General features: G+C 45.0%; 1 long non-coding RNA gene across 2 annotated transcripts; it reads left to right on the top strand.

Moving 5' to 3' along the window:
- The first annotated feature begins 31,414 nt into the window (after positions 1-31,414).
- LOC126509546 (uncharacterized) lies at positions 31,415-53,861 on the top strand. 2 transcript variants are annotated; one of them, XR_007594186.1, is made up of 3 exons: positions 31,415-31,667; positions 36,686-36,820; positions 53,733-53,861. It is a non-coding gene; the product is annotated as an uncharacterized lncRNA (long non-coding RNA). The 2 variants fall into 2 exon arrangements; XR_007594185.1 differs by lacking the exon at positions 53,733-53,861 and adding an exon at positions 37,541-38,184.
- The last annotated feature ends 18,228 nt before the right edge of the window (positions 53,862-72,089 follow it).

The raw sequence follows: 72,089 nt of genomic DNA, 5'->3' as shown, positions 1-72,089 counted from the left end.
TGTCTTAGGGTTGACTTTGGACTTTGGTGGTCATGACTTGGGTGATTTTCTTCCTGTTCCATCAGAAATTTGCTATTCTGGTTAAAGGAGACGCGAAAGGAAAAATACCCGAGAAGTTGGAACCATTTATGCTCATTTGTGGATTAGGTGGTTTCCTTAACTGGGTGGCTTGTGCCATTTTCTTTTTCCTTCGTTAGTGTTAGAATGCAGCTTGCTACACAGTCCTTTCCTTAGAAATGTCTCACCCTCTAGACTTGCTTTCTTACTGTAGTGCTGGGAACAGAAGAGAAGAGAGAGCAGAGAGAAGAGGAGAGGATCAGGGAGGTAGAATGTGACTGATACCAAACCCTGCCTTCAGGATCTCACAGTTGTTATTTAATAGGATCTATTACATGGGGAAGGGACTTAGAGGAGAGTGGGAGGGAGAGCAGGGGTAGGAGAAAGAGAAGAGAGAGCGAGCGTGAGTGATCAAAACGAAGTACACACATGCATGAAGTTGTTAAAGATTTTCTTGGCTAGCATCATTTAAATTGTGCTAAATCGTCTTTTCATAAACTCATCAAATACTTTGCACATGCATTGGACACACAACTGAAGACATTGACATGACATTGTCCCCCAGAATACACCAGTAGCTGGTACTTCGTCATGGAAGGATAAAGCCTCATGAGCCCCTCCCGGACCCATGATTGACTGTTCATAGGCAGAGTGCGGTCCATGGCAGATGCTGTGAGATCCTGTTTACATATGTTGTGCCATGAAGGTAATAGTTTACGGATCCTTTCTCCACCATTCACGGTCCATGTAGATGCTATGCAGGCTGCTGGGGGAGAAAGGGCGTCAATCATAGCCATGAGACCTATGAACCGCAATGCCAATCTGCCAAGCAGGAAGTGTCTAGTGTTGCAGTATTGGCACAGCTGTTATGGGGCTAACCACCTGCTTTCAGTTTGCATTTGAGGCCTGCTGTGCAGGAGAGACTACCTCCCTGTCCTCCCTGATACTGTAGACATGGTCAAAAGTTCATGGCTAGGGATGTCATAGGCCCTGGGTGCTGGTAGGCTTGGTGGTGGTTGGAGAATCCTCCTACTGTTGCTTAGCTAAGTTGAACTGAAACCAAACTATGTTCCAAATATCAAGATTTTACTTACAGACGAATGCTGCTCTCAGCATTCATCAGAGAAGCTTCTCTTTGCGCTAAACAGCAGCGACTGCCTGGCCACTTGGAATGCCAAGAATCAGGGACAACTTCCAAACTTAGACCAGAGGGGGCAGAAGGTTCAGTCCTCACTCCACATTTCCCCTGGAACCCATTTTTTTCCTTCTATAGTGCATTTAAACTCCATGGTTCCCAGTGTGTTTATTTGTAAGATGGATCTAATTCTGTCCTTGAAAAGCCTTTAGAAAGTCTGTCAGGGCCAGGGGAAGGCACGTGGTGCTTAGGGATGGCGTTCAAGTTTTAAAAGTGATTTATCTTGGCCCAGGGGCCAAATGACACAGCCTGAAAATGTGATAAATCTAGCAAATAAGTAAACAAATAAATAAATAAACATAAAGGCCTTGGAGGAGGCAACCGGCCAATAGGCAGGCAGACAGTTGGCGTTTAGTTTTACAAGAACAGCTGTGGATTCCACATGCCCAGGACACTTAGAACAGTTTCGTTTCCTCCCGAGAACGGCTCATCTAGGTGTGGAACAGACTTGAGACTTGAGCTGTAAATGTGCTCCCCCAAGACAGTGATGTCATGGATACGGACACAGCTTGGAATGGGTATTTCTTTCTTCCTATGCTGTGTGATCCCATAAAACCAGGAACCACCTCTTACACAGTTCTTTGTATAGGCTTTTTTTTTCTTTTAATACACACTTTCACAATTAATAAAACCCAGAGACAGATATTGAGGTTCAACTTGAAAGTCAGAAAAGCAAAACAGCCAGCCACTAGCTCTTACCTCTACCTCAGTCTGAAATGGCAATCCTGCCTCCAGGAATCTCAGAATGAAACTGTGTCTGAAAGCTATCTTCTCTTGTCTTATAATCCTGTCTAGGGCTGGCATTAAAGGCGTGCACTGCCCAGTTTCTATGGCACACTAGCGTGGCTGCTGGGATTAAAGGTGTGTGTCACCACTGCCTGGTCTGTAAGGCTGACCAGTGGGACTGTTTTACTCTCTGATCTTCAGGCAAGCTTTATTTATGAAAATGCAAATGAAGTATCACTACAATTCATGAAGTAAACAAATGGAGGCTGTCTAGTTTATTGCTGTGCACACTGACATTCCTGACACACGTGTCAGAGGATGTGTGTAAGAATTGCGCAAGTTAGTGTCAGCAGGTAGGTCTGTCTTCAGCGCCCTTACAGACCAAAGGGAAGGTCAAAGTGGGATTTTCTTCTGAAATGACCCGTTGTAATAAGAGTCATTGAGAGTGAGGGCAAGCAGGAAAATGTTTTCTTTTTCCATGTCCTTTCGTGTGAGCCACCAGCAGGAGGTGTGGCCCAGCTTTATGGCGGGTCTTCCTGCTAGTGTGATGGAGAAAATCCCTCCCAGGAGTGTCCAGCAGCTTGGGCTTTAGTTGAATGTAAATGAAGTCAGGTTGATAACCACTATCAACCAGTCATCTGCCTATCATGTTCCCATCTCTCTCTGTGTACAGTGTGACGCCTGGGTCCACTGGCTACTTGGCCTGTCCATTCTTACTTTTGCAAACAGCCTGTGGGCTTTGTTATCTGTCTCAGAGAGCTGAGAAGGTCACTCATGGTCCCAGTTATCTGCTCTTTTCCGACTCAGGACCCATCTTGGACAAGGCCTCATCTGACATCATGTCCTTTCCTCTGCCCCCACTGTCAATGGGCAAAAACAAAACAAAATCTTTTTTTTTCATTTTTGAGACAGGGTTTCTCTATGTGGCTTTGGAGCCTATCCTGGCACTCACTCTGTAGGCCAGGCTGGACTCGAACTCACAGAGATCCACCTGCCTCTGCCTCCTGAGTGCTGGGATTAAAGGCATGCGCCACTACCACCAGTCTAAAATCTATTTTCCAGGAGCCTTTAACAGCGCCTTGCAGATTCTCTATTAGAGAACAATCTTAGCACCAATTATGCTCAGAAACATTTGGTGGTTCCTCATTATTTACAGGTTAAAAATGAAAATCCCCAGCCCGGTTTTCAAAATCCTTTATAACTCGCCTTTGATTGACATGCACTTTGTGGGATTCCTCTTCAGCGCCCGTCTCTGACCAGGCTTGCGGCTCCCACCCCAAAGCAGGTGCTGCTTGTTCCTTTCTCCCCTCAGGGACCACAGGAGCTCCAGAGAGAATCCCATCTGCTTCCTTGCCTGTTTATAGGACGCAGGCTTCCACCCGCCCGCCTTCCTCTCATTTCTGCTCAATGTCACACGTTCTTTAAGCTCCATTGCAAATCTACCCTTCTCTAGGATTCCTTTTAATTTTTAATTTTTTTTCCTTCTCTAGATTCTTTTCAATTTTTAAAATACTCTTAGGCAGCTTCATACATTTTTGTAATGAATTTTAGTCTTTTCACCCCTCATTACCATGCCTATCCCCCCCCTCCCCCGCATCCTTTTCCCACTGAAGACTCCTTCTCAGCAAACCCTCTTCCCAGTTTCCTGTCTGTATGTGGGTTCCCTGCATGAGCATGGTGGGAGAATATTTACTGGGGCACCGGCAACTAGTGGTTATACCATTGAAGGGAATGACACCCTTCCCCTAGCCGACATTAGCTGTCAATACTCCTTCAGGTCAATGTTGAGTATCTCTCCTTGATTGCTCTCCATATGGATAAATATATGTATTCTGCTATGAGCTTCAGGGATATGCCTATTTCCAACCCCCAGGGCTGAGGTTCTTTTACGGAGGCTCTGGGTATCTGAATCTAGGTCCTTATGTGTGTGCATCAGATACTCTACTGACTGAGCCGTCTCTCCAGTCCTGTGTCCTTGAACAACCAGAAAAATATGCTCCTGAGGTAAAATTTCAGTTATCATTATCACTATAGCCACCCTATTGAACATGGACACCAAGAGTTTGCCAGCTTTATTCTTTACTTTTTTATTTTTCAGGAATGCTGATAAAAAGATATACATAATCACAAACATTGGTTTGCCTTTTGAGTTTGAAAAGACTGGAGTGAGAAACACCTGGGCCTAAATCTTCCCTCGTTCCCCGTAGAGTGGCGGAAGGTGTTAAGGAACGAGCCAGCTTCTGAGGCCTGCAATCCCCTCTTACCACTGCTTACCGTGCAGCCTTGGCTGAGTCACTCAAGGCCTTAACATCCTTATTCAGGAGAAGGGGACGGGTGTGTGTGTGTGTGTGGGAGAGCAGTTGGGACTGAGCTCAGCTAATGCTCAGGAAAATCTCAGACTGTAAAGTTCACTTGAAGGCTCCCTCTCGTCTCTGCTGACTCAGATCCATCTCTAGCATCTTCTGCGTTTGCTGCCATCCGCCCTCAGCTCGGGGACCTGGAGCTGAGGACCTGTCCTAGGAAACAGCTGTCTGCTCTTTCTCAAGTGTGAAGGGCTCTTCTGCCATCCTCCTTTGGCATAACACCAAGAAGCAGAGTGAGGTTGCCCATTTGTCTATCTCTCACGAATGAGGTTGACCATTTGTCTATCCCTCTTGCTGTTCTTTGTGACTCAGTTGTGCCTCTTGGGGGTGGTCAGAGCAGCTGATATCAATGCAGAATCTCTTCTGGAACTCAACTCGCCATCAGGGGCAAACGCATGATTATTTTGTGAATGACCAAGAAAAGAAAAGGAGCGGCCACTCTTAACATGCCATGAACCGTTGACAGCAAGGATCAGTCGTATTTCAGAGCCATCAACTGTGAAATTGGAGCATGTTTAACTGATCACCTCTACTCTTCTGAGCCTTGGGTAGGACATGGGAGCTTCTAGCTTCCTCTAGGGACCACACTCTTTTCTGCAGACCTTGCCCTATCCCGAGGTGCACCCAGCTGACCTCACGCTTCTCCCAGGACTTCCATCTTGTAAGCACAAGATGGAAGTGGGCACAGAGCACAGTGATGGAGGCTAGCAATGCTTAGACATGTCAACATCAGCCTCCCTTTCCCCATTTTCCCTGTTAAATCTGCATGGTAAGAGGTTTGCCCAGAGGCAGACTCATCCAGCTTGGAGGAGGCACTTTATGGAGTTTATACATTCTGTTTTTCAGAAATACCAGAAGGAAAAGGATCCCAGTCCATGTGCATTCTAGCCTTGACTAACTTCTCCTTGCAGAGAGGTTATCTTGAGATTGTGGATGGCGTCTGGTTAGTCTTCTTATATAATACATACAGGAGCCATTTTAACTCGGGGTTTTGTACTGTGGGCAAAATTAAGGTGCATCTAGTGTCACGTTCAATGTGTTAAGTAACTGGATACCCTGGAGCTCGGTCCAAGAAGCAAAATAATCCCCATCCCCTGCAAGACAGATGTTAAAGGTGACCAGAAGGTTCAAAGCTGTTTGCAGCAAAAGGCTTGCCCCTTGTACATGGGGCGGGAGTACTCTCTGTTCTCGGGCGTCACCGCCAACTGCAGACATTTCAGCCATTTCTTCCTTCACGAGTCTTGGGTTTCAGGCCGGGAGGTAACCAGACCCTTCACATTTGCTACAGTGATGCGGTTTCGGGCTTTGTGTTTTGACCTTACAAGTCACCTGCTCCTCTTGAAGCATTGTCACCCTGTTGGGTCAGGCTTCTACTCTCCGGATTGTCTTAGCAACATTGGCAGTGATTCGCTGCTCAAACTCATGCCATCATTTCCTGTGGTTCCTGCTTTGGGAACAGGGAGGGTTGTCGGATGCCAGCTGCAGGTGTAGATTAGCTTCCCCCGTGCACGTGATGGATTAGAAGGCTCTGTGGAGTCCCCTGACCCCAGATGTTCATTCAATCCTTCCGCAGCCTTTGTGCCTGCTGTATGTCTCTGTGCTCTAACCATTTATCATGAGTAGAGCTTTTAACTGTTCCTGAGCTCTGAAGTAGTAAGCCTATACAGCTGAACATGGTCCACGTGGCTGTCCATATAGCCAGGGCACTTTTAACTCAGCTAGCTCAAACCAAAGGGGAATCTACTAACCCAAGTAACCGAGAAGTCTAGGGACATACCCAGAATGCCAGGAGCAGGTGGCCCTAGAGTCTCAGTATGGCTCCTCAGCTCTCCCTCAAGTGTTGTCTCCACGTCTCTAGTCTCTTATTGTCTTCTTCATGTTACAGATAACTTCTTTAGAAGCAACAGGAAACAAAGGTGCCAACACCCTAAAATGTACATCTACCTGGCTCCAGAGGAGGGAGCTGTTCCATCTTCTAAAATCTTTCTACCAGCCCCAAGCCAAGCCCCTTGGGTCTCCCCCGGGTATAGCTGCTAGTCAGTGAATATCCATGGCTGTCATTAGAGCTCCTCTCGACACACGTGCCTCTTTCTGCCCATTTCCATCAGGGTGGGAACCTGACACAGTGATGGACCCCACTGGGCCTGTGAAGACCCACTGCACTCGGTCCCCTCTATCTTCCCAGCTCCTCCTACTCCGCCCCCATCAGCTTTTACCTTCTAAGCACATTGGACTATTCCATTACCAGAGAACCTCCCGTTACCCATAGCATTCATTTTCTCTGTCTTCACTGGAGCCCTTTCCTTCTCCCCGACTTGTGGAAATTCTTCTCAGAATTCAGGGTTTAATTAATGTAGACACACACACATGGGGAGAGAGAGAGAGAGAGAGAGAGAGAGAGAGAGAGAGAGAGAGAGAGAGAGAATAAGGAAGAGACCCTGGACTGAGGAGGGCCAGTGTCAGAATGATGACAACTTCCAAAGCATTGACATTTATTAACCCTGCAGAGATACCCACTGTCCTATGCACTCAGATGTTCTTCATATTTACATAGAACCGCTATAACCCTCACTCAGACCACTGCACAGCACACTGGGGAGGAAGACACATGTGTGATTCATTTTCTGAAGGATGACATCTAAGGACTTACCTAAGGACCGAAGAATGTCGTGAGGTAATTTTCCGCAGTGCAGCAGGTGGTACGGCGATGATCGATTGGCAGGCTCGCCTCCACGTCCACAACCTGACTGAGGCCTTGCCGTTCCAACTAGCGACCTTCCATGTTAATAACCCAATGGGATGTTCAAAGAGGCTGAGAAAGCGGCACTGCTTTGCTGGTAAATGGATGGCTGTGAACTGCTCCAGCAGAGAGGTCCCGTGGACTAACGTTTCCCTGAGCATCAGAACGAAGGAGTTGGTCAGACTGGTGGTGTTTTAAATGTCATCAGTGTGAACCATCAGCTAGGCTGATGGTAACAGTGTTTAGTTTTTCTTTTTATTTCAAGACCACATTTTCTTGTGGTTAGTTGTAGATATACTACCCCCGCCCCACCCCCACCCCCAACACAACAATCCAAAATCTTTCAATTGAAAAGTGACAAAATAATTGAAATTACTTTAAACCCCAAAAGGGGCCTTATTGGCTCATCAACCAGAATGATTTGCTGGATCCAGAAGTCCTAGCTATGCTTTTGGTCTGATCTCTTTCCATTCCTCTTTCTTTCCCAGGCTGCTTCTATTATTCTCACTTCCTATGACTCGTTAACCTGTGAAGATCAGTTGGCTTGCTGTGGCTCCTGAGGCTGAGGGGAAAAGGGCCCTGATTTAGAACCACATGATTCCAATTGATTGAGCCTGGTATAGGCTTCTGGGGCTGGGTGTTGGGTTAGGCCTGCCTGGGCTGCAGATCCTGGGACTAGGAGAACAGGTTCTCAAAGAATATCTGAGGCATCAGTGTTAGACGGCAGAGGAAGGACGGGTGTTGAGCATCAGTGTTAGAAGACAGAGGTAGGATGGGTGTTGAGCATCAGTGTTAGACAGCAGAGGAAGGATGGGTGTTGAGCATCAGTGTTAGACAGCAGAGGAAGGATGGGTGTTGAGCGTCAGTGTTAGACAGCAGAGGAAGGATGGGTGTTGAGTATCACTGTTAGAAGGCAGGGGAAGGATGGGTGTTGAGCGTCAGTGTTAGATGGCAGAGGAAGGATGGGTGTTGAGCGTCAGTGTTAGATGGCAAAGCAAGGATGGGTGTTGAGCATCAGTGTTAGATGGCAAAGCAAGGATGGGTGTTGAGCATCAGTATTAGACAGCAGAGGAAGGATGGGTGTTGAGTGTCAGTATTAGACAGCAGAGAAAGGATGGGTGTTGAGCATATATTCCTCAGCAGGAATAGTGTCATGAGTATTTTGACTATCTCACTTCTGGGAAAGGTTTCCTGTAGTGACTGAGTAGACTGTCAAGTACTTGAAGAGTAAACCCAATCCCCAGTGCTGTATTTTTTCCTTCATCTCTTTCCCATTGATGGAAGGTAACTTCTAGACAAGTTTAAAAGCATCCATGGGTTTTAGCATTTTGTCCATTCCACCTAAAGATTATATTTATCAAAATCATTCTAAATTTGCTATTCGAAGTCAGACATTTCAGTGCTATTGCTTTTGACCCTTGTGCCTTAGCAAATTGGTTGGCACTTTGGTAAATCTTGGCAACAGCTTTGCATACACGTCATGGGTATCCTTGGCTTCTCTCAGCCTTGTGTCCTGCGGTTTTGCTACTCCTCCACTCCTTCTCACGCTTAGGAAGACCCACCATTGTGCAGCCTGATGTCCTCTATCTGGGTATTCTCACCTGGTTCCACATCTGATGCTCAGCCACTAGGCAGGTTTGGGCTCTGTTAGAGAGATGAGATGGCGCTACATGGAAGCTCTGGCTGACTGAGCAGGGGTATGTGGCATTAACCAGTAGCCATCAGGACATGGCAAAGAGCTAGACAGACACATTCTTCTCTCCCCTCCCTCCTGGGGTCCACTTTCTCTCTGAGGCTCAGAGTGAAGCTAAGTCAACACCTCCCGCGTGTCTTTGCACTGCCCTCTAGCCTCCCTGCTTCACTTCCATTTGTTTAAAAGACTCTAAGCCTCGAGTTGCCCGGGAACTGCCCCTCCCAAAGAAAACAGAACTGAATTCCTGCTTCAAGTCTGGTTTCTAGGAGGCTAAGGCTAACGTAGCATTGTTTTGCTTTTGTGTGACATTTTCTCCAAAAGTGCTGATAAGACTATGTTTCTATTCCATTCCCTGTTGGCAAGATGGATAAACTGAGATGATTAAGGACACCTCGTGTTCAAAGTTATTGGCTCTATCACCCAGCCATTTAAACACACAATCCAAGCTTCCTGTCTTCTCATTAATAACTCTTGATCTCATGGAAAGTCTGGGCCTGCACATAGGAAGAGCCGAGAATTGAGAGAGCTATTATTCTAATTATTGAAGCCAGTAACCAAACTTAAAGTAGTTGAGTACCTGAGCTCTAAGAGACCACTTCACGGGGATCGCTGAATGCCTAAGACAAGGGATCAGAGTCTTGGCATTGAATTAGTGTGACAGGTGATAGCGGTGCTGTGTTTTTAAGCTGTTCATTCTAGATTTTAAAATTTTTTTACATTTTGGGTCATATCTTTGCTTTTTAATTAAGGATTCTAGAAAAGACAACTGATTTCTCAAAAGAGAACAAGTGGTGCCAGTGTGGGTAAAATAACTCAGATTTTCCCAGGGTACGTTATGAGTGTGAGGGGAACACGACTCACTGGGTGGATATTTTTCTGTTTTGATGCTATTGGTTCCAAAGTGACTTCTTCCTATTTCTTTGTGTTTTCTTGAAATGAGTTCATTTTTTGTCTATTATTTTAAACATCTGTTTTCTAGATTTAAATTATTTTTTTGTATATGTTTTGCTTACATGCATATATGTAAATATGTATGTATGTATGTGTGTGTATGTATGTATGTGTGTGTATGTATGTATGTATTATGTATGTATGTATGTATGTATGTATGTATGTATGAGCAGCATGTGTGTGCTTGGTGCCCTCAGGGGTCAGAAGAGTATATTGGCTTCCCAGGAACTGGAATTAGATGATTGTGAACTATTATGTGGGTGCTGGGAACTGAATCCAGGTCCTCTGAAAGAACAGTAAGTGCTCTTAAGAGCTGAGGCATCTTTCCAGTTTCTATTTATTGTTAATTTTAATGCTTTATATTATGTTTAGCTATGAGAAAATGACCATGAAAGGGGACTCTGTAAACAGAAGTTTCTGTCCCTCCTAGGCCCACAGCCATTCAGTTCCAAAGAAACACACAGAGGCTTATATTAATTATAAACTGCTTGGCCTTTTAGCTCAGGCTTATTATTAACTAGCTCTTAGAACTTTTATTAACCCATAATTCTGGTCTATGTTTAGCCACATAGCTTGGTACCTTTTCTTAGTGAGGCATTCTCATCTTGTTTCCTCTGCATCTGATTTTCCTTTTCCCAGAATTCTCCTAGTCTGGTTGCCCTGCCTATACTTCCTACTTGGCTACTGGCCAACTTTATTAAACCAATTAAAATTTTATTAAACCAATATGAGTGACAAATCTTTACAGTGTACAAGAGCATATGCCATAGCAGGAATCTAGTGTGGAAGAAGCTCTGGTGCTGGACTAAGTCCGACTCACAGTTAAAAGGGAAGCTTTACCACCCTTGGTCTTTCACATGGGTGTGGAGGTTGATACTTGGGGTGGACAGATTGGGCCTTGTGTGTGTTGTCCTGCCATCTTCCAAGAGTATTGAAAGTGCTCCTGAGGAAATGACGTCTAGACTTTAGCCGCATAACACAGTCCTGCTTTAGACATAACAGAGCATGTGGGTTTAGAAAAAGCCAGCACTGATCTAGCATGAACGCTGCTTCTGCCCATGGGATCCCAAAGCGTAAATATCAAAACAATAATATTTCCTGAGGCTGTTTCAAAGCATGCTTAGTGACATGTGCAGAAAGCCAACTAGACCAACATTTAAAGTATTCAAAGTGTGGGAAGCTCTGCCTTGATAGAAGCGAGCAAACTTCTCACATGTCCTGCTGGTCATGTGACAGGTTGGTGTTGGGCTCCTGATGGGTTCCGTGTTTGGAGTCTGGTTTTGGTTCTCAATGGCAAGCTTCACGGAAGAAATGGTGACCCTGAAGTCTTGAGTGCAAGAACTTTACCAGGAACTGAAGCAAAGGCCACCCATGCATGGCCAGAGCCTTGAAAAATGCTAGTGCTTTATAGCTGGCGTGAGCGAGGCAGTGACTTAGCCGCGGTGTCTGAGGCTGTTCCCTATACAGCCGTCCTGAGCTGCACCACAGGAGTTAACGGTCTTTGCTGTTCCTGCTGTCGCTCACCTTGACATCTTCGGCTGTGGAATAACTGGAATGTAGTCAGGTTCCTATCAATTCTGGGAAGTTGAGTATTTGAAATATTTTTGATCAAGTGTATGGAACAAATGAAAGCAGGCTATTCTAGATTCTTCTTTTCTGACTCACTCTCTCTGGAGTCTCTGAAGAAACTTGGAGATCCTAAAAAAAAGACCCCCAGTTTACAGGGACGATGAAGAGGTTCCAGAAATGAATAAGAATTGGCAGCTTAGTGTTGTGAACCTGTCAGCGCCTCGGGATGGAGAAACAAATGGTTGAAGGGCAAGAAAACTGGGATCTGGAGCATGGGGTAACATTTTAAAGCCAAGCACCTCTGCCAAAGATTCTTTAGCGTCCACTCCTTCAAGATCCCAGAATTGCAATACAGACACCATGGAGTTCACACACATTCATTTCCAATGTACAAACAGCACCGCAGGAAGACTCACCCTTTCCCAGGAGTCGGGAAGATGTAATGTTGCCCAGTAAGGATTTACTTCTTCGAGAGAAGCTAACAAGCATTTTAGTATACGCTGAATTAGACTCTAAATGTGTAGAAGCCAGTTAGTGTTTGACTTCAGAAAAAGATATTGCAGAGTGGAATTAGTTTGACAGTCAGCGCCTTCATATAGATGGCAACTTGGTCTTTGTTTCCTCTCACTGCTTAGTCGAAAAGCACTAGCTAGGCCTGAACACTGTGATGGAAGTGCTGTGTGTCTGGCTCTCCGTGGTCCTGCTCCCCCCTCCCATCTTCTGCTTTCTATGGCTTCTCAGCACAGCCCATGAATGAATATTCCAGAGATGGTCGCTATGGACTTTGATGTCAAGCCTAGCCATCTTCATTTCTCATCTCTTCCTCGGTTCTCTGTCTCACTCCCTTCTGTCCCTTCTTTTATACTGAAGAACGAAAAAGAGTCTCTGAGAGTTATAGGGCATAGGGCTTTGTTTAAGCTAGTGAGTTTCATGAAAAAAAAAAAAACAGGGAAACCCCAAATATTTGGGTTAAATTTCTAGTACAGTCCTCAATAATCTCAACCACAGTTAAGTTTGCCACTACCCTGACCTTAATTAGCTGTTTCTTTAAAAAAATAAATCTTCACTAATACGATGATTACTCCAGTAAAGTTATGTTGTTATAATCTATAGGTTTCTAGAAAGTAAAGCTAAGATGAATGTGCCTATGTTTCTTTAATCCCCAGTCCAAGAACATTGCTGAAGATCAAAGATTTAACCAGGAGACATTCTGCTTTAATGCTGTTTGGGTGTGACAGCTGCCTCTGTACTTGGAATAGATCAGCTTCATCCATCTTTTCAGACAGTTCCAAACATTTCCTTGAAGCACCAGAAATATACATCTCACGTACAGTTGTCTTATTAGGAATGATGTATTGGGGTTTCCCCACCAATTATTTTTGATTATTCTGACACGTGGCACTTGTGGCATTCCATGCCCTCCAAGTTATCTTTGTATTGGGAGATGACTATGAGCCGATAATACACAATGCCATATAATTTTTAGTAGTAGTGATGGGGTATCTTCCTTTTAATATGGTTCTCTGTGTTATTTAGAGAGGCATACACAGCATGCTAATAAACATTCAGGACCCATCTTCTGATTGGTCTTAGTGGGAACAAAGTGACCCTTCACATCCATGCCCCTGTCTCACTCTCGAGACAGACTGAGGGATGTAACACACCACCACAAAGTGACGAGTTGTTAATTTATGTATATTTTAGACTTGGGATTTTATTGGCATGGTGTGGGGAGACCTTAGGTTTTATGTCTCTTGCTGAGCCTTGTTTTTGGTTTGGGATGAAACTGGAAGGTGGGAGAATTGTGTATCTGGAAGACTGTGTTGTTCTTGTCCATCTTCAAGTTTCTGAGAGGAGGGGGCTGGGGAGATGGCTCAGCAATTAAGAGCACTGACTGCTCTTCTAGGGGACAGGAGTTCAATTCCTAGTACCCACATGGCGCTCACAACGGTCTGTAACTCCAGTTCCAGGGGACCTGACACCTATGGCAAAACACCAATGCACATAAAATAAAAATAAAAAAATAAATAAATGAATGAGTCAAAAAAGCAAAATAATTAAAAAGAAAAGAAAAGAATATGAGAGGAGTGAACTCAACTGAGTACATTATCCAGACCCCCACACAACTATTGACAAGCAACAACTACTTATTCTGCTGAAATCAAACAGTGATCATTGAATTGAGATTACCCATAATCCACAACCACTCAAGGAGAACTACCAAAAGAAAGGAGAGTTCACTTAAGGTATCACATTCAGGTAATGGAGCATTCTCCTCTTGTCTCTGGTGGCCTGAAGCACTACCCACTACCTTATTAGCCTAATGGGAAGAAACCAGAAGGCACCAACCTGATGGAAGGGCTGTTAAAACAAAAGGCTAGAAAGAATGACGTAGAACCCAAAGCAGAGCAAATGACCAGGACTGGCTTGAGATGACAGGAAGCCGAGATGGTTGTCTTTGCAGGCCAGATATTTTGATATGCATATATTACTAGAATTAAATCAAGAGATGTTTCAAAGCTGTCTTCTCCACTGTGAGCAGAAGCATGAGCCTCATACAACACACCATCTGAGGTCCTTTTGGAAAATTCACAAGGCAGAGATGGGGTTACAGGACCCTGGGCAGTAACACAGGCCCATGGATGGGAACAGGCCATCGTTAAGGATCCAGGAGAGCCAAGCCATCTGTCCATTTGGGGTTATTCCAAGTGCTGCTCTCACGGTACTGATCACAAGTGCTGTGCTCAAGACATCCTCGGGTTCAGCACCGAGGTCTCTTTTTGTGCTGCTCTAGGAGACGCCGCCTAAGTATTACTCTGATTTCCTGCCCACTGCCTTAGCTCGGCTTTCTGCTTCCGTGTTGGAAATGTCAAGCAATAGCAACCAGAGACCTGCAAGGCAGTTTGCAAATGGTCCTTTGTTAGGGAACCATCACATCCCACATGACTGCTGCAGATGCTGTTGGTGCAGATGGCCAAGGCCTGGCTCCTGGGGGTGTCTTTCTGCGGCTAGAGAACAGGAAGGGGACAATTGAGTTAACCTCTCTGACTTTCTCTTGTCATCCTCATCCTGGCCATTTGCTCCTCTCTGCATGGCTTCCCTGTGCCAAAACCTGGTTAATTCTGTTTCCTCGGGCCCAGTCTTCAGATTCAAGACCCAGCATCTGGGTGAAGCCAGCGTGTGATAGATTTACACTCAGAAAGGGCCAGACCCCAGCAGCTTTTTCAGAATATGGAAGAGAAGTGATAGGCTCTGTGGGTCTGGCAGCACGGAGGCAGCGTTAGATGAGGGAGCTCCCTCGCAGGGGTTAGCTAAGCACTCAGTAAGGTCTGTATGGACCATGTGCAGAACTGTAGCAGAGGCAGAAGCATCGCAGCACAGGGCCTGACCTCAGGGCTCGGCAGCCACTCTTCAGCTCTTAGTTTGGTACAAAGTGCTATCATTACTGTTTGGAAGTCACTCCCTGTAATGCCAAAGACTTCCAGGAGAAGGCTAGGAGTTACAAACCCAACCATTTCAAGTGTAGAGTGACTAGTGTGTAGTGTGACTTTGCAGGTTGCTACCCTGTCTTCTTTGATTTACCTGCAGAGCCTTAGGCAGGTTGGAGCGGGTAAAAAGGGAGGAGGGGAATTTCCCCCCAGGTCAACCCAGAAAGCTAAGGTGCCTGTGGTACTCCTTCAACAAGATCAGCTGAGGCTGAGGGAATCTTTGGGGAAAACCCAAATCAGTTTGTGAGTCTGCCCCTGGGGAAGGCAGGAAGTGAGGCTGATAAATAGGGAAGTGGGAAGTGGTTGCTTGGTGCTGAGTTTGGCCGGGAGTTTTGGGCTCCATTGGAGTCTTTGGCCTCCAAGCAAAACTCAGGAGGGGATTGAAACCCGCAGCAACCCAAACAAGGCTGAGGCTTGGCAGGAAGTTGCTGTGGGCTGGTATGGTTCTTCACATGCTCTGGGCCTGGGCAAGTCTCTCAGAGGAGTGAGCAGCCTTTCACTGCCAATTCTGCTTCTTTGGACTCATCTGAACCCACACTGCTGAATACGGTTAGTCAGGGCTTGAGTTTTCCCAGAAGCAGAGCCCCGGTCTAACGTGTCCTTGGCGGGTGATTTCTTATTTACCATGTAGCCCGCCGGGCAAGGAAGCCTAGGGTTGTTTTTGTGGAGAATTCATACTGAGATTAGAAGGGGGGAGGGATTTGAACAGAGATTTGGAACTGAGTTTCATAGACTGTTAGTGTGAACCCCCCATCTCTACCCCCCAAGAGTCCTAGAAAAACAGGCGATGTCGTCATAGCAGCTGCTGATGGCCTGACAGACAGTTTCCGCAGCGCTACATGAGGCCCTTTGGTGTCCCTGTCAGGAGACTGGCAGCTGAATGACATCGAGGAGGCCGGGCCTGTATTCCCTCTGGGAATGCCGCCCTAATTGATAGACAGAAGGCAAAGAGAAGGATTGTTTTTGAACCTGAAAAGAATCCCCTTTTTTCTCCCTAAAGCTCACGCCCCCACTCTCCACAGCTTTACCTCCCCCACTTTTTTTTTTCTTTTAAAGGTGTTTTGTTCCAGAGAAGTTACAGAGCTTAATGGAACTGAATGACTTTTACCCTTCTCAATCTGTCAGTCAAAAGCCCGACTCCAGGCCCGTGAAATAAAGTCCTTTCAGAGGCAGACAGGAGAGGAATGTGTCAGTCAGGCAACAGAGCCTGTTGTGTTTTCATCTGTCAGAGGGGTGATGTGGGGGAGAGCCTCAGGCCCCAGGCAGGGCACATTCCCAGCAGCCGCTAAGAGGCCTTGACAAATCCAGGTGTGGAGCCAGAAGGTCCCCAGTCACCCACATTCTTGAGGCGCAGACTTGGAGCCCCAGGCACTCAGCTTTGCAGTCAGCTAAGAGACATTTGGGCAAACTTTCAGCACGGGGTTCAAGCTAAGCATTTTTAACATAAAACCAACCACTAAGTGCCGGGTGACCGGGCAAGGCAAGGCTTTCAAATTAATACGCCGCTTAGTGGAAAATGCTGCAGACAGCAATGCTCCTGCCGAGGGGCCTTCGGGTAGACTCGAATTCCAAACCAATTTTGTAGCGTTGCTTTCACCCTTCCCCTAATGCTCTCCTTTCTCGCTATATGACAATCCATTAATCTTGCACGTTTACTCAAAATTGCTGAGTGATTTTTTTTTCCTGAGAGTTCTGAACAGTTGCTTTTGTTCATTATAGATTCAGAGTTTTACGTAAAAAAAAAAAGTCCTCTGTTGGACACACTAATGACCGATTCCTTATGTTTGGGTGACACTTCCTCTGAGGGCTTTAGGAAAAACCGTAGTTTGAGGGGGAACCAGGGGAGAAGAGAAGTTTCTCTGAACAAACAGGGCTTGTTCTTCCTTGAGGGCTGAAGAAAAGCCTCTCTGCAACATCACTCCAGATATTTTCATCTGGGTGTGCAGAGAGGAGCCAGTCCCATCCTGGGACAGCAGCCTGGCTGTGGGTTTGTAGTCCCTCAAGCCTGAAGTTTATTTGAGTTCAGGATAAACCTGAGTGTGCTATTTCTTATTTGTTTCTTGTCTCTTTTGTCTTCTGGGAGATTTTATTTTAGTTTTTGAATATAAGGCAAAGCAATAGACCCTCCCTCTGCTGTTTCTCACACCATGGTCCACCTCCCACTCCGCTGCTCCCAAAGGAGGCAGCTAGAGAGGTGTGTTGTCTGCCATCTTTCCCACGTTACCTCTTGCCTAGGTCTAGGTATTAGGGGAAGCAGGGATAGGGTTCAGGTAATTTTCATAACCACGCATGTTACTTAAAACACAGGTGCACAAGGCAATGAACCCTCACCTCTGTTCTCCACGTCTGACCCCCCTTCAGCCGTAATGTAGACTTAATATTTTCTTCTATTCCTGTCCTTGGGCCCCTGGGAACCAGCCTGTTTGAGACAGGCCAAATTGCAACTTAAAAGACTTCTGGCATCGCCTGATAAACCTTGACACACTGAAGCAGGTCTACAGATTGACAAAATAGATACGGTGTTACTCGATGTAACAGAAGTTAAGCAATTTCCAAAGATGCGGGTTTGAACGTTTTGTCATAATACATGAGCTTAGAAAATAAAAATGGACGAAGTCTGGGCTGATTAGATTGAATTTACTGAGCGAAGCACAACTCTTTCTCTTTTTTATTGAGGCACTGGGAACAGAAGCTAGGGCCCCACACACGATAAACAAACAAACTTTTGCCGTTTCTCCGAGCTTTGGTGCTAGCCCTATAGCAAGCCTCAGTACTTCTATGTTCACAATTCTCTTCCTTCACAGTTTCTGGAAGCTCCCAGAGCCTGCAGCTCCTCAAGTTGTTTGGAAAGGCCTGTGAGTTAGAATTTAGGCTCACTTCGGGTGGAGCGTGCTTCTCTGGGTGGAATATTAAATGAATTGCAGAGATATGAGCTGTGGGCTTCCCGAGTCCCTCCTTCACTGGTTAGTAATGAGCTGCCACACTTGAAAAAATAAAATAAAAAACCATTTCTCAGCTCATTTTCTGCCTGCCCGCCTTCCCTCAGCCTAAAACAAACATGTCTCCCTGGTACTGCCAGGGAAGCCTTCTACCCAAAGAGACAGTTTTGCTTTTGTGCCTACAGCTTAAACTGGATGTTGTGGCTTCTGGTTTAATGCAAAGAACTACAGGAACACTTGCGAGCAAGAGCTTTCAGCTGACAGAAACTCTTAGAATGACCATGTATACTCTAGTGGGGGGGAAACCCTTCGCATAAAGCGCCCAGGCTCCAGGTCCTCCTTGGCTGCTCCTTAGACCACTGTTCTACTCAGAAGGCAAGCACACAAAGCAGAACTCCAAATCAGCTAAGAGCCTCTGTTTTGCTCTGGCAACTCCAAATGCTGTTGGTCTAAGTGCAATGGTGAGCAATAGATTTTTATCATCCTCTGGTCATTTCCTGGGGCTGGGGGCAGCGGGAGGCAGACTTGGGTGAGACAGGCTCCTGTCCCTCAGCACAGATGTTGTCTCTGTGGGTTTGGTTGGGGTCACCCTGCCACCCTATACCAAATAGTACGGAGCCCAAGGCTTGCTGTCAGGTAGACGCTACTCTCCAGTATCTGCCATACTGTGTTTTTCAGTTGTCATCTTTGAATAATGCCTGCAGAACATCTGTCCAGATGAGCTTGGGTTGTACTGGTTGCTGGCTTTTCTGTCTTAAATGGGTTTTTGTCAACAGTCTCTTCTCTGGACTTACATACAGAAGCAACTGAATACCAAGTTTGAAAGTCTTGAGATTACTCAAATTCTTTCTATATTTTAAACTGCTTTAGTCTTCAGAACTTAAAAAGAGTCATGCTATTTTAATATGCTGAAATATATCAGTTCGTCAGTGGTAAAGTTGCAGAGTTTCATCTGAAGACCTCACAACCAAGTTACTCAGAATGTCAAGGAAGAACCTCTTTTTCTGAATTAGGAAATCAGTTAATTCAGGTTGGAAATGCGGTCAGTGCTTTGGCTTGTCAGGAGAACTTTTTGACCGTTAGCCACTTTTAAAAGATTCCTTTTTATTTTTGTTTATGTGTACACGCGTGTGTCTGTGTGAGGGTATGCCACACATGTGAAGGTGCCCATGGAGGCTAGACGAGGGCATTGGATCCCCTGAAGCTGTAGTTAAAGGTGGCTCTGAGCTACCTGACCTGAGTTGTTCTGGGAACTGAATTCGGCTCTTCTGGAAAGCAGCAAGAGCTCTTAACTGCTGTGCCTCTCCAGCCCCTTGTTCTTATGGGACGTGGTCAGCATGCTACGAATTACTAGTAATGGTAGCAATCCTAGTTGTAATAATAAATTATTATAATGTGATGAGTTCAATTCATATTAGGTTACTGGTACAATGGTAATATGTACTAAGCGCATTCCATAAACAGTTTCTTATGTCATGAACTTAAACATGAACTTCCTGTTTAGATCAGTGTTTATAATAGCAAAGACTATGGCCTTTGGTGGTGCACTGCTTCCTGTCAGTTCTGCTATAGCCGCTTGCTTTGTGTGGTCCTTATTATGACATGGGTAAAATGGCGTAGCCTTTGCAAGTAGGTGTATAGTAGTTAATATGTGGGCATACTTTAGAACAGCTCTTACTACTTAATTACCATATATATGTTTATTTCTGTTATATTTTATCAATTAAAAATCAGCATGCACAATAATGTTTCATTAAACATTTCACATATGTGTATCATTGTGCTTTAGTCACTCCATTGTTATTATAATTATGTTCTTTTTAATAAAAAAATTGTTCATATTTATGGGTGTTTTGCTTGCATCTGTGTACATGTACCACGTGCCTGTCCGATACCCACAGAAGCCAGCAGAGGGCATTAGATCCCCGAACTGGAGTTAGAGACTGTTGTGTGCTGCCTTGTGAGTGCTGGGAATTGAACAGGCCCTGTTATTGCTGTTTCTATTGGTTTGTTCTATCTTGTATAGGCAGCCATCAATTAGCTGGAAAACACTCTTTATCAATGGCTCTTCACTCCCACTTGCCTCCCGCTATCATTGGTCCTCCAGCTAGTTGTCCTGTTGATATGTATGATGGCCCAGGGCAGACAAAGCAGAATTTCTGATGGGTAAATGGCTTGTAAACTTCCAGGGAATTCCCATTTGTAAAAAGCTGACCCTGCAGGGAAGGGCTTTCTTCAGAGCAATTGCTTAGTTAGTTAGTTCCAGCACCATTCGGATGTCCACAGTGGTGCCTGAAGCCTCCAGGTCCTGACCATAAGGCCCCTTTCCTTTGGATCTCTATTTTTCTTGCTGGACAGGCTTTGAGGTGCTGCACTGAGCCCTTATTTGATCTAATCTCATTAGCTCTGTCACAGTTCTCTTTGTGGATTCTCTGGACATTGCTGTTAGGTACCTTGGCAGGAGGCTGGAGTGATGCTCCTTTGTGAAGAAAACAGTCTGAAGATCGGCATTGACCTTCACATTGAGTACACAGGTGGAGTTACCTGCTCAGTGGAGGCATCCTTCAAGACAGAGACATCCCCACCCCATCTCCATCCTGGTGTGGTCTCAGATAAGCTTACATTGCATGGAGTTGCAGCCTCTGGGCTTTAGCTACAGGCAGACGCCACTAGGACACTGTACCCATTGCTTCTTCATTGTTACCAGAGTTAGCATTTTCTCCTCAGAGAGACAGCAAAGTCTGTTAGTGGGGGCAGGCTTCATTCAGTTTCAACAGAAAAGCCAAAAAACCTGAAATTCATGCAGTTAATTCAATATGTATGTATTAAAAGGTGACATAGATTTGATCAATTATTTAACCTCCTATCAATAATCATGGGGTAAGTGATTTTTACCCCATGGACACAGGGATGTCCACAGGCTATCTTAACTTTATTTTCTGTTAACCTTTGCTTTCCTCGAACCAATTTAGAGATTCCGGAGGTGTTGGCCTCATTCTAGAAGTTCTCTATTTTGCAAGTGTGAAGGGTTTATACTGATGCCCACCCCACATCTGTTTGTTTTATGGGGGAATAAAGGACAATTGATTTTCAAAGCTGATCCGGTTGCAGTGCTGTATTTTTGTTTGTGTCTTTGTGTGTTTGTATTTAGGAATTAGGCTCTTTTATATGTTTCCTGGCTTGACCTTGAATTCCTGACTCAAATGATGCTCCTCCTTCAGCCTTCCAGATCAGAAGCAACAGATTCATACAAAAACCAGATCCACTTGGTACAGAAAAGCATGTACTAACTCCTTTGGCTCATTGGCCCTGATAGGGAGCAAACAGTTAACACATCTTGTTGAGGCTGGGGGAGTAGAGTCATCCGAATTGGGGTAAGGGTTCTGATCAACCCTGTACTGATAGCCTAAGAGTTACAGATCCCTGTTAGAGTCTGCAGACAGGATAGTGGCATACAGGGACTAGATTGATGGGGGAAATATTGAATACCTGTGTAGTAGGGGCTGCGGGCCTGCTTTTCATCCCGCCCGGCTCCCGCATGGCTAGCTTTACACCAGAAATAACAACACACAAATTGTATTCTTTTAAACACTGCTTGGCCCATTAGCTTTAGCCCTTACTGGCTAATTCTGATATCCTGATCAACCCATCTCTAATAAACTATGTAGCACCGGTCTTACCAGGAAAGATTCAGCATGTCTGACCTGGCGGCTTGCTTCATTGCGTGCATCTGCCTCAGAGAGCAGAGCTATTGCGTCTGCCTGGGAGAGGGGAGCATAGTGTCTCTGAGCTCACTTCCTCTTCCTCCCAGCATTCTGTTTTGTTTACTCTACCCACCTATGTTCTAACCTATCAGGGCAAGCAGTTTCTTTATTTAATTAACCAATGACATTCCTCCATCATACTTGTGGCTTTGTCTGCCTGTTCCCCATTACCTGTCCATTCTTGGAAGCTTTATTTTTTAGATAATTCTGATGGGTTGCTAATCATAGCACCCAGTTCCTGGTGTCTGTGGGTTGGGTAGACCCGAGACCCACACCTGGTTAGCTCCAATCCTTGTGTCCACAGGGATTGGGTCATCACATATGGGTGTCTTTAACTTATAACACAAAGGTCTTCTAACATGCTAGGCTTAGGGATTAATTCCCAAGATTTAGCTACTCTTCAAGCAAGCCGTCAGCTTTGTCAAATTCTTGATTAATCTGTTTATCACATGTCTCACTGGCAGATGCTCTAGCTTTGGTGACGAACAAACACCAACACAGAAATGTTGGTGGGTCGAATGAGCTAGTTTGCAGCAGAAGCATGGTGACAAACCCCACACTGACCACACGTGAAACTGCTACTATTTGGCCATTGATGTGGTCAAATTAATAATCTCTTCAGCTCCAGAGACAGTGGAACCAGTTGCCAGCAAGCATTTGTTGAGACTCTGCTTTGAATGGGCAAGTGGTGGGAACTGTCAGGGAGCCATTGGTGGAGAATACAATGCTCTTTTCAAGGAGTCTGCAGTCTGGAGAGAGATAGGCAGAGAGAGACAGACAGCGAGACAGACAGAGATTGAGACAGAGAGCACATACTTCCTAAGAAACTATCACTACAGAATTGTCCTCACTCCATATGCTGAAGAGAGAGTTATGCATTTTTATTCCTTCTTTATTTATTTTTATTGAGCTCGACATTTTTCCCCGCTTCCCTTCCACATTCTTATTCTTTAAAAATGATTTCATTCCTACAGGAACACAGTGGTGTCAGATTCTGAGAATGCTGTCATCCCTCCTCCCAGAACCCTCCCCATTTACATCTTTCTTCTTTGAACCCTTTCAGAACTGTCCCTCTGCAACCCAACGTCAAAAATCAAGATGAATTCTGCCCTTACTATGCCTTTTTGTCCATCTCTGACAGTTTGCTCTGGCTGCGTGAGAACTTTCTCCTTTTGCCCCCTTTATTCTTGGAAAGATAAACTTAGAACCATCTCTGTGTTGAAGCAAATCCCAGCTCATGTCAGGCAGAGGATAAGGGCACAATAGCACTCTGTAGACCTGTAGAAATCAGCCCGTGACTTCAGTCTGAACAAGAGGTGCCTTAGCCCTCTGAGAAGTACCTGCATGTATCTTCTGCCCACATTTCTGGATTTCTATATCTAGGCATTGTACAGCAATCCAGGGTCATGACTAAAGGCAAGTGCCTCAGTTTGAGGATGTTTTCTCACCCGTTTGGCACTTACTATATTCTTAGAAATGTGCTCAGTTTGCTCAAATCATGGGAAAGCTGCAGCACCCAGCAGGAGAACAGGGTTATTGACTTCCTGGTATATTTGGGCAGCCTTCCTGAGGGCGGATCGCTGGAGCTTGCTAAAACTTTTTCCAAGAAGAAACGCATTAAGTCAACAGTGTTTTCTTCTTTCCTTATTTTAGGTGTGATATCTTTTAGCTCAAAAATTTTATTCTTGAATTTAAAAAAAGATCACCTTTCCATGGAACAAGTTGTTATCCTGCCAAATTTATCCACCATAATAAGAAACCTGGAGATGTTTTAGTGGTACTTCGGATGACTGCTCTGATTATGGATGGAGGCCAAGAGAGCAAGAATGCATGAGATTGAGGCCGTGAACACCAGCACACAGTTTCGAAGCTTCTTCGGTCGGCAAACAAGGGACGTGTTTTTCTTCTAGAACAACATAAATGCAGCAGTTCTGTGCGGTTCGAACTGTGGCATGAGGCCGAGAAACTCTCCTAGGGCAGCCAAAGCCTCCCTGCGTGTGTAAACACCCCTTCCAAGGGGCTATTCCTGTTGCTAAAGGAACTCAGGCTACTTTGGCATGAAAGCCTTGTGATTGGCAGCATTGCTGGCCATTGTAAGTATCATATTGTTTGGTGGCAGAGAATATTTTTTATTGCTAGTTCAATAGCATTTCACAGTTATTAAACCAGAGTCATTGTCCCTGGCGGCTCTCAAAGGCTCAGAAACTTGAGGGCATAGAAGGGGAAAAAATCCAAAAGCACAAAACCTGTCAGTTATTTTCATAGTTCCAATGTGGCTGTCACACTCTTAGCTGTTGAGGCACTGGAGAAGAAAGGTTGAGAAAGCGGTTTTCCAAATGTGTTTATGGGCAACTTGTTTTCATAAATAGGAATTTATGGGCATAGATTCAATTACACAAGTTATTTTAGAGTAGTTAAAAAATGGAAACATTTAAGGAATGGGACACCTATGCCATTATGATTAGACATTAAAGCACTTAGATTAAAATAATGTTCCCAGAGCGAGCAGATATGACTTAATGTCCCATAACCCTGAAGACAAACGCCTGCCCGAAGTCATTCCTAGGGTCCTCGTAGAAAGCTCTAAGGAGAGGAATGGCTGTGATTAGGGAGGGAACACATCTATTTCTCTAAAAGGAAGAGCCCTTGGCTTATTTAGCAGATAATGAAAGTATCCTGCCAGTGAGCAGGAGGGTGACCTGTGCAGCCACAGGTGTTAGTGACTCCCCAGGACTTGCCCAGAGGTAACACAACTCAGCAGGCCTCCCCTTCAATAAATCAAATCTGGACCGGAGAAGGAGCACGGGGCTGGAGGCTTGTTCTGTAGGGCTAATTGGGGATCCCATGAGTACACCAGCGTAGCACTTTTTTTTTTGATGGGTCACCCCCAGTGGAAACCATTCATGGTCTTTTTGCAAACACCAACTTTCTGGGAATTTGACTAAGTTTTTTGGGTAATGTTTCCAGCCGACAGAGAGCCAGTTCTTGGAGAATCTGCTCTTCTCGGCTCTTTGCGTATTTTCTGTTTGGTTTTGCTGTGCTTCTTCCAGGCAGAGTTTGCGAGGCCCCAAGGACCACACCAGCACTCAAGTCAGGGGATGTACAATTAATCTTCCGCTGAAAGAAAAATGGATTCTTATTTCTCTTCAAGTGTCTCTGGCGGTAACAGGGTGTGGGCAGAAACTTGTGTTTACCTAAACAAAAACAGAAGATGTATGACCCCTCTAAACATTCCTGTGGCTGGCTCTTCTCTGAGGATGCCCCTCCCTGGCTGTGTGCCAAGATTCTTTTATTTTTCTAGAAGTAATTACAGCTTGAGCGGTCTATGCCCCATGGCTGACATTGTGGTTGGGGAGTTTATGGGTTGTGCTAATTCTGTTTGGACATGATTTTCTACTTTTCTTTGTGGACAGGAAACACCTCCCCCAGCAACCAAATCCTTGACTGTTGCTTCCAGCCTTTCTCTCTGCTGGACTTCTCTCTCCCAGCTCCCAGGACCCTTTGTCTCCCAGGGGAAGTTAGAGCTCCCTCGTGGAGCCTTGGACAGTGAAACTTTACCTGTGCTAACTTCAAGGGATTATTTTTCTCCTGAATAAATATTTCCCTCATCCGCTATACATATTTTTATAGAGTTAGTCTACAGACCCTTAGTCCACAAACCGTCCGCCTTTTGTCTCCAAACCTTCCTACATTACTCAAAGGGCATTTGACAGGCTTTGCCTTCTGTTTTAGCATTTAAAGTTGAAAAGAAAAACCATGAGGCCTCTTCTAGGCAAAACCATTAGACTGCTTCTTAATAAAGAATTTTATGAGCTAAATTGCTCTCATTAGCAATATAGCTTCGATTTACCAATGTTTAATCTCACCTTCCTGTTATTTCTCAAGGAAGTGTGTGTGTGTGTGTATATGTATGTATGTATGTATGTGTGTGTGTATGGTTGTATGTGTGTGTTTAGACTGGCTTATGCGGTGCTGGATACTAGGTAAACTGTCCCAGAAAGGCAAAAATCATTCAAATATGGAAACAAACCAGAAAACCCAAACAGAAATGACAATACTCTCTCACAGAGCACCCAACTGCCTTGAAACATACAATTGCTATCTTGGTGACACACCAGAGTGGAGTTTTCCACAACTTGGCAGTAGTGACAATGAGGTGGCCTTCTGCTAGAAGTGGGTAGAAGACGTGCACCTTGGGTAGCGAGAGAATACTTGAGTATTTCTGTACACACTGTGTGCTCGCAGAAAACAATGGGTCCTGGTGAAGACGCCCTGTCTCCATGAGCTTCGGGCCGTTGTTAGCTCATTTCAGTACCAGGCAGGGCGGCTTGGCTCTGGCTCGGGGACTGTTTAGCAGTGCAGGGGTTATATGTAAGGGTGATCAGAGATTTAAGCTGTCATGTCAACTGTGCCAGGGAATAGGCTGTGCAAGAGCCTTAATAAATCTGCCCTTGACTTATGGCCAAACCTCATTCAGCAGAAAATTATTTCTGCAGCACGCTGAATGCTCTGGTCTGATGGAGACAGAAATAAAGAAAAGGTGGAAATGGGGAGAGGAGAATGAAAATTCAATCCACATGCGGTGGGGAGGATTCCAGTAAATTTTTTTTTTTTTTGAAATAAGAAACAGAATGTGTAGGACTCTTGGAACAGGGCACATTCCTTTGATTACTAAGATATCTTCGGGGACAGAGAATGGTTCTGAAGGAAATCATCGGGGAAGGGTGGGAGCGGACAGTGGGCTGCCTGGCCACAGTGCTTTATGGACGCTCTTCGTTTGTTCATTAAGTTGGTTGGGCTTCATTGTGTGCGAAAAGGGCCGTGGGCCGTTGAGGGGCCAGCACACCCAGGGCTCACAGCTGGCCACGTAGAGCCACAGGCTCCTCTCACATGTGAAATGTGTCTTGCCTTGCTGCAGTGCAGACCAAGTGATGCAGATGTACTCTTGGATGCCGGAGACAAGAGTTATGAGAACCGCTGGGAATGAAAGTGGGGATGCGTGGGATCAGATACAGAGGTATCAGCACCTTCGTTCCAGGTCTGTGATTTAGTGCAAGGAGCTGGGCTTTCTTTCATTAGAAAGTCTAACTGAAGGAGCAAACGATGCCTCTGGTGTAGCTCGGTTGTGGTTTATTTCCTTAGGACATTTTAGAAGGAGAAGGAAGGGTTAAGATCAGTATATTATACATCTTCCAGATTGGTTCATGAAGGCACGGACAGTCCTTTGCATCCTAGGCCAGAGGTCATTTTATTTGGAGAGATAATTTAGGAGACAGGCTTCTGTCTTTTTCCATAAGTTTTGAAACTGTTGGGGAAAGCTCAGAGAGTAAGGGACAACAACAAGCACATTTCCTCTTCTAAATAATTTATTTCCTGTTAGTAGTTTTCTCTTTTCGGCCCTGCACTTTCATTCCCAGAGCTGTAATGAGTTTCCAGAACATAAGGCCTCAGATATTGGCTTGCTGGTGGTGTGGTGCTGTTGAGATCTCTGAATTCACGACCCCTGCGTGCATCAGGCATGGCGCATACATAATTTACGAAGCCTTCTGCGGCTTTCATCTGTTCTTCCCCCTCACTTTTGGCGCTTTTTATTCAGAGGGTGATTTGTTGTGCTGCAATGGAACTTGCCGTATATCCAGAAGTTTCCATAGAGGACCAGCACCCTGCAGCAGATCCCTTGGGTCAAGGCACTTTTCTACAATGTCTTCAGTACTGGTGTGTGTGTGTGGGGGGGGGGTGTCGGATGGGGTAGGAAACAAAGGGAAGCAAGCCTTTTTGTTTTTTTGTTTTTGTTTTAAAGGTAGAGTCGGTTGAATTCGGAAAGACTCGCTGTGTGCAAAAACACATTCTTGTCCACTAGTGAGAGTACTGCTTGGTGAATGGAGGAAAGGAAGTGAAGTGGCCCTGCTAAAGTGGCCTCTGGTTTTGTTCGTCTCTTAAGGCTTCAAGGAGCCCAGGAATTGTCCCAGAAAGGACATGCTTATCAGTCCCTTCCAACACGCAGCATGGACTGCAGTGCCACCTTTGTCTTTGGGTTGGGTAGGGACACGAATCCAGGCTCTGCTGGGACTCTCTCTCTCTTTCCTGTCCATGTATAGCTTCCTGTTTCCCTTTCATCTCTGTCTCTGGTTTTGAGAAAGGAGCGTTGGACTCTGAGGGGTCTGCCAAGAACCGGGGCATCAGCCGCCTCTCCAGGTAAACTGGAGGAGAAAGGATTGAGATTTCTGACCCGGATTGTCTGCGGAGGCCAACCCTAGTCAAGAAGCCTGTATTGATCCACTCCTCTCCATGTCTTAAATATTTAATAAAGCGCTTTGCTATTTCGTGGATTTTTTTCGAAGCCCAAGCTAATATCTCTTAGTGCACAAACGTGCATATATTTGAGGATGAACTGAGGGGTGCATGCAGTCTCTTGTCATGTGCTGCCTTGGGACTCTTCAGGTAAGAAGAGTACTGTGGGCAGCTGCTCTTCCTGAAGCATGAGGCAAATAAAACCTCAAATAACCGAAAACATTTAAAAAATTACAGTCCTGCCTGCTTACCCATTTCTAGCCTATTATTGACTGAACTATACACACAAATGACAAGCGTCATCCTAGCAGGACACCCTGTGACATGAATGGAGAGAACCCTGAATAAAAACACCATCGCTGTGGTCCTGGTTTCTACCCTGGACACAGAGAACACACCTTTTCTCCTCCCTTTGTGGGGTAAAGCATATCCTCTCTACACCTCACGCCCACTGAGACTTTAAGGTCTTTGTCAAGCTTCAACACAAATAAAAACAAGGACTTTTTTTATTTTGACGAGTGTCATTTGGCCATCTTAATTTTCACCTGTAAGCCAAGTTCTAGCCATGGGAAAGCCCCACAAACAGTCTAACTGCTATGATCTACTTTAATTTAGGATGCTTTAATGGGCTTGTGTTGTCTCTAGGTGCTGGCATTTCCCTTTCTTCTCTAACCTGGCCTTGAAAGAAGGGGCTTGTGTAAGGATGTTTCTTGCGCCTCTTGAGAGCTGGCTGTTAGAGAGCCGGGGCCCATGTGCCTGAGTCTCTACTGGGGCCTCTTCACTTACCCGGAGCCAATGTTTTTTCTTTGCGCTTGGATTCAGAGATTTTGTGCTGGACAAAAGGGTGGGAGAACTCGGAGGGAACAATGCTCTTAGCTGAGGAGGTGAGGGGGTGGGAGAAGTCAGAGGAGGGAGAAAAGCAGGGGCCAAGAAAGAAGAGGAGGCCCAGTGATCCTGAGGAGGACTGGCTTAGCAGAGCCCTTTCAAATCCTGTTTTGACCAGAAACAAAGGACTCTTGACACATTTTAAAGAAAAAAAAAATTAGTAAACTATACCAACTTGTTTATCGACCCTCTAGTAAACATCAAGGTTTTCTACCCTCGGACTTACAAGTAAACCAGCTGTTGCCTTGATTAAAAATATAAAGAAAAATGAAAAGAATGAGACACACTCCAGTTAAGTTTTTCAGATTCTTACAGCGAAGGTGGAAACTTAGCTAAGCCATTGCTGGGAAAGCATTCGATCAGGTTTGGAAATGCTGTTTGTAGTGACTACTAGCTGTAGAAATGGGTATTTCCAGGGACCATCTGGAAAAGATAGAATATAAATTAAAAACCGAAAGGGACTGGAGAGATGGCTTAACAGTTAACAGTGCTTGCGGTCCTTCTGGAGATACCAACTTCACGCCCCCATATTCCTATTTGGTGTCTCCCAACAGCTTGCAGCTCCAGTTCCAGGAGCTCTTGAATGTCCCCCTCACCTCTCGCTTTTTTTTTTTAAAGGGGTGTTTTTTAGCAGACCAAAGGGAGGCCATGGTTTTGTCTTTGCAGGGATGAGAGTGTAGGAGTCTGCACGGTTGTGCCAAGTTTGGAGCTGTGAGCTGTTCCTTCATGTGGTTTCCAGGGAAGATTACAGCTTAGCCTGTGTGAACAGCACCATCTTATTATACAGTGAAGGGAGCAGCCTCTGCCGAACCCCAGGCCTGAGTTTTGCTTCCGGCATCCATCTCCTATCTACTTAACTAGAGAAATAAAATTGGAGGGAATTTGGCCTTCAGGTTATAGGGCTGGAAAATGCTTTGAGAGACCTTCTGGTTGGATTACTTCTAAACCCCCCCCATGACAGATGAAAATTTATCTTATTTTTAAGTGTTCCCCGGAGGCAGAGTGTCCGCAGACTCCCTTACTAACTCATTCTAGGCTTTAACAATCTCCACATTGGGGAAATTCCTTCTTCTGTCTTACCTAAGCCCTCTCGCCAGCATAGTACATTGCTTTTGACCCTGTCCCAGAAGAGATGGGGAGAAAAGGTCACCTTCTTATATAAACATCCTCTCACAGAATTAAAGGTTACTTTAAAAAAATCCCCAAGTTCTCCAGCTCTGCTTCCTTATCTCACGGAACTTCCCTCCCCACCTGGCTTCCTTTAGTGTTTTTTTCAGGGTTCTATCCCCCAGCCTCCTAGTCACCTTTGTGGTCGCCTCAGTCACCTCTGCGTCACAAGGTCTGCTGTGTTGGGAAAGGAGACAGAACTGACAAAGGCATTTCCACCGTTTCCCCAGGCACTGTCCGAGTTCATGTAAGAGGCTGAGTGGTATTGATAATATGTACTTTTCAATTTTAACATATTCATATCATAATGATTTTCAAAGTCAGGTCTATTAATCCTGTGTTCATAAGCATTTTCGGTGGTATATGCATGAACTCTTTAGATTTTAAAGGAGTAAAACATATAATAGTATTTTAGCACAATATGCTAAGCATCACAGCTGTCGCTTGGTATCCATTGGGGATTGGTTAGTAGGCCCCTTGCATGCTCTTAGTTACCCAAATCTGCAGATATTCAAGTTCTTTATAGAAATGATGCAGGTTCTTTGTAAATTATACACTTCCTTCATATACTTTAATTCATCTCTAGATTCCTTATTAGACCTAACACCACATGAATTGCTAGACTCTCTTGCTTAGTCACATGCATGCGTTTCTAGATGGCCTTAAATGTGTCACAAATTAAAATCCAAAATCCTGACTCTGGGAACGTGAATGGCAGTAAAGAAAAGAGGTCAATAAGGATGGGAGGGGGTGGGAGAGGTTGGGGGCGAGTTTAATCAGAGTATATTATATGCGTGTATGGAAATGTCAATTAACATGCTAATAATAAGAAAATAAAATCCTTAAAAATAAATCTAATTAAAACATTTAAAATCCCGCATGTCGTTAGCATTGATAAAATTTAGAAGACTCTGGGATTTGAGGTTGGTTGAATCTGTATAAGAACACACGGAGGGTGAGGCATTCAGCTGAGTGCCAGGTAAATGCCTCTTTCCCCTGTTAGATTAAATTCTGCCTTTCCACCTATGATCGTTTCTGAGAATCTTCTCGTAGTTATACTTGGGTGTAACTTGTAGCTTTCCATAAACTCATTTCTAGTCCTTGGCTCGAACCACTGATGCTGTAGTTCGAGGTGATGAGATTCTGGATCCTAAATTGATGTCAGGTGTCTGCACATGCTTCTAGGGCGGGATAAAAAGCCTCGGTGCACTTTTGTGAGAATCAAAGCTCTTGACTGAAAAGAAGTAATGCATCTTTTTTTTGTTATTGTTGTTGTTCTTTAATTTTGCATCAAATAAAATCTTTATCCATTTGAGGAGTTTCCAAAAGTTTCAGATACTTGGAAGCCGGAGACTCAGAGGCATGGCTTATAAGTTGCAGAAAGGAGTATAAAAATGATTTTAATACATCTCAACTTTCCTAGCAGTTTTTCAGACATGCCTGTGAAGGTCATGAGTGGGAAGAGCCGATGCGCGTGCGGCATGTATCGTCTTAGCCCACGCTTTTGTCTTAGCAACAGGACCTAAGAGACAGAAGCACAGAGAAAACAAGCCACTTGTCAACCTTCCGCAGAACAAGACAGCAAACCAGGGACAGTGAGGGGTATGTTAGGAGTGGCGGTCAGAGTCGCCACAAAACACCCACCTTTATTCTTCTTCAGGAAAGACCACCTGCCGTGGGCTGGGAGGTAGTATAATATCGGGGTAACGCCAAAGAATACAGTCAAAACCCCTGCTCCCAGACAAGCTATGCTTAGTTTCGGCTCATTCGTTCATTGTCTCCAGCACTTATCAGGATTAGGAAAATTTCCTTCAAAACAAGGATTAAAGAAGATGATTGGTAAGTTTTGCCTTTGAAAATGTCCCTGCTTTTGCTGCCACTAAAACCAGTTCTTCACGAGGAGTATATGACTATGGGGAAAATGCTTCCCGGCTTCTAATGTTCAGTGATAAGAAGCATCTAGAGTTGTTTATGTATTTTGTCTGAAGCCAGTGAAGCCCCTCCTCTCATGGAGTTTGTGAAAACATATGGTATTTGGGAAATGGGATGATGGGAAATTCTTTCGTGTTTTACTTTTCTGCGTTTTCTCACTTTTTGTGGCCAGTCATGCACGACTTTTATAATGGAATGGCACATATTCATTAAAAGAAAATTATTCCCTTCCATCTTTATAGTCTTGAAGCTTTTGTGGAGTCTCTCATTAAAATACACCTGGGATGAATCAGGCCTTAAGCCATTATCAGTGAAGACTTGAAAGATAAACACCTGGGGAGGAGAGCCAAGATGGTGCCCGGAGGGGAAGCAGAGGGAGGGAGACAAATCAGATGTCAGCCCAGAGCACTTTCCCCCACCTCCTCCATCACCACCCTTCAGCAGCTCCACCTCGGCTGGGATCAGAGCAGAACACTTTGGACTTTGTCCATTGCACCCAATTTACCAGTCAGAGACTGAGCTTGGCCACATTAGAGAGTTGCTTTCAGAGGGAACAGAGCAGGTAGGATTCAAACCCAGGTCAGCTGCCTGGAGAACTCTGCTGAGCTTTCACAGAAGCCCTCAGGGCCTGCACATGGACTCTCCAACAGTTCTAGGGAGGGCTGGGGGCTGGCAGCCATGTGCTTTGAGTGCCTGAGTTAGAACTGATTTATAAGAAATGACTCTGGGTCACTAAATGCTACTGTAGTTTTGGTGAATTTGTTAGCATGCTCTTTATTGCGTTTAGAAATTAGAACAAGTATCTTCTTCAAGCTACACGCATGGCTTCAGTTTCACAAATATGCTACTTTGGATGGCAGAGTGAAGAATATTCCAGTCAAATGCACTTTCCTCAAAGCCCAAGGCATTGTTTGTGCGTGTGTGTGCCACGCACACCATTTACACTTTGCTCAAAGCACAAGGCATTGTTTGTGGGTGTGTATAAACACATACACACATGCACACTAAATGCACTTTGCTCAAAGCACACGGCATTGTGTGTGTGTGTGTGTGTGTTTGTACACACACCATTTACACTTTCCTCAAAGCACAAGACATTGTTAGTGGGTGTGTGTAAACACATACACCCTTGCACAGTAAGAACACTTGGCTCAAAGCACAAGGCATTGTTTGTAGATGTGTACAAACACATACACCCTTGCACACTTGCAGAACTTTTCCAGGGCGAGTTTAAGATTTGCTCCGAAGTCTCCTACTTCTTGCAAGTTTAATTTAGTCCTGAAGTCTCTAGGTCTCACTTGACTTTGAGTTTGACCAAATCTTAGCACACATGGGAGGCATTGTTCTGCCTTTGTCTGTGGCTTGAGCCAGCCAGCACCTGGTTGGCTATTTTCTTTACTACCCAGAGATCTTAGAAGTGATAGGTCACTGTGTGCAGGGGGCAAAGTCACAGAAGGTTGAGTGGGCTGGCTTTGTTTGCCAATACCCAGAGGTCACAGAATGTGGGGTAGTTGGTAATCCTAGTAGTTCCTGCTTTTGAATCAGGTAGAATGGCTGTTTAGCTCACTCAGTCAGAGGCCTGTCTGAAAGTCAGGACTCAAGGTCTGCTTTCAAATGCTAGGCATCAGAAAACTAAAGCACCCAGGGCCTAACGCTTTGATGAGAGTGAAGGGTGAAGCTGAAGTTGCATTGGTTGGTGGGCTTCTCTTCATCTTCTAATAAGAAGCAAACTCAATGAATTTTTCTGCATGAAAATAGCATAAAGTTTGACTGCTTGGCTTTTTAGCATGGAATTCTAAGTAAACATGGGTGAAATACAACTTGTCAGCACAAAAATACCGCCTGTCATAGTCATTTGTGTATAAAATACGAGCCGCAGGTTTGGACCATATGGTTACATGAGTTCTAATTTACGTGGCATCGTCTTAAGTCAGCAGAACTCGTCCTGGCCTGCCTGTGGGAGGTGGAGTCAGCACCTCACCCATTGAAGTGAGAAGGCTCCCTGGGGTTTGGCCAGTTTTGCCGCTGCTATAGACATCAGAGATTTGCAGGGCAACATGGGACCTTCCCCAAGACAACTGAGCCCTTCCTGGCTATGGCATGGCTGACCAGGCTGTCCCTGCAATCAGCTCCCAACGTCGGACATGTGAAATTGAAAAATATCAACCCTCACAGCTTGTGACTTCTCCATTCCTTCTGTTCCCACAGGGGGAAAGTAACACAATCCTTCCCCCCAGATGGGGCAGGGAGAGCGGACGTTTGGACGCCATTTCAGAGCAATGTTTAATGAAGTGAGAAAATGCATTCGCAGTGCTGGGCTCCGTGGCACATGTCCGCAAGCCCAGAAGTGCACAATGGATGTATTTTGTGATTTAGACATGAGCTACAAATGCCACAGAAATGCCCTCGAAAGAAAAAACTCCGACTTGAAAGTCCAAACTGAGCCAGAAACAGATGTAATTTTTGTTACTTAAAAAAGAAATTCTTCAGCGCCCTCCCTTCTGCTCCCTCAAGCTGTTCCCTGTCACTGTCCTCGGTGACCTTTCAACAGGGTCTGCCTGGGACACTTTTAGCAAGCCGGTTGGAGCATGTGACCCTTGACTCTCCTGCACATTCTTTGGGGAGCCTGAGGGCTCTCCAGCTGCCCTCTGGGTGGTCTCCTCAGTCAGGGGCACTGATGTCTGAACCTGATAATCCAGAAGTCCAGGAACCTAGACCGTCTTTGACGGTGAAGCGTGAAGCGAGGTGCACCTTGAGGGCTAGCGCCCCAGCCAGGAGCAGCTGCTCACGGTGGGAGATGGCGGGCAGTTGGCTTGTTTATTGGCAGGTGTCCGGGATATGCTTGCTTTGGAGGACTGTTTTTCCACCCTGTTGTCATCGGTTGACAATGAACTCTTTCTAGTGTTGACGTGTGGCCTAAGATGGTACCTACACTCAAAACAAAAATAAGGACTAGATCCAAATCTTAAGGAAACACAAGAGTGAGGTTTGAAATCCACCGTCGCTTTGGAAGAATAAACAAGGCAGCCCGTTTACTCTTAGGAGAGGGCATACGTCCAACAAGGACATTCAGGTCCTGATAGATGGACCCGAAAGACAACCAGGAAAGTAAGACTAGCAACGGTTTCAGCTAAGAGATGCTAAGAGAGGAGTCATCCAGACAGGGAGGAGACCTTCCTTGTTGAGTGCTTGCCCAGGTCCAGGCGTTTGCCAGGTGTGGCTCCTCCGGATTAACCACAGGGTCAGTGAAGGCGTGTTAGGGCTTCTGTTTTAAAATGAAGCCGCTGAAGGTATAGGCATAGGCATTGCTCTCCAGCGTGACGTTAATAAGTGACAGAACCATGTGGCTCAGCTCTCTGAATCTGAAGTCTGTGCTTTTGCTCAGGTTGCTACAGTAAGAGTTATTGTGGGGCTCAGAGCAGGAGAGCTCGCTGCTTAGCCTGACAACCCGAGTTTGGTCCCCAGCATCTGACTCCTGCAAGCTGTCCTTTGACATCGACATGTGCTTGCTGTACACACACACACACACACACACACACACACACACACACACACACACACACAAATGTAATTTAAAAAAACCTGGGGCAAATGAATGACTATTGGCTGTTGTTGAAAATTAAGGCCACCCCATCTTCACTTCCAGTAACAAGCTGGAACTTACTGATTGGAAGCAAAAACATCTTACATGGATGAGTCTTTAGCACAAAGAAATACAACTCTTTCTGATCCCTTTAGAAGGAAAGTTTGCTTATCCACCCTTCTCTCCACACGACGCTCACACGCTGTAAACCCCCCCCCGGGGGGGGGGGATCTGCCTGGCTCACAGATTGTCTGTTTATGATTCTCCGACTTCGGTCACTGCTTGGATTCTGTGTCTGAGTCATTGTTCATCTTTCTCTTGCTCCCAACCTGGTGTGCTTTTCCTCTTGTGCCACCTGCCTGGCTGTCCTCAAGGTCACAGTTTCTGGTGTCTGTTTCCAGGGCATGATGGCTACCTCTTTCCCTGGCCTCCTTTCAGTGCTGGGCACTCACTGCCCTTGCTCTGCCCCACAGCTTTAGTTCTATGGTTGCTTTTATGAATTAGAATAGCCTGGTTTTGGAGGGGGTGTTTCTGCTGCCTCGAGAAGGGATGTTGAACATCACTGTGATATGGCTATGTCTTGAGCTAGTGAAGTCAAGACCAAGTGACTATATTTTTAGCCTCTGTGTTTGGAGGTGTGCGATGCTGCTTCTTTCTGCCATCCAAAGCGCTTCCTGTGCACAGTTCTTGGTAAGCCAGAAGTGCACAGTTCTAGGTAAGCCGGAAGTGCACAGTTCTAGGTAAGCCGGAAGTGCCTTCATCAGGCCAGGAGGTGAGAAACGGGCTTCCAGGGTCTTCTTAAAGACTTTGTTATTTGGGAGGCCATCTTCCCTAAGATGAATGTTCCTTTGCAAAGGTGGTGTATCAACAACTAAAAGCCTTATTATGAGGATCCATGAGTAGTTTTCAATAATGTTTTTGCCATACAAAATGGCATTTTCCACACAAAACCTCATTTTCTTTTGGTCTGCAAATGGCATTTATTTTTCTAAATCATCTACTAATTTCTCAAAGACATATAGTTGTTAAGTGACAAGGTGAGGTTTGGAGTCAGGCTTTTCTCAGCTGATACTTAAACTCTGAACTCTACGTTGAGGCTAAACTGGCCTAAGTATTGGTCTGCACCATATTAAGATGCCAGTGTCTGACTTCTTTGTTTTGTTTTAAACAAGGTCCTATTATGTAGTGCAGGCTAGCCTTAAACATCTCCTGCCCCAGCTTCTTGAGTGCTGAGCGTATAGACAAGTACCCCCTGCACTCATGATTCTGACCATTTTTGACTTTCAGAAATTGAAATTGTGTATGACTCCATCAAATAACGTAATAAAACAGTGTCTCTTAGCTTGACAGCATAAAGGAAGACAGAACTGATGCTTTGTATGCGGGCGGACACAGCTGGCTCTGCCCTGGGAAGCATCCACCTTCTGGAAGACATCTGCAAGAATCGAGGTTCCCGTTATTAGCCAGTATGATCTAGGTACGCTGAATTGGGGGAATTCACTGAAGAAACACTAGATTGAGTGACGAATTCTGTTTGATATAATTCTTTTCAAGCTCAGCATATGTTCTAAACAGGATTATGGAGTCCTTTCTTTTTACATCGTCTAGATCTTTGTCCCCAAAGACTAACTACAAGGGAAGTTTTCGAGAAGGAGAGAGCGTACAGCTGGGAGAAAACTCTCCAGCATGGTATGTGTGCTCTCTGAGCAAAGACCAAGACTGTCAATCATTTCTGGTGAGATGAAGGCTTCTCATATGGGGGTCATTGCTGTCGCCGTCCTCACCAAAATGACTAACACGTCTCAAAGCTTACAGAACATCTGCACATAGTGGATTCACCTCACTCCCTGGGAGCATGCGTTATTAGTTTCTTATTTTTAAAAGTGGAGAAACCGAGTGAAGGCTTAATTTCATGTAGGGAGATCTTTGACTCTTGAGTAGCGCTGGCTGATAGAACCTTCTGCTATGGTTGACATATCCTCTGCCTGTCCTCTTCAATATGAGAGCCTTTGTCCACATGTGGATGCTGGACACAGAAAATGTGCTAATATTTCTAGATCTGTGAAGATGAGATGTCATTGCGATTTAAGTCAAAACAGTCACACAAGGTTAGGGGTGCAGTAGTGGAGAATCTGGCTCTTGAACTTATGTGTTTTCTGTCACTTTTTTTTTCCTTTTTTTTTTTGGCTTGATGCAGGAATTTTGGAGACTGAAGAGAATGACCACATCTCTGCCACCTGATTTTTGATGGATCCTAGTTTCTTCCAGGGGATGACAGAGGATTGCATCTAAAGCTTTCAGTCTCCTTGTGAGAAGGCAGTTAGATTCTGCACTGATTTCCCAGAAATGCCAAACTACATTGTTCCCCTAAACAATCCCTCTGATAGGTTAAACCAGACCCTGGCAGTTCCTTCCTAAGCCATATGGTATCATGACAAACATGGCTAATTCCTGCTCAGTTTGTTCTGAATTGTGTTCATCTGCCAACTGGTTAGCGCCCATTATAAAGCGGCTTTTATCTGGAGATTCTCATTAGCATGTGAAATTAGTCCAAGCCCAAACTTCATTTTGCCAAATCCTCCCTCAGGCTGCTCTTGAGATAGAGTCTGCTCACAATTGAGGTTTTGTTGCTTGACTGTCAGGCTATGCCCAGAAGGTCAATTAGCCTTTTTCTTTCTTCTTCTTCTTTTATAAATCAGATACTTGGTGTTTACTTGCTGTGATCTAAATTCTGGTAGAGCTATTCTGGCTTTCTGTTTGTTTTGTGTCTGTAATAGAGAACGATATCTTTGCCTGTTCCCACAGATAATTTCTTATTACATCATTTTGCTCAATAAAGACTGACTTACACTCTTCTGTGAGGTTTCACCTGACTCCCTGACACATATCTCATGGGCTTTTCAATACTAAAACCTTTCAGGATTACCCTAAGCCTTCTTAATGTGCCTTTGCAAACTTCTGCTAGGAGTGACAGCCAACACAAAGAACCAGAAGCCATTAGGTTCTTAAAAATTCAGAAGCCAGGTTTTAACAAAGAAGGTAGGCATGCATGTGCTGTACCTCCAAAAGGTTATGTTTTCTTTCTCTTAGAATTACTCTATCAGTTTTAAAGAAATAATAAATGTTAATTAAATTCTTTAAGAGAGTTATCCTAAAACCTCTTTGATGAATAAAAGTTTAAAAATATGACTTTGAAAAAGTAATCAAAGATGGTTAACTCTTAGCTTAAGGACATTGAAAACAATGATAGATAGATAGATAGATAGATAGATAGATGGATGATAGATTTCTATCGTCATTTTCTAAGCACGAAGGCTACCGGCTACCATACTACCAACAAGAGAAGGCAAGACTCTCACAACAAGTACATGAAATAGACAGATACAGCTTTAGGGAAGCAGCATCTCCCTCATGTCCTGCTTCTCCTCACTTTTGACTCAAATCTGGGAAGATCATAATGGACTTCATCTATGGAAAGCAGACACCACAAACAGAAAGAACCCCCACCCTGCACTGCACTTTGTCTGCCTGGGCTCTCCTTGGGCTGTACTTCACTGGAGTAACCTCAGCTGTCTCAGAAGAGGAAATCCACCTTTGCGCAGGCTCCCCGCTGCTCCCCCCTCTGCAGAGTGTTTGTGAAACTTTCCTAAAAGCAAAAACAATTGCAAGTGATATGGTAACGCTTTGCCTGTTACCTTGATAGCTCTGAAAAAAAAATGACTGCTTAGTACAAGCAAATAAGATGAGAGATGACCTGAAATGTCACTCCTTTAAGACTGCTACTTTCTCTGCCCCCCCCCCCCCTTGAAGCACGACCGAGCAGCAGGACACATTGTAGGCTACTGGATCAGAGTGCTTACATTGGAACTAGATATTAACTTGCTCTTAGGATTTAACGCTGAAGGATTCTGAGTGGCAGTTTTACCATCTGTAAAATGGAAGCCCCAACACCTTCCCGCTTGTTACCGCTCATCTGAAGATAAACTGGCCGCTGGTTGGGGCTGGAGCTGGACCGCGGTAAGGGTACAATGAGTGGCAGCTGTTGCAGCTTCTATTTGCAGACACTGGAAACCGGGTGGAGGGCAAAGGGCCTTTGTGTTCTCTTTGTATGGGGCACATTGTCACCACTTACTAAGTCTCCGTTCTGGCCGTCACAGATAGTGGGTAGACTCTCTTTGGGAATGGGACACGGGGTCTTCTCGGGGCAAATGTCAGGTGCTTTGATGTGCTGCTGGGTCAGATTCAGCTTCTGAGAATCTCTTCAGTACTCAGCGTCGCCTCCCACTGAACGCCATCTGAGGTAGAGCATCCAAGAGGAAGGCGCTGAAAGGCTTCAGTGTGGGTGGGACTCCTGGGGAGCCAGCTCGGCACTCATCAATCTCCCAGTGTGAAGGGTCCCCAGATTTGAGATGTTCTCTGAGAGTGGTGTGGATGGAGTTTTCAGAGAGAACATGTTCTAGGAAAAGATTTTGCTGTCATTGGGGGGAAATTAGAGATATTTTAATTGCTTTGTTTTTTATCCTGATTTGGCTTTGCTGAAGGGAGAAGGGAAGGAGGCAGCAGAGCTGGGGTAATTTGAGGAAATTCTGCAGGCGCACAAACCCTCTGCTCTGTTTACCCTCATGCCTTCTGATCAACAAAAATATTCTCCTTTCTGGCTTTGCCTATCACCACTGGTGTGGTTTCTGCTAGGGAGGGGGTTTGGTTAATGGAAGCAGACCACTTTCACCACCAGTGACAACAATGACAATCTCTTGTGTTTTCTTGGCTTTTGTCACCCTCAGCAAAGAACTGCCGGCAGCCTACAGAGCCCTAGATGGTGGGCTTGGACTCTAGATGCCCAGGCTGATTAAATATTTGGGCTATAACTTTGACAAACCCTCTCCTCACTTCAGTTTTTCTACCTTTAAAAAAGGAAGCTGACGTGATACCTAGCTTGGGGGGGACAAGGGCAGCAGTGTTTACAAAGTATGAAGCACAATGCCCATCAGAGTTGCCATGGACCAACGCGTGCTGATTGTGGAGTGGCCAAGGCTGAGCATTTCATAGTTTATCTCAACAATTTCTGGGCATTCTCTCCAGACCCCCCTTCCTCCCTGTGATTCTCGTGAGGCACTGTGGCCCTCTCGATGCCCACCTTCCGGTCAGTGACCAAATGAACAACCTCCCCCTCCCCGAAGCATAACTTCAAAGAGTGGGGCCTTCTTTCAAGTGAAGATAGTGTATTGACCTGAGATTTGGCTATTTGCGGTAAAGAGTATCAGAAAAAGATAGGTGTTAGCGAGGCCTTTGAGAAAGTCAAAAGGAACTTCTCACTCACCATACAGAGGTAGGTCTTGCTGGATGCTGGCCTCCCACCCCGAACATACCCACTCTGTGCCCACTCCAATCAAACACGTTTTCCTTCAACCTCCTCACATCTAGCCTATGTTCTTTTTAGGGCAAAGTCATGGCTCATTTGGGTGTTGATGGTGCCCTGTAAACCCTAGCTTGCCCTCTTGTTTGTGAACTGAGGTAAGAAGAGGCAAACAAAAAACAAAAAACAAAAAAAAGGAAAAAAGAAAAAAAAAGAAAAGGCAAAGAAATGCTTAAAATTAGCAACAGAGTCAAGAACCCAAAGCTTGTCCGTCAGTAGCCAGTGTCCTTTGAGTTTTCTAAGATGGTAACATGATCGTGTCTCCCACAGTTCGAAGTCTGTGATTGTCTTACTTATTTTTCTATTGCTGTGATAAGACACCATGACCAAGGCAGCTAATAGAAGACTTAACCGGGGGCTTACAGTTTCAGAGAGTGAGTCCCTGGCCATTTTGGCCATCATGGTAGGGAGCATGGCAGCAGACAGGCAGCCATGATGCGGAGCAGCGGTTGAGAGTGTCAGCTGACTCACCACACAGGGCAAAAAGAGACACGGGATGGCAGCATGCTTGAAACCTCAAGCCCACCCCAAAGACACACCTGCTGCAGGAAGGCCCCATCTCATAATCCTTCCTAAACAATACCCAGTATATGAGCCTGTAGGGGCCATTTTCATTCAAACCATTGTGGTAATCAATATTTATAGGATTGCCATTAGATTTCCATAGTTGTCTACCAGAGTCTATGTTTGTGTGTGTGTGTGTGTTTCTGTACATAGTGTATATAATACAAGTCCATGTGCAATTGCATGTGGAGGCCAGAAGTCAATGTTGATGTTTTCTTGGACTGTGCTCCACTTTATCTACTGACTCAGGGTCTCTCACTAAACCTAGTGCTGGCCAATTGTCTAGTCTAGGTAGCCAGCTTGCCCTGAGGATGCTCTGTCTCCCCTGGTAGAGCATTGAGGTTGTGCTGATTATCCGATTTTGCCGTGCCCACCTAGGTGTGCTTTTTTTTTTTTTTAAATGTGGTCACTGAGGATCCAAATGTGATGCTTTGAACTTGGACAGTAAACACTTTATCCACTGATCTGCACTCAAGCCCACAAATCTGTTTCATTTTCATTTTTCTTGTTAAAAATGAGTACACTGTAAGGATGCAGTAGGAAACTTCTTTTTTTAAAAAAGTAGTTTTTGTGTGTATGTGAGATGTATTTGTGTGTATGTGTGTGTATGTATGTGTGCGGTATATTTGTATGTATGTGTGTATATATATGTATGAGTGTGTGGTGTATTTGTGTGTGTATGTATGTGTGTGTGGTATATTTGTGTGTATGTGTGTGGTATATTTGTGTGTGTATATGTGTGTGTGGTATATTTGTGTGTATGTGTGTGGTATATTTGTGTGTGTATATGTATGTGTGTGTGGTATATTTGTGTGTATGTGTGTGTGGTGTATTTGTGTGTATGTGTGTATATATATATATGTATGAGTGTGTGGTATATTTGTGTGTGTATGTGTGTGTATGTATGTGTGTATGTGTGTGGTATATTTGTGTGTGTATGTGTGTGTGGTGTATTTGTGTATATGTGTGTATGGTATATTTGTGTGTATGTGTGTGTGGTGTATTTGTGTGTATGTGTGCAGGTGCTCATATGTATACAGATCAGAGTCTGACATTGATTGGCTTCCTGCACTGCTCTCTCTCTTGCTTTTGGGATAGGGGCTCCCGCTCAACCCTGGAGCTTACTGATTCTGCTAGACTGATTAGTCGCAGAGCTCCAGGGTCTGACTCTCCTCAGGGCTAGAACTACAGTACCTGGCTTTTGTGTGGTTGCAGAGGATGCAAACTCCCACCCTCGCGCTTGGCTTGTAGGCATTTTCCTGTTTGAATTGTCTTCTTAATTTCCCTGTGACTTTAAGTTTGGTGCCCATTAAATCTTCCAAGGGATTCCCTTCCATAACTGTTGCACCAGAGAATATCGGAGCCTGTGGTCATCAGGTTATCCGAGGCCTTGGCTTTGAGGATAATTGGGTGAGCTTGGCAATGGCTTGGGGGGGTCCATCCATTTTTCTTTTCTTCCCTCCCCCACCATTTTCTTTTCAGTTATTCATCACAAGAGACCCTGATAGAGCCAGGTCCTGAAGCAGGGGGATAAAGCTCTTCTTCAGCAATAACTGCCCCTTACACATCATCTTTCCTCCCTTACGGAAGATAATAAATTCCCCAGGGCCCAGAACCCAGGGCCTCCCTTTTCTGAAGGAGGAAGCATCCGAGAAGACATTGAAGGATAAGAAGTCAAGCCTGGTACAATTCCCAGGGATGTAATTTAACAGTGACTGATTGTTCATCATGTGCCGGTTGAGTGTCATAATAAAGACAAATGGGAACTGGAGAAAGAGCTCCCTAAAACTCCCCTCCAGCACGGGAGCTCTTCAGAGCCCACAGAGTGGGCCACTGGGCCCCGGCAAGGGCAGTTATTAGTTAATAGGTACTCACAGAGCTTATAAAATGTTTTATTAAACGACAAACTCCTAAACATTATACAGGGTCCTATTTTGTGGTCCATATGCTGACTGAATTCCCAGATGGCTTTAATGAGCAAATGGCAGCCTATTAAAAATCACTGTAGTTTTGCAAAGAAAATAGCTCCCCGGGGGAGGACAAGAAAACACACCAGGCTGCTACTGTGCTGATAGTTGTCCCAGGAGCTCCTTCCTCCTTCCCCAAGATGGCTGGTGGGAACAAATCTGCTGTTGTAAGAAGGGCCTGCTCCCACTCGGCCCAGCCTCCCGGGTCTGAGCGATGCTGCCTGTTCTCACTAATCAGCCCCTGGTCTTGCTGACCTTGAAGCAATGAAGAAAACAGCCCCTTAATGTGCATTTTGCTTAATCAAGGAAACTTGCCTTGCTAGCCATTGGAAAGAAAGAACTTTGTGTCTCCGTTTTGATACGAAGAGCTCAACTTTAATCCCACGTCGCTATCAAGCTGCAAATAATTGTTGATGTCCTGTTAAAGGCATTGTAATCTCTGGATTATGTTAGCGCTCACTGGGATTTTCTCTCTCTCTCTCTCTCTCTCTCTCTCTCTCTCTCTCTCTCTCTCTCTCTCTCGCTTTGCTTCATCTCTAGGAAAGGCACTGTTTTGTGTGTACCCCAGGGCAGTTTCAGATCCCCCCTTTTAAATAACTCTTGCCACTAATGGTCTCTCAGTTCAATCTTCCACTAATGAGTGCCGAGAGGCGGTAGAGTGACACCCGTCACATTGAGGGGATTCACATTCGCGTCACCTGATGAACTTCCTGTGAAGCAAAAGCGTTTTATGCCTGCGCTGCCTCAGAGGTGGATTCTAGGGTCCTGATTTCCTCTGTGGCACGGTCCTGTTTCAGTCCATCTGTTGGGTTCCTACTGTCCTCAGAAAAAACTCAATGTTCTTGCTATATCATATATCAGTCTAAGTTCTTAACAATTGTATTTCCCTATTTTCTGTGTATGAGTGTTTCGTCTGCTAGTATGTCTTATGTGTGCTATGTTCATGCCTGGTGTCGTCCAAGGCCAGAAGAGGCCATTAGATCTCATCAGATCTCCTGGGATTGGAGTTATAGATGGTTGTGCACTGCCGTGTGGGTACAGGAAATTAAACCTGGGTCCTCTGGAAGAACAGCCAGTGCTTTTTACCACAGAGCCATTTCTTCAGACCCCAGTCTAAGCTCTTAGTTGCAAGGAAAAGAGGTGAATTCTATAGGCTGTAGGCAGCAGAGAAAGTCACTAAGGGGATGTAGACGAAGGCACAAAACTCAGCAGACCATAGGAACAGACTCATGAAACAGTCAGGTACCAGTAGTTTGGGAAGCTGCTAAAACCATAGCCATTTAGTGAGAACACTAACTATGCCATTATGCCATGTCAACCATTCTAGGCCATTGTATGTGTGACTGTCTCCATGAGATGGTGGACCCTATTCTAAAATGGGGACCTTTGTTACCCTTTGATGATTCACCATGGTTCATGCTTCTTTCCTCAGCAGTTCCCTGTTTGACAGTAGGTCAGTGTACCTGATAGGCCAGTGCACCTGACTGGCCAGTGCACCTGATTGGCCAGTTCACCTGATAGGCCAGTGCACCTGACTGGCCAGTGCACCTGACTGGCCAGTGCACCTGATTGGCTTTTCTTTTGTTTTCGGAGCACAGGCTTATCTTCCTCTTTCTATATTCTCTGCCTGCAAAGCTCTGTCTCACTACTTTCTGTGACTCATCATCACCCAGCTCTTTAAAAGAAGTTCTCCTCTTTCCCGAGGCTTCCTCTGACCATCTACGGTGAGCCCCCAGTGTCCCCATCACATGTTCTTTGATCTCTGTCTGTTGCATCACCTTTTATTGTCGCCCGCATGCTTTCCAAAATGTGGTCGATGTTCTTAGTTATTTGTTTCTCTCATCCGTGGCCCTTATGTGTCCAGAACCACGGTCCTCCATGCCCTGTTCAGCATTGCACCTTCAGCAGGATGCATCCCAGAGTGAGAGACAGCAGTGTTAGCTCGGTGTGCAATCCATGAAAACCATCAGCACCACCATCATCCCTAATCACATTCTTCATTTAAGTCTTTATATGTGACGATGCTTTAGTGGTCCTTTCTCTCATCTCATTTACTCCTTAAAAATGAAGTCACTGACAGGTGTCTAAGCATCTTCGTAGCACAGAGCACAGTGGTTATTGCACATGATGCCTACTACCCTTCATTGATCTTGACACTATGGCTTTGTAGATGGCTTATTTTGTTACATTAGAATAATTTCTGAATTATTATTGGTAAGGTGTTGACAGTCTGAACATTAGGAATCTTCTAAAATCAGTCAGTGGTCTTTACTATGAATGAACTATTATCAAACACTGAAAAATCATGCCAGTTTCCCATCCTTCTGTCTGTCTTACATGCACTGCCTACTCCTGGGTGGCGCTAACGCATAGGCGCAATCTTCTCAACTTCCACTTCTGTGTGGGAGTCTTGCTCATAAGCTTTTTGTATTCTGCTTCTTACTGTGATGTTATGGAATAATTCTTTTGTACACTGTGAAGATGCGTCTTTGTCAAGGTGCCTTCTGATTGTTTAAATAAAGGGTGGAATGGCCAAAAGCTAGGCAAGAAGAGGTTAGACAGGGATTCCAGGTAGAGAGAGAGGAAAAGGAGATGAATCTAGGTATGAGAGAGATACCAGAGGAGATGGAGAGGAATCAGGGCATGCAGGAGAAGAAGTAAAAGCCACGAGCTATGTAGCAACTTGTAGATTAGTAGTAATGGCTTGATTTAAGTTATAAGAGCTAGTAGGACAAGCCTAAGCAAAGGCCAAGCTTCCATAATTAATAAGAAGTCTCTGTGTGGTTATTTGGGAGTTGGCAGTACAGAAAAAGACATGTTACACTGTGACTTTCTTCTTTTTTTAAGTTTCAGAAATGGCATTCTATTTTTCTTTAAACCTTGGCCCATATTTCTTTTTAAAATCAGGTTATGGAATCAATGCCAACAATGTTGGAATACACACACACACACACACACACACACACACACATATATATACGTATATATATAATTTTTGTGTTTGAGGAGTAACTGAAGCCCACTGAGAGGTCTCATGATTGTGATAAACCATAATAGAATATATTGGCTAAGTTAAGCAGCAAAACATAAAGCAGGAAGATAGTGACTCTTCTCAGCTCCACATTACTATTTCCTATGAGAATCTCAGGAAGCAGGGTTTGTTTCCAGGGTACTGGCTATTGTGAAGCCACTGTCTACACTGGGGGGGGCAGGTGTCTCTCTGGCTATCTATCACCGACAGGGAGATGGGAACACAGCCCGAGCCTTAAAAATGAAGATTTACTAGCTCACTTGACTTAGTCATTCTGTCAAGCTACATATATTAAAACACCATATTGTATTACACAAATGTGTGCATTTTCATTTTTAAATTACCTAAGTATTAAAATAATCATTTAAAAAGTGCAACCAAATATAGGCAGAAGAAGGATTCTAAATAGTGTGCAATCCCAGAGCAGTCCCAAGGGACTGGACCAGGAAGCAGGAAGCTGGAAAAGATGAAGAGGAAGTGATGTCATCAGAGCTGCTAAACTCTAAGGAGACAAACATGGCAGGGAGGTGAGTGGCCTCAGTCTGGCAGGAGATGTATGAACAGTTACTTAGGTATCAGGTTTGTAAACGGAGACTGCTTGTCTGTTTCCTGGTAGCCCAGACCCAAATAATCATGCAGAAACTATACTAACTACAACACTGCTTGACCAATGCTTAGGTGTATTCCTACCTAGCTCTTATAGCTTACATTAACTCATTTCTATTAATCTGTATATGGCCACGGGGCTATGGCTAACTGAAAAGATTCTGGCAGTGGTGGCTTGTTCCTTTGGAAGCTACATGCCATCTCTCTGATTCCACCCTCTTTTCTCCTCTGTCTCTGCTTGGAATTCCCACCTTGCTATGTTCTGTACTGTCATAAACCTATGCAGCTTTTTTATTAACTAATGGCAACAAAACACAGCATACAGAGGGATATCCTACATCACTTTCTCTTTTCTGTCTAAATAAAAAGAAGGTTTTAACTTTAACATAGCAAGATTTAATACAACAAAACAGTTATCAAACAAGAATTATGGTTACAATATTTAGTCCATTTACATTGGGAAAATTAAGGAAAACACTCTATCATCTATTCTATTTTTGTGAGTCTAAAGTTTTATATCTAATTTATCTTTTAAAATTATAACTACCTTTCTTCAACTTCATCAAAGACTCCAGAAGGAATATTACCTAAGCAAACAGGAAATGCATTGTAAATAGTTTCCAAAACTCTAGAATTGACAGAGACATCTCACTGCCTGGATAGTCACCCCAAAAAGTTCTTTTGTATCACTGCAACATCCATCTTGAGTCTACAGGCTCATAGTATCTGGCAGTCTTTTCCATGAAGCAGGAAATTTCAAAGATAATTCTGCCTATATTGGCAGTTTGTCAGTCACTTTCTTCTAGGTTCTGCAGAATGTCTGGCAGACTCTTTCATGAAGTAGGAACCCTGAAGGACCAGTCCATCTTCTTTTGTCAAGTTCAGCAGACATTTTACTGTGGGCCCTGCATATCCAGTTCATACCATTAAGCAGTCCAGGCAAGAGCAGTTTCCTGCCCAAATTGCTAACCAACTCCATAAGGAGCCTCTTCAATGCCCATCCTCTTGAAGTAGACTAGTGCTGCCAGGAGCAGCTATGTCTCATTGTCATGAAAAGTCCTAAGTTCTTAAAATGTTTTAAATACCATATTCTGTTAGTATTCAAAAGAATACCTATTCATCTGAAATATATCTTCGTACATCTAGAAAACCGAACTAACTTAACTACAAGCTTAAATATTATAGATGACTATCTCTCAATTTGTAATTTTAAATGATACATTACATTTTTTAAATGAGATACACAAAATAATACCTTAAACAAGAGGAGAAATACATATATACAGTGTTATAAATCAACCTTAAATTTGTATCAATAGACCAAAGTCCATACTGATGTAAAGCATTCACCTCTATATCATATCCCTCTTTAAATGAAAACAAATATTTATAAACAATCATTTGGGGAATTTAGGTGTAGTTTTTGAGAATACTTCCTGATGATTGCTGGGTGAAGCATTCTTAGGGTTTACAGAAACCCTTCGTGGGGGAGGGTCTTGATCCATAAAGCTATATTAGCCTGGAAGGAATCCACAGACTATTATTTCCTGTGGAAACAAAAGCAGACACTCTTTTCCAAAGCAGAATATCCTTCAATTCAAGTTTTGAAGTCAAGATACCTTCAAAATATACATGTTAGTTTAGCTTACAGCCCATACAATGGAATATCTCTCTGTCCTTAGCTCATTCACAGTCAAAAAATTCAAAGAAAAAATAATAATGTACATATCCAGACTCTCTGTGTATATTTCATCTTTAGATGGCTTATTTTTATTTACTTCTTTAATCTATGACTTTCTGTACTCTTTTATATTACTTTTACTGTTTCTTTAAAGACTTCACTTTACTTTTTTAACTGTCTATATTCTTTTTCTTCTCTCTCCCAAGCCTACGTACATTTATCCAACACCGTGACCCATTCAGAGATCTTTTTCAACGGAATCTGTCTTTATTGTATATCTGTAATTATTTTCTGACAAGGAATGCTTTTTTTAAATGCTATGTGGGCATGACTAGGGCAAACTCTGTGGCCCTGCCTGTTGGCTATGCCCAGTCCAACATGGTGGAGGTATGTCCACTGCCATCTCTACAAACCATGCTCACAGGCACACAGCAGGTCTATATTGCCATTAAGCAACTTGTAGCACTCTGCTCACAAACCCTATTTAAATGTTCCATAGTTGGATCACCTGAAAGAGCCAGAGCTGTTAGTGCTGCCAGTATAAACCAGGAAGCCTTCTTAAAGGAGCTGTGTCTCTGCTTTTGGCAGCAAACAGAGCCTATCTGAAAAAAAAAATACGGCTACCAAGAAGCTGTGCATGGCTTCCGTTTTTGTGGGTCTAGGAGCCCTCTTTTACTTTTAAGGGTTTTTTTTTGTAGGTCTTATGTGGACCCATGACACAGATGGTGGGTGCCACAGGCTCACTTCTAAAGGCTTCACACAAGATATGTGTAGCACAAATAATAAAAACCCAGAGACAGAAATTGGGGTTCAATCTGAAAACCAGAAAAGCAAAGCAACTAAGCCACTAGAAAAGTCTTACCTCTACCAGGGCTGGGTGACAGCAAACTAAGCACACAGCCTCTCTTCTTGTTTTATATTCCCTGTAGTGCCGGGATTAAGGGTGTATCAAGGTGTGAGCTGCCACCGCCACCTGGATTTATTTCTGCATCAATCTTGTGTAGCCCAGGGTAGCCTTGAACTCACAGAGATCCAGCTGACTCTGCCTCCCAAATCCTGGGATCAAAGGTGTGTGTCACCATTGCCTGACCACTAGTGGCTTTAACTTTGGCTCTGGTCTTTCAGGCAACATTTATTTATCAAATATAGATAATACACCACTACAAATATGTGCATTGCATTTATCAGTCTCATCCAGATGTGTGTTCTGGGCAACCAAGAGACTGGTGAGTCAAGGCCAAGCACTATTGTGAGACTTCTCCATCAGGTGTTGTCTCCAGGCCAGAGAAAGTTTATGGTGATAGTTCTTTTCCCCTTTGGCCTTTATCCTTTGTGGAAAGTGTTGAGGTGGAGCAGTTCGAAACAGGGACACTTGACACTTGGTCTTGGAGAGTGAGATTATCTGGCTTGCAGTGGCATTTAGGAGATCAGCAGAGAATGAGGAAGTACCTTGACACATCAGCTCAACACCAGACTGGGGTCCCAGTGGCCAAACAGACAAGGTCTCCTGCTCTCAGGGAGCTCAGGTTCCTGCTGAACAAGGTTACACCGTCAAACCATAAGCGGGAACATATTATATTGATGTTCCACAGGTTCTGTAACAGGATCACAAGGTAGAGAATGATTGGCAGGGAGTGGCCAAGGAAGGGCTTTGAAGATGTGCCACCAACTAGATACTTGAATGACAAAGTGCCAATCATGACAAATATTGAAGCAAGGAGGAGCAAAAGCCTTGAAAAAGAAAAGAACATTCTATTCACGAGGATTGTAGGGTGACTGGGTTGTTGGCACCAAAATCAGGTTGTCCTGGCTTATCTCAGCTTTATCACACTAAGGGTCTGATCTTGGGCAGAATTCTCATCTCCTTAGCTTTGATTAAACTTTGAGCATCAGTCAGTTGGTCTCAGAAAAGTACAGCGGTCATTATTGCCAACATTACAGGGTAGCACATCCTAGAGGTTCCTCTGGTATCCCTCTCCAGGAGTTAGTGTTGAACTGATCTCTCTTGGAGAATAAGCTGGACTTAGGGATTCCTTCAAACAGGAAGGAAAGAAATGTGTAGCATTCTCTTGAAGAAACAGAACTTAGTTGAAAGATCAAGGTTCCCTTCACTGCAGCGGATCACACTATAGGGACCATACACTCCTGAAACACTACACAGGGCACAGCATCTGTCTGCTGTGAACTTCTAGGGCTCAGCCTTACTGTCACCAGCCCCAGAAGGACAGATACTCTATGACTTTGACCCGTAGTTTCCAAACGCGTCATAGTTATAGAACACTAGGAAATGTCATAGGCTAGAAGACACTAAATAGAAAAGACGCCCCAGTGCTACTGAGAGTTGGAGAGCCCTGGCTGAGATCTGGTAATGGAAAGGTCAGAGAAACCCCAGTAAAACCTGTAGCTTGGTTAGCCATATTGTACTGATGCTAATTTCTTGTCTTTGAGAACTGTGCCACGATTATAAACATGAGAGAGAGAGAGAGCTGGGTGAAAGTTAACTGGGGAACTTTGTAGTCTTTACAATTTTCTCTAGAGTCTAAACTCATTTCCGATTTCAAAATAGAAAGCTTTTCTTTTTTCTTCTTTCTTTCTCTGTTCTCCTTTACGCGGATGAACATTGAGGGCTGGTAAAAAATGAGGGGAATTCTTGGCAGGAAGTTAGGAAATACTGTCTTCAGTACTGTATTTAGGTTTTAATCATAATTAATCATAATTGTCCTAAGTGTACAGTTCTTGGAAAATTCAACAGCTAGAAGGGTTATGTGTGGCTGATTCTGGAGCAAGGAGTGGGGTTCAGGGCTTTGGGGACATTGCAACTCTTCCCTGTGGGTTTTTCTGCATCAGTACCTTTTCAAAATCGTTCTGGAATAATTTTAGACTTTAGTGAAAAGTTGCATAAATGGCCTAAAGATGCCTCCAAATGTTAGTGTCTCATGTGACCCCGGACCTAAATCCAAGAGAACCACCACTGACAAATTCCCACTGCTTCACCGTACACATCCTGGCTCGGGATCTGCTTTCTGTCCCTTATCGTGTGAGGTTCCTGCTCTCTGCTAGCTCCTCACTGCCTTCACCAGTCATGGTCCTTGCAAGCCACTTGCTGGTAAAGTCTTTTGCATTTGTTTTTCCCGGCACCCTGAATTGGGGGTTTGTCAGGTGTCTTGTGTTTTCCTTCATACCGTTTTTATACGTAATTAATGGTTGTATATGTTTATCATGTATAATCTGATGTTTTGATACACACACAGGCTGTTCTTGATTTAGATCAGCAAGCCCAAAATTCAGTTCCATTTTCTCCTTCAATGGACATCACGTGGGTGATCTTTTTGATGCTCAATATACTCTCTGAGGAATTAATTTATATATATTAAGCTTTTCTGTTGTGTTTTGAGCAGGTTATTACACAGCCCAGGCTGGCTTTGAACTGTTTATCTCCTGCCTCTCTGGGCAGCCAGGCAGGTCTGGTGCTCGTGATGCTCCTGCCTCGGTCTCCAGAGTGCAGGAGTTACAGGGGAGTTACCCTGCCCCGCTGAGGCAAAGCTTTTTCCTGAGGTTTGCCTGTGGTTCTAGGATGCATGTGGCGTCTAGGAGAGATGAAGCACACTCCCGATTTCTCTGCCCCTCCTTGGGATACCCACTGAGGGCAAAGGGAGAGGGGCTGATTTCTCTGGCTTCAGGAAAAAGCAAAGCACAGAGTCAGGGCCTGGCTTTGGCTCCTGCAGAGGTAGCTGCATATGGGGAGCTGTGGGAACAAAGGGTGAATACCCTCAGCCAAAGGTCCTGGTGACCCTGCAAGGCCTGAGCACTTGGGCCTGACCCTTTCAGTTCTCAATCTGTCCAAAGTTTGCCTTTGGCTGCATCTTGGCCTCTCACTCCCGTTACACAAACCGAGTGGAGACCATTGGCTTGCAAATGTGCTCTCTGCCTTTTGAAGCTCCGAGAGACTCTGTGCCGGCATAAATCAAAGCAGAGGGGGCTTATTCATTTAGCTCGTCAGAAAAACCCCACTGTCATCATGTCACATACAGGAGTTTATTCTTTTAATAGCTTTATTCTTCTCCCGTTAAGCAAAGGAATTGTTCCCGAGCCCTCATTCCATACTGTATATTAGCCATTTCATTTTTCACAGAGGGGGGAAAATGCCTTTCTACACATGATTAATATTGAAGCTGAATACCAGAAGAGCTGACCATGTGCTGGCTTTGGGCCATCCATCAGCAATTTCACATCTGTATCCTAGTCACAGCGAGTCCCTGCTAACATCATGAACAAATCATGGCTGGTCCGCAGTCAGAGCAGTTTATGGACCTTGTGTGGATAGAGCAGGCATACTCCCTGGGGATGTGAAATCGGGGGTGATCTAAAGCGAGGAAACGCACACAGGACAAGAAGATCCACAGATCTCTGTCTTTAAAATTCCTATGAGGATCTTACCAGGGGAAGGTCAAAGTCTGGCCCTATCCTTGGTGACCAAACAGGGAAGCTGTGACTCCTGCTTTTTTGAGAAAGAGGACTTAAAAACAGCTCAAGGGCAGAAACACTTTGCCTTTGGGTCTAAACTGTGATTGGGCAAAATCCTCACTGTACTTCCTAGGATACACACATCTGACTCAGAGTGTTCCATAGAACCCAGTGTCTGGTACCCAGATGGGCTGCATAGCAGTTGTCTTTGGATGGGCCACTTAGCCTCGCTGGCTTCCTGTATTCTCTGGGATAAAATATTCAGGCACATGGACAGCCTGGCACTTCTCAGGAAGTGCCAATAGGTGAGTTTCTGCCCAGCGCATAGTAGGTCCCCCCCACCTCCCCGGAGCCCTTCTTCTTTCCTCTGCACAGAGGGCAGGGTGTCTCAGCTGGGATTAACTGATCAAGACAACTAGACTTTGCTGAAAGTTTAGTTGAAGGGCAGGTCCTTTCAGGCGAACATGAAGCGCTTTATAAATTGCCTTCAAAAGCAGCACCAAATCCTTCAGTCGGTTTTAAAGGAACTGTTTACCGCTGCATATGGCAGACATTATTTGGAGTAATAAACCCTCTGAGAATCTGAACATTCACGGGCCAACAGATGGGTCAACCTGCTTTGCAATTTAACAAAGTAATTTATTTCAATCACCGGGACAGGGCCTGTGAAGATTGCTAATTCTGTTCGCAAGCGAGAGCAGCAAACGCCACTTCCTCGCTGAATTGTGCAGCTATTATGGAAATGCACACCTGTTCGATTGGGTTCGGGGCCGTCTCCGTCTCTCTTCGTGCTTCTGCTCCTTCCAAGGTATGGACTAAATTGCGGTGGTTTCTTCTGACGAAACTCATGTTCTAATTGGTGTCAGGATGAGATGAAGATCTCAGGGAAAATTTAGACCATCGTGTAGGTAAAAATTAATGTCATCAAAGTCAGCTTTGAGAGGCAAAACAGGTGTGCCAAGAGTGTATTCTTAGAATAATTGGGCAGCACATCCTTTCTTCTTGAAGCAATTGTCCCAGGGTTTAATGAGGAAGGAGGAAAGGGACTGCTTTTCCTTCATCTTCAAATCTACTGAAAACCTCCCACTTTCTCAGTTCATTTCTCTCCACATGTGACCATGCAGGAGCCAAAGGGAGAGAGGGCTGAGATGGTCCCAGAGAACATCTCTGGAGAATTTCTGTGTCCAAAAGAGGAGCCCACAGTGTGCCAAATACCAGGAGTGGATCTCTCGATCTTCATTGTCGGCTTGCCCTGGACTCCAACACCAAGCTAGCCAAAAATGTCTCTGATAACAAGGAGGCTTTGCACAGAACATGGCAGCTGGTTTGCATTTGAGACTTGCCACATGTGATACTAATGGTGCAAAGTTGTTTGGTTGCTTTCCTTTTTTTTTTTTTTTTTTTGGAAGGAAGGTAGTTCTTTTCTTCTACAAAGCCTTCCTTTGCTTTGATGCCTATAGTGAGTACTTCCATACAGACAAGTAGGGTTTTCCACACTGTTCTTTCTAGGCTATGTGTTTGCTGAAATGGCTTATCCCAGAAGGAGATCAGAGTAGGTTCCAATGAACTAGAAGGGGGGGGGGCAATTGGGGGAGAATCCCTTTCTTCAGTGGCGAGATTACTACAATTAGAGGGGAATGAAGCTTATGAGGGAAGCCCTGTCCTCAAGCCCTGTCCAAGCTCTTGGAACATATTTCTAATTGTTAAAAGTCTCTATGTATGTTAGAACAGTGAATAAATATCCCTGTAGGACGGAAATATGTATTTCCAGAGTTTATGTTTACCAAATTTTCAATGCCTCCATGAATTGGAATGTTGCATGCGTGCCTTTGGGTTGTTTACACCGCAACAACAAAATCCCTGAGACTGAGTAATTTGTAAACACTGGAAGTTTCTTTGTCACGGTTTTGAGCTTGCAGCCTGAGGTCAGCTCCCTAGCAGGGCGACTGCCCAGGGAAGATCTGCTCTCTGCTTCAAGATCCTGTGTGTGCACGGAACCCTGTTCTCATGCGGCAGAGGGAACAAGGGCAGAAAGGCAGAACCTACTTCCCTTCATTCATAAGGATAGACTCCTCATGGCTTAATTCTTTCCCCTCAGTTTCCTCCTGTTTATAACACCCTCAAGCCTGAACACAGGAACTTTGAAGGTCATTCAGACCACAGAATTTCTCTAGAGACACTGAAAACAAAAGTCCACGTTAGCAACTTCAAGATGACAAGGTCTACGCCACAAGGCCCTCCTCACTGCTAACCCCACCCCTGCCTAATGGCTTTGCGGTCCCTCACCTTTGCCACTCCCTGCCCTTCTCAAATCCCAGTGCCTCAAACCCCACTGGCCCTGAATGGAAGCACCACATATTCATTGACTTCGTGCTCCTCCTCCTTGGCTCCTCAAGCTCTGGGCAGTTGATAAGAGCTGTGGTTTTCCCTCAGTCCCATGCCCAGAGTGTTGCCTGGCCTGCCCCCGGCTCTCCATCTTCCTTAGGTAAAGCGAAGGCATTCACCTGGCTGGTCACCATGACTCCCCCCAGCTCTACCTTCTCTGCTTGGCAGACCAATCCTCTCTGTGCAGGCCTTCACCCAGCTCTTTACTGCCCACAGAGCTGAAGACACTTGGTACCTTGAGAGCCAAAGCCCTTCTAGAATGGCTGCGACCTCCTTTCTAGGCCCGCCTCCTCTCCCCTTCGCATGCTCTAGGTGTGGTGAACAGGGATGCTAACTGTTTTGCAGACGCATTTTTGCTTTGTCACCTCCGGGCATCTGTTTGGCTGTCCCTCTACCTATAGTGTCGCCTAGAGAGCCTGCTTGTTAAGCCTCTAGCCTTCCTTTAGCAAGTTCCTGCGCCCCATCCAGCTCTTTGATTCTTTTGATGTTTTATGGAATTCATCTTTTTCTAATTGCATTTAACACACCCTTATTCTACAAACATCTAGCTATCACCCACCAGAAGGCGTAGCCTGAGGGCATGCTGGTGATACAGGAAGGATGAGGGGAGAGGGAGCCTTTCTTCCCTGGACTAACAGAAGAGACTGACAAGGAAGTAATTGCCATCAGCTGATGAAGTCAGTCGTATCTGATGATGCTGCAGAGAAAAGCCATTGTTAAAAGATGTGCAGTGAGAATCAAACAAAGAATGAACGTGTGTGTGTGTGTGTGTGCATGTGTGTGCGTGCACGCGAGCCTGTGCATGCATTTGTGCAGACATGTATATACACAGCATATGCAGATTCTTTTATGCACTTACACAAGTGCAAACACTTGCATCTGTGGGCCAGAGATGAACACAGGTTCTCTTCCTCTATTGCTTTCCACTTACAAATATAAATGTATGTATGTATGTTTGTTTATGTCATTTAAGTGCTTGCATAAGGAGGTCAGAGGCAAACTTGAGGGAGTCGAGTCTCTCCTTTTACCATGTGGTTCCGGAGACTGAACTCAGGTCACAAGGCTTAGCAGCAAGTACCTTTCCCTGTTGAGCTCCCTCACTGGCCTGCTTCTCCTTAATTTTGAGACAAAGTCACCAGACAGAGCTTATCAGTTCTGTAGAGCTTTTAAGTGGACGTTGGGGCTGCAAGCTCGGGTCCTCGCACTTTCATGGCAGCCTCTGTACTAAGCCACCTCCCAGTATGTAAGGTGTTTTAATGTATCCTTCTAGACAGATCTGCTCTTGAGGACACAGCAATGTGAGTCACTGCGGAGCCTAAGCCTTGTGCCTGCCCCTCAGCATTCCCGTAACTGGGTGAAGATGGTTTTGCTCAGAGCACTAGAGTCTTGACTTTGCATTAAGCTTCTTTGGGGAGAAATAATAGTTTGGTAGAGGGAGTAATCCAGAATGAAATACAATAAGGATTTTTGACTACAAAAGTTGCAGTTTTTCCGAAAGCTTTGGTTTGTCTAGTTTACCGTCTCTATAATGAATGCCATTCCACGATTTTCGGAACTAAAACCACAAGCTTAGGAAACGACAACAGGACAAAGTGCCAAGGCAGAAGGCTTTGCTGTGCAGTCACCCACCTCACCCACACCCTAACGTTGTTAGTCGAGTGATTTCCAGGCCCCGGGAGAGAAGGGAGAACCAGCTCTAAGCGTTTTACCTGCTGGCGTTTGGAGAAAAATTTAATCTTGGAAAGTGCTGGCTGGGATGTAAGGACTGTTTGCCAGACCCCTTCCTTGTCCTTTCGGGATAGCTAATAGTCATTTCTCTGACATGTTTGCTGTTCCTTTGGTCACCTGATCATGTTCTTGTCAACAGGATGTGGATTGACTGGTCAACACTGTGGTCCCACACTCTCTTCCTAAGCTGCAGGTTCAAGATGGCAGAGACCCACATGGCCCAGTCAGGGCCTCTGTTCTTTCTCCTGGAAGCTTCCTGTTAACCTGGCACCCTCAGGCTGGGTGTTTGGAGATTAAAGGTAAATATTGTACGAGCTATCGGCTATAGTAGTTTGAGTGACCCAAAGGCAGGGAAGATTTACACAGCTCAGAGCCTGAAGACACAGGGGCAGGTTCCCGAAACCACTCACCTTGCTGGGCACAGATTGCTGGAGTCCTCTGTGTGTTGTCAGCGAGCTCTGGAAGCTTGAGGTATTGCTCAGATTTTAGTTGGTTCAATAGGATGTCTGAATCGTTCTGTGTTGAATTAAAAAATCAGTAGTTCTAACATGGATGCAAATTCTTCATCACTTTAGCAAGCCAGAAACTTTCCAGATGTTTCACGGAGCTGTAAAATACTGTACATTGTTTTCTTTTTCAATGGGAAATTATTCGCAAGGCAATAAAAAGTTGTTTCTTCAGTAAACAGATTATGTTTCAGGCTGCGGTGTGAACGCTTAAATGGAACGATGCAATCTGCCACTTTTTAAAGCAAGGTTTTAAACATGTCAGTACAGACCTTTCAATCCCTCTGTCCCATAAATTCAACATTTTAAAATGAAATCAACCTGAGCCCTGTGAAAGTGCACGCCACTATATCAAAGCCAGCGAGTTTGGCTGTTTATTGCCACCCATGCATGCAGCGTGGCAAAGAGACAGCCTTTTCGCTTGGGACACTTTCTCCAACTTTACACCGAGTGAAATTTAATTGCTATTCGTGTCCTGGGATCCTTAGGCCTTAGTTCTCCCGGAGGTGGAGCCAAAGGCGAGACTGAAAACGAACTCTGTTAATACGTTTCACCTGGAATTCCATCCTTCTTCCCCCGGTGGTGTGGCAAGTTGCCGTTTGAGAGGCCACTTTCCAAGAGCGGTTCACTTCCACCCGGGGAAAATGACTCTTAACCCAGTACCTTGCGTTTCAACTACCACCAGGCAAGCCAACAGGATGTGTGATTTCTTCCAAGTTAATTTCCAGTGTGTTTGTGTCTTACTTAAGAAGGAAGAAGTAAACGAAACATCAGAGGAACAAAAAACAAGGCCCGGCAAAGCCTTCTTGAGTGACAGTTGTACCTTCAGAGCAGAGAAAGGACAGAGTTACACAGTCCCTCCCAGGACAATGCTTTTCTTCATGTTGCAACACTGGGCCGTGTCCTTGCACTTCTCAAAGGGATTTATGGATCCTTTTATAGTTAATTACAAATCATGTACGAAAGTTTCTTGCTGCGTATTTGAATGAAGATTATGGTAATTATTCAACAGAGGGTATGAGAAAGGGTAAAATTAAAACCAGTTGTTAGAGTTGCTGGCAGAAATGAACAGTTTCTGTAAGGATAATGGAAGATGAAAAGAAAAAAGGCTCCTGGGAGACAGCCCTCCAGCCTATGTCCTTGTGAAAGGCAAGCAAACTCATGTCAGGCTGGAAACACCCTTGCCTGTGTGGGTCCTTGTCCCCCAGTAACCCACAGGAGACTCTGGTAGCCATAAGGCTGGGCATTATTGACAGCGAGCTGGGACATTAAGACCCTGACCTAATATTGGCCTCTGGGGACACTAAGGATGAAGACGGAGTTGGAAAATACGCAGAGGAAGAATCCGGCATAATTTTAGACATCTGGAAGACGATGTCTAAACCCAATAGCTTTCATTTGCATCCACTCTGGTTGTGGTTGGATAGACCTGGGATCTGACTACTCTTTGTCTTAGTGATCTCTTCAAGACAGTGGCCACCGTTTTCCCTTACTGGATACTAGTGCGGATGTGTGAAGAAGAAACTTGAGGTCCCCCACGGAAGAGTTTCAGAACGTGGGACTGGCTAGATGGCTCAGTGAGTGAGGGCATTTGGTGCTCAGCATGTTGACCTGAGTTCAATCCTTGGGACACATGAGATGGAAGGAAAGAACCAACTCCTGAAGGTTGTCCGTTCCATGCCCGCCCCCCGCCCACATGCAAGCACACATGTGCATGTGTGCATAAGTAAATAAATTAATACAATAAAATAAAAAGATAACTCTATGGCTTATTTGGGCCTTGGATACCAGCTCTGCTGCTCTCTGTATCTTGTGGTTCGCTTACCCAAACATCTAGCTTATTCTGAAGGTAAATTTTTAGAAAGATAGAACTAGAAGACATATTCAAATTAAGTGCCTATTAGCCCATCCAAATTTGTAGGCCAGTGATTTGGGAGCCTCTGTCTGTCCCCTTAAAAAGGGTCCTTAAAATCTAACACCACCCGGAATTTCCTGCTTTCCCTCCCCCGCATCTGAGATGGGTTTCTCCCTTGGGAAACACGCTGAATCTCAGCACAGTAAACATCAGTCGAGAGAGGTCTGTCTTGTCAAAAAATGGTCTACCACATTCCTCCCATGAAGTTTTGAGGGCCTGTATGTAGGTTCTTAGCTAAATTTGAGGAGTTTACATAAGTCAAAAGGAGCGAGGCCCCTTTGGGGAGACAGACAAAACACAGATTCCTCTAGTGGAATGTGTGTGTTCATGGACAGAGTGCCCTTGAGGGAGTGATTTGAGATGGAGTGAGCCTGGGCCAGTAAAAAGCATTCTGGGAGCTTTGGGGGCAGAGTCTGGAGATGGGCAGCATGGTGGGAGAGGAGGCTGGAGCAGGGATGGTGTGGGAGGAGGGGCTGGAACAAGTGATGGAGAATGGGGAGATGGAGCAGACTTTGATGGAACATTTACATTCCTGCTCCTAGGAATGGTTTTTGCTGAACGTTGCTTGCAAAGTCTTGAGTTCATGCTTACTGAGGTCCGGGTAGGGAGCAGAGCGATGCTCCCAAAATAGCTTTGTTTGTTTTGTTTGTTTGTTTGGTTTTCCTAATCTCTTCATACTGGGACTGCAAGAGGAGCCTGCAGGTCCTGGTGGGAATCAGTTTATTGGCTTAATAGCAATGGGAAGTTATAAGCAGGTTTCAAGCAGAGGAGTGACATACCTTTACCTAGTGCCACCAGCTCCTGAGGCCAAGGGCTCGGATGAGGACCGAGAGCCCTGCAGGGTCAGTGGAATTCACGATCATTGATGTTTAGGAATTATCTGCGTCTAAAGTATCGAGGGAGGGCTTTCCTGGTTAAAGAATGGAAGACTTTTGATCAAAGAGAATCGAATCCAGCGTTAGTTTCTGACTTGCAGCTGGTTTGAGCCAATTAGCATTTGCAGTAGCCTTCTGAAACCCACCGTGGGAGGGGTAGAAGCCACCGCTGACATATCCGCCTTGGGATAAGAGGTACAGTAGGCGGACGTGAATTTTCCCAGATCAAAACCAAATGGGTAATGGCAGTTGAAATACACAGAACTTTTTCATTTATCTTCTTGACGAAAGTGGGGGAAAGCCCAGAGCACACTGTAGATCACCCGAGCCCTAGCCTGATGAGTTGAAGCAGTTTTTATAATAATTCAGTGGCTCTTTTTGAATATCCAGATGTTAATAATGGTTCCCTGCTATGTGATTAGGAATGAATCTGCCAAGGAAAAACGAGGCCTTTTCTCTTGGGGGAAGCTGAGTTACTTCTGTTGCGTTCCCAGGCTTCCTGGGGAAGTCTATCAACATATGAATTAATGATGGGAACTGGAGCCTGGCTGCTCACCAAGGAATTGTAGGCCTTGTTTTCTGAGTTTGACCTTTATTATTTACACACGCAGCTTGAAATAGGACAAATGCAGCGACTTCCCAGCTATTTCATTCCTTGAAACCCCACCGCCTAGCCTGGATACTTCTGAGAGGGAAAGGGTTGTGCTGTTCTTCTGAAGTTTCTGTTGTCAGGGGTTCTGGAGGCTAAGACTTGCATCCTAACTAAGAAATGATCTGAATACCATCCGGGGACTCCCACTTTTTCATTATAATTTTTCTGACAGAGAAAGAGAGACATTCACAGAGAGAAAGGAAGGAAGGAAGGAAGGAAGGAGAGAAGGAAGGAAGGAAGGAAGGAAGGAAGGAAGGAAGGAAGGAAGGAAAGACCAGCCCACAAGCCTCTGCACAACATTCACTAACTGACTTGAACAATGGTGTTTAATTGTTTTATACCCAATATGCTCGCTTAGTTTTCTCCTTAGGATGGGAGGTATTCTGCTGGGTCATCTTGAGTCTAGGACCCCTTTCGGAATAAACTGTGTTCAAGCATTTGTTTGTTTATTTAAAGATGCCTTACACTTCTCAGGGATGAAGGCATATCTGATACCAGCCTGGCATGCAGCTGCAATGTTCATCCGTCAGCCAGCATTTACACTTTAATACAGTGCGACCCTTTAATACAGTCCCTCACGTTGTCAGTGCCTTTAACAGTTTGTTGTTAAATTTCATCTTCTTTTGCAAAGCGAAAACATCACGAGATCGCTTTCAGTGCTGTTTATGGGATTTTTTTTTTCAGAGGGAGGCAAAGGTGAACACGGCCTTAGAAGCGACAGAAAACCCTGCCCTGAAAGCTGGCATTTATCCCTCACAATAATCCGGGTGCTGAGGTTAGCACAGGTCCAGCTTGGGCTCGGTTCTTCCTCAAGCGTACTTTCATGGGAACGGTTATTATATCCACTCGGAGAAGAGGAAACCAAAGTTTACTAACTGGCCCAACATTTCCAGGGGCGTCTTTTCAGCTAGAACTGTAGCGGGAACGCTCTCCCAGCAGGCTCTCAGAGCCCTGTCTAGAAACTCAAGGGATTACTGTGCTGTTGGACCTCTGTATCTGTATTTATGGCCTGTAGATGAGGAGTCAAATGACTTTAGATTGAATATATGGCTTCTCTACTGATCATATCTTGTCCCCAGTCCCTAAACCAGGAGTCCTCTCAACCCCTTGGGTCAAATGACCCTTTCACAGGGGTTGTCTGAGACCATTGGAAAACACAGATATTTACATTACGATTCATAACAGTAACAAAATTATAGTTATGATGTAGCAACAAAAATAATTTTATGGTTGGGGATCACCATAATGTGAGGGACAATATTAAAGGGTCACAGCATTGGGAAGGTTGAGAACCACTGCCCTAAACACTGTAGTTAAGAACCAGGTAGCGTTTATGCTGTAGTATAGTAGTCGTGTAGAGACAGTATGCGGGAGGGTGTATGCAGGTTATAGGCAGATGCCACTTTATTCTATCTAAGGGACGTCACCATCTTTGGATCTGAGACACACAGGAGAACCCGGGGTCATTTAGGATACTGAGAGACAATGCTGTCTTGTTTTGTATTCCCCTTGTTTATATGACTGGTCTTTGTACCGATGGCAGAAGTGGCCTAGGCAAGGCAGTGGCACCTGCTTGTGTGCCCTGGTGTAGCTCACCAGCAGGAACTTGTGGAGAGGGGGAGAGAAAAGTCAGCTTCACCTCACAGACTTCTTCACTGAGTAGTAAAATAACAATGCTAATTAAAATGTCAATTTTCTTAAACCTCGATACCACACTCACATCTTTTTCATAACTTGTTTGTGAAGCCCTTCTCCTGTGTGTGGCTGCGTGCAGAAAAATTATGACTTCCCTGATGAGAAAAGCTTGCTTGGTGGTCTGAGCTGTGAATGGAGGAGTTCCATCTTTCAGGATACTCCAGTTTTACCTGGAGGAATAACAGGAAAACTTGAAACATTAAGACTTTGAAGATACAGGTATATTTACATGACTAAACAAAGAAAGCTTGCTGTGCCGAGAAAAATCACTGATGGTTTATAAGTAAGATTAAAATCGAGCTTTCTGAAGAAATTCGGAATTTTTGGAAACTTGGGTTCACCACCACAAGCCTGACAGCTTCAGAATGGGTAAGGACTATTCCACTGAGCTGAGAAGTGATCTTGGCTTGTGGTTCTGTGATACTGTAAAACAGAATGTGCCAGAAATCTGGAAGAATATAGAGCAGAGTCTGCTGGTATTTCTCCAATACTATGCTTAAGTTATAAAAGCGTGTGTGGATGGAAGATTCAAGGTACCAGATGGACAGTAGACCTGACTGTGGCGGCAGGAGTTTGTCTCTGCTCTCAGATGCCATGCTCCGAGTAATCTTTAAGAAGCTGCCACTTGGAGAGTTCTGGCGAAGCATCAAGGGACACCTCTTTATACTGAACAGTCTCCCCAAAAGCTTTCACACGTTAGAGAGCAGTGGTTCTGAGGCTGCATAAGCTTCATGTAACTTCAATCGCAGCAGCATGTTGCAACAGATTGAGTACAAGAGTTTAGGAGGGGGTAAGAGAATTCAACATGATTTGTTAAAGCTAGACAGTCGTAAGATCCGTGAAAATGTAAAAGTATACCACCCCCTTCTCCAAACATTAAAACTTGTTAATTGTGGCAAAACGCAATTAGTATAAAATTTATTGTCTTCTATCACACACTTAGGCTGCGGGAATCAATTTCAAACTAGATGGGGAGCTTTTTCCCTGTGGGCTAACGTTCATAGGTCCAGATGGTGCTACACGGGCGGCTGGGGCGGAGGACACACTAGTGATCTCCCCTAGCCCTGAATCCTGCATGCTGCAATGTGTACCTGACGGGCCAGGCTGCCCAGCGGTGCTATAGTGGCACAAGCGTTATGGGGTAAAGAACCACTTTCTGATTGGACCTGGGGCCTGCTGCAGCCACAGGAAGGAATTTCCTGCCTGGTACTGGAATTCTGTAAAGCCTATATCTGGGGAGGTCATAAGCTGCAGAGCAGACCTGTTGTTATTATTGTCTGAATGGTCACACTGTCAAATTCGCTTTCCGAATAGTTGTGTCTGTCTCCCTAGACCTGGCTGCTCTCAGCTGGGGCTGGAGTAGGCAGCAGCGGAGAGATGCAGAGTAAGTCAAAGCGCTGAGATAAGGAGAGTGAGTATGCTACCATAACTGAGGTATTGATGCTAAACTCTCAACCAAGGCTCTTTGAAGAGGAGGTAGAAAGAAAGTAAGAGGCAGTAGGTGGGGAGAAGAGCTGTGGCTCCTGTCTTCTGGACACAATACAGCTAGTGCAACCATGAACTCATAGCAACTGTAGCTTACCTGCACATGATCAGCTGAAATGTAGGCAGATGAGGATGACCACCAAGCCCTATTCCTTGCCGGAGGAGCTATTAGCAGTGGATAGTTGCTGAGAGAAAAAAAAAATCTTTTATTTTTGCAGATGTGGCCACAGGCACGTTTTCCATGCTCCACTGGATGGTCCGCACCCGTGCACATATGAGCAACATGCACTAGGCCTAGTGAGTTATTAAAACAAAAACCAAACCAAACAACAGATGTCTTGCCCAGTTGGTTTGTTGGAAGGAGTAGGAAGGTGAAATAGGGGTATTTATAGGATTATATTTCTTTATGTACATGCATGAAATTTTCAAAAATAAAGAAAAAAATTAAATTTACTGTTTTTATCATTTTTAAGTATTAAGCACACTCACATTGTTGTGCAATTAATCCCAAACCTTCTCACCTTGCTTTGTGCCCAGGAAGCAGTGGTTCCTCCCTCCTTCTCTATAGCTTCTATCTGCAGTGCAAGAATCGGACAACTCTGGAGCCTTGCACACAGTATTAGCGGCATCAGATAATATGTATACTTTTGTGATTGGCTTATTTCAACTAGTAACTTTTCTAGTTGAGGGAATATGCCATTATCATAAAGTGTTATTTATGTAATGTGTTTACTATTGTTATCTTAAGCAGCTATTAAATGCTAAACGGTCTCGGTTTAAAATTTGGACTCAAAGCTTTTAAAAACTATATTGTGTGTGGTGTGCATGGGTGTGCATATGTGTGTGAGGTGCATGTGTGTGTGATGTATGCACATGTTTGCAGAGCGAATGCCCAAATACATGTGTCCGGAGCAGAAGATGAGCTCTGGTGACCTCCGTTATCACTCTACGCCTTATTCAGGATCTTACACTGAACCTGGAGTTCATGTGGCACTAGACAGGCAGACAGCGAGCCCCAGTCATCCTCCTGCCTCTATCTTCCTCAGGGCTGGGGTTGCAGGCAGCATGGAATCATTTTCGGCTTCTACCTGGGTGCTGGGATCCAAACTCCAACCTTCATATGTGCACAGCAAACGTTCTTGAGAGTGCCTCCCTCTCTCCAGCCCTGAATATAGTTAAGTTTTGATAAATACCACCCACTTAGCTCTTTGAGGTTCTCAAAGAAATTTAGGAGTGCTTAGGTTTTCCCAAACCAAGAGTTACTCTCCTGTATACATTGTGCCACTGAGGGCCATTCACATCACTGTGTTCGGCTCAAAGAGGATGGGTCGTTTGCTCAATGCTGTGTTACAGATGTTACCATTACTGTCAATGCCTTCCCTTTCTGGTGACAATCACAAGGACTGTGTCATATTTATTTTGCATCTATGGAGCAGATAACAAGTGAGTATTTGACAAGTGAATAAATATTGACACCCAAGTTGTAGTCAGCAGACCTTGGAGTTACAACAACCAAGACCACATAATTCACAATTTTGAGGAAACCAGGGAAAATATTTTCTGTAGCTCTTATGTAGCTTAATATGTTTGGGAAAAGTACAACTGAAACTAACTGAACTCATCTGACCAATTTTGTTGTTTAGCATGAACACGGAGTAGGACGTTAGGCAGGCGTTAGTAAAATATACAGAAAAGACAAAAAGCTATGAAAGGGATCCCTGGGTGCTGATGTTTGCAAAGTAGAATCTTAGCTTCAAATTACATCTTCATTGACAAATGCTTCTTTATTTCTTCCATTTAAACATCTGCTGATAAGAGAGACCCCTGGCTTGCGAGGCCTTTAAATTCTCATGGTCTGTGTAAACGCAAACTGGTCCAGGATACAAGAGTCAGACGGTGAAACTGAAAGCCAGCGCGAATGCAACCGGATCATGGTACTTCAACCCAGGCTCTCCTAGACACCGACTTTGTTTCTCATGCGCTGCACACTTGCTCACCATCTTTCTTCTGATGGATGTTTTTCATTATTCTGAAGGCACAGGCCCTTTGAGGACATGCTTTTGAGCTGGATTAAAATTACTCTGCATTAAAAATTAAAATGTATAGAATGACATGGGAACCAGTGTCTATATTAGGCTAATCAGTGCATGGCTAACGCATGTGTGTCGTTCAAAAGAAAGGACTCTTCAGATTGCTTATGTCTTACTACTTTACGTCTTGCTGGGTCTTTATCAATCTGTTGTTGTCCTGAAATCAAGAGTGTCTGGGATCTCAACGCGGCAGGATACCAACAATCTGATATTCTGTCTGAAGAGAGTTGAGAAACGTGGTGTTTGTCAATCTCTGTGGAGTGAGTTTCTAGTCCTTTCCATACTTGCTTTGGACTCCCACAGCTATGTCAGCTCCACTGGAGCAGACGGTTACCACCAAGTCTTTGCACTAACACCCGCAGGACAGATTTTAACTTTCTAGGCTAGATACACTGTAGCTTGAATTCTAATTGGTCTTAGTCATAAAAACCCAGAGTCAGATATAGGGGTTAATGCTGAAAGATCAGAGAAGCAGTGTAGCCAGCCATTAGAGAATTCTTACCTCTACCAATGCTCAGACCAAGGGGGCAATCCTATCTCTATGAATCCTCAGACTGCTGCTGTCTCTACAAAACCTCAGACTGCACCATCTCTATGAATTCTCAGACTGTTTCTGAGTTCCCGTCTCCTCCTGCCTTGTATTCCCCTCTCTGACCAACCATATCACGCCTGTCTCCACCTCCCTAGTGCTGGGATTAAAGGTGTGTGCCACCACTGCCTGTCCTCTATGGCTACATTGAGGCTTAGCGCTGTACTCTGATCTTCAGGTTAGCTTTGTTAGATCACAAAGAAACTACCACTGCAGTGCACAGCTTTTGTCTCCATCTCCTTCTCTCATAGAGGTGGGGAAAGAGCATTGTGGATGGTGTCTTCTGCCAGAGGCCTTGGTCCAGGGCTTGTAAGCTTTTGAAAGTAACCTCACCTGAAATTTTACCTAGTGCTCTTTAATTCTGAAAATCTGGATCCTCTGAATCTAAAGAGAGACAAAAGAGAACACAATTCAACACACTTTCCACACATGGAGAAGCAGCAAGGAGGCTGAGTGAACTTACCTAACCCACAGGGATAGGCTAGGACCCAACCTCAGGCTTCTCCATTGCTTCCTCTTCTTTCAGCATAGACTGATAGAGAACACTGTGGGTTTGAATGCTAGTCTGGAATATATGGGAAACAGGAGCAACACTTTGACAAGCCCCCTCCCTGATGTGACCACCTCCCTCCCTCCCTCCCTCCCTCCCTCCCTCCCTGCCTCCCTCCCTGCCTCCCTCTCTCCCTCCCCCCCCACACCCCGTATTTAGGTCTTTAGTTCCCACACTCCATTGTGTCATTTTGCTCAGAGATGGCGAGAGCTATGTCGACGGTCACACAGACGGCCCACGCTGACACACGTGGACGCCCTTTGTGAGGAGGAACAACCGTAGGAGGGCAAAGCTGCCGTATAACAGAAGCTTTTTCAGGTGGGCTCTGTGGTGCTTGTTTGCACAGTGTTGTGTACAGGTACACGAAGTCTCATGAGGTCACGCACCCTGCGGTCTGTTCTCACTTGCATAATTCATAACTTTGTAAGGTGATACTGTCATAACTGAACAGGCCTCTCTTTTTCTCATCCTCGGCAGCCTTGAAACCATATTCTTAATTTCAGACCTCACTAGAAGTCCCCTTAGACCTTTGGTTTGTTATTTCAAGGCTAGGATGAAAAGAGTTTAAGGTATGGACATGTTTAAGAAAAATACACTTATTGCTTTGAGCTTTTTCTTTCATTTTGTGGTATTTGGCAAGCTTCTATTGCCTCCTGAAGCAGTTGCTGGGGGTTAAGAGACTGGCTGGGGTTTGGTCTCTGGCCTGCTCTGTGGCCCTCTGGATTTGATACTTAGCAACTATATAAAATGAGGCGGCTTGCAGGACCCCTGAAAGCCATGTCTGCGGCATGGAAGCCTAACAACGCTGTAGACTAAGTGACTTCCACAGAAGTTAATTTTCTGTTTTGGATGCTTCGAAGCCTTGGCTCAGGGTTTGCCAGGGTTGAGTTCTTGTGAGGTCTCATGGTGCACTCACACAGCAGAGATAGAAAAAGGCAGCAAACATTCAGTGTCTCATAAGGACCATAGACCCATCAAGGAGGGTACCACTCTTTATACCTTACCCAAACTCAGTTCTTTTCCAAATGTCATCCATCGCCTTTGAGGTTACCTGGGGTTGGTCCTGCTCTCAGTAACCAGACTTGCTTCTTGTGAAATGCCAGCCTTTCCTTTCACAGTAAACAGGGGTTCTGAGTACATCCCGAGATACATCTGTAGCCAGACAAGGTTTCTTGGAGGAGCTGAAGTAAGGCTGGCTGTGCATGAGCCAGTCCCTCACTGGGAGAGTTAGACCTGGACTTGGGAGGCAGCGGGGAGTGTGAAAGTAGAACACGATCCACACTGGGGACTGTGGGCCACAAGATTGCCGCTCCAGTGTCTAGTACCCGCCTGCTTGCCATCTGCAGGAGCTATCTTGACATGGTCGCCAGGTCTGGGAGAGTCATTGGACCTGGTCTGCTGCAGTTCAAATGTATTCCTGAAAACCCGTGCAGAGAGGCGGGGAATGGGGGGGGCATTAACAGGTGACTGTATGATGAGGATTCCTCACAGATGGGGTAACGCCATCGCCGTGGGAATGGGTTCCTGACAGAAGGATGAGTCTGAACCCAATCTCCTAAATCTCTTACTCTCTTGCATTTTCTCTTACGCTTGTTCTCTCTCCACCAGCCCCTCTCCAGTGCCAGTGAAGGCGCTCTTGCCTTTCTCTGTGGGATGATAAAGCAAGGAAGTGTTTTTGCCAGAAACAGGCTCCTTGGCCATCTCTGCTGTGAGATCTAATTCTCCACAAGGAATAGAGTGCTGTTATTTAACACCACTCCATCTCAGACACGATGGGGTAAACTGAGGCTGACGGAACCAGCACCCACACCTCCCAGTTTTCCTTAGGCGCCTGTTTGGCTTGAGTGCTCATGCAGTTCTTAGAGCCTGCCCTGTCGTATCAGCTTCCTGAAAATGCTCATTCCTGGAGGCTTTTGTGGTCTCCTTCTGACCACATTGGGCAGTAGTTTGGAGTGATACCAGACGTCCTCAGTCCCCTCCAGATCTCACTATGTGATCCCATATTGTGGTCCACGGGCTCCCCTGAGGCCTTATTTGGTGCCCATAGCCTAGAAGAAGATTGTCCTTTCCAAACTGTACTTCTCATTCCAAGAAACGCTCAAGCTTATTTAGGGTAGAAGATTTTCAGACACAGCAGCCTTCAAATCCCAGTTTAAACCAAGTGTGAGTCCTCCCATAACCCCCAACATCCCCGTGTATGCTGAGCCTGATTCCACATAGTCCCCAGCATCCAGTGTATACTCAGCTTGAGTTCTCCCATAACTCCCAGTATCCCAGTGGTGCAGAGCCTGAGTCCTTCCATAGCCCCCAGCATCCCAATGTATGCTGAGCCTGAGTCCTCCCATAGCTCTCAGCATCCCAGTGTATACTTCGCCTGAGTCCTTCCATAACTCCCAGCATCCCAGTGTGTGCAGAGCCTGAGTCCTCCCATAACACTCACCATCCCAGTGTATACTTAGCCTGAGTCCTTCTACTGCACTCAGCAGCCCTTCTGTCCTGAGCAACTGTCTTCCAAGGCAAGCCACCAACAATTTTGGGGCATTCAGCTGTACCTTCTTGTATAAAATCATGCCAGCTCGGCTTGTTGACTGCCTACACACCCGTGTAGAGGGGTAAAGAAGGGCTCGGGATTCTCATCTGAGTATGAAGCTGTATCCTACCTCCTCTTGTACAAAACTCTGTTCTGATTGCATGTGGCCTGAGGAAGAGTCTATAAAGGAGTTAGAGTCTACAAAGGTCAGGGCAGGCTAGAGCTGGGACTCCATCTATGTGGATAAAGAGAAGCCATCCTCTCTGCTGGGTAAGGCTTTCCAGGTGCAGCCTTTTGAGGCAGGGACATCCACAATCCTAAAGGAAGCCCAATAAACTCACTGGTTCCCCAGAGTGGATTTTGTCAGAATTGTGGCTTAGCTTTTCATTGGGTCCTTAGGAGGAGGGCTGTGTGTTACTCACATCTGCTCTGGGGAAAGGAGTTTCAGCAACACCCTCCCAGGCTTGTCATTACTGAACTGGCTTCTTGTCTAGGTGGGGGACAACAGAACAGGTACTGCAGGCTGTGTCAGTGACCACTTATGAAGTCCTATTGACTCCTGGGAAGGAAGGCTGGCAGGAAATCACATATAGATCAGAAGCACAGCCCATAGACACCGTCAGAAACATTATAACAGACTGGCTGTCTCTGGAAGCCAGGCAGAGCTGCTGTCTGAGGCTGGACTGTGCTTGCTGGCAGAGTCAGGATCTTTGTCCTCAGAGTACTCACGGCCTAATGAGAAGCAGGATAGCTGCAGAGTGGCCTGAGACAGTGCTTCTCTGGTGTGACAAAGGCTGGAGCACCTAGGAAGAAAGTGGGCCCAGAGGCGAGGCCTGGACGCACAGGCCCAGTCTATGTCTTAGGATTCAGGATGATAGGGTTTTCGAAGATCGTGACCCAGTGGTCCAGCCCTCTGTTTCCATGATGAGAGAATTCTTTTTAGGTCTGAATCTAAGAGCTAGCTGATATTGGACCAAAAATCTCCAAAACTGCGAGACAAATAACCTTTTCACGTAAGTGGCGAACCTCAGGCCTGTTTTATTTAGAATTATGAGTTCATAGCAAGTTTCCTAGTCACTGCGCTTCTGCCGATCCATGTTCCTTTTTGATGGACCCTGAGGATGCTTTTATCTGTTTGCTTGTCAACATTGATGCCCCAACTATATCAAATGTGTGTCAGGTTACCGAGGTGGAAAGTGCTTCTCTCTGTTGTGGGGTTTTAGAAGTGGAGTTGTTAGTTAAACGTCACATGCATTTACATTGTACATGAATATCACTTTCTTGCTTGTTTTTAATAGTGCTCGGGACTAGGGTAGAGCCTAGGGCCCTGTGCATAGGAGGTAAATACTCTACCATCGAGCTCTATCCCTGACCACTTTGGTTTTTGTTGTTGTTGTGTGTTTGTCTGTTGTTTGTTTAAACTCAGGTCATGCCTCTCTCTACTCCCACCAGAAACATAAGAGCGAGTCTGGATTTCTACTCTTGTCAAGACCTTACCAAAGAATTTCCCTATTGCCAATTGATTATCACCACAACACTAAGTCAGTGTTTCTTGTTTTACTAAAAGAGGCCAAACCTCTTGAAAGAGAACCTTCAAAACCTGGGAAGTACTTCCGTTCTTGTGGGAGGAGGCAGAGAACAGGAAAGATTCACCCCGGTGACAGAGGACTCAGTAGCAAGAGGTCATTTGCCCAGCATTCCTCCAGGGTAACTGTGCACCCTTTCCCTTCCTCTTGGCAGACACGCCGAGCTCACTGGATGCTCATGCCAGGCTGAGTTTAAGTCGCTAGGGTGGAAGAGGGCTTCTTTGCTTGCTGCCCTTCTGCCCTTCAAGCTTCGATGTTTCTAGAGCTTTCAAGTGCTTTCTTGGACAAGCTCAGTTCAGCCTTCATTTCTCATTATGGCAGTGCTGCATGGGGGCCTGCTAATCTCCTGTCTCCATAGCTTCCTTGTCTCATGTATGCGGGGAAGGTGTCAGTACAGCGCAGCCTCGGTGTGTGAGGGGAGACGGCTTGAA

This window comes from Alexandromys fortis, unplaced genomic scaffold (assembly GCF_014885135.2).
Source record: "Alexandromys fortis isolate MF-2015 unplaced genomic scaffold, M_Fortis_MF-2015_v1.1 scaffold_93, whole genome shotgun sequence".
In the NCBI taxonomy this organism is placed as follows: domain Eukaryota; kingdom Metazoa; phylum Chordata; class Mammalia; order Rodentia; family Cricetidae; genus Alexandromys; species Alexandromys fortis.
This window is presented reverse-complemented; position numbering and strand designations above follow the sequence as displayed.